We start from the raw sequence: 72,089 nt of genomic DNA on the forward strand, positions 1-72,089 counted from the left end.
CTTTTGCTTCTGTTGATGCATTATTCTGGTTGGGTTAAACTGTGAAGATTTCCCCATTTGAAGTGTCTTAATTATTTCAGTAGTGGCTGTTATGGTTTTCACAGTGGAGTTCTTTCACTTGCTATTTGCCCAAATTAGCTTTGATTTAGTTCTTTATGACTAGGAAAGTCCTTCTTTTCCATTTAAAAATGGTATCACTGAAAAGTCATTATTTAGCATAAATTGTTCTATCCTATTTTTGTTACAGAGTTAATTATTACACAGCTCACTAAATTTTTATTTGTGGCTTGGCAGTTGTATTCATGAAAATGCAGGACATGTATTTTCTTGACAATGCACAATAGCACAATTGGTTTCAAATATTGAATTATTATGGTCTATTTAAAGTTACCATATTTTAGGAGCAACACACCAATTGGTCTTTTTGAAAAACAAATAAATTATTAGCTGGTGATGGTAAAATTAGGGAATGATTAGGCTACAGTCTTTTTTATTAAATTTATTAAATAAAATATATTTTTTTTATTGTCACCAACTTGCCAACATTGCTAAGTTGCACATTTGCCTTTGGCCACTACGATATCCAATGCTAGCTTAGCAATTTGTGATATGCTCCCAAAAAATACATATTGGTCTCTTTTAAATAAACAAAGGGGATAAATCAGATGAAAAGACATAAAGTGGTGCAACATCTGAGGAAAATGATTATTTTGAGCTTGCAGCAGTTGAAAACAGATATGAAGATGCTTGGGAAGAGACTAAGAGGCAGACAGCGAGTGTTAGGAAGGAAAAAACGTAAAAGTGCATTAGAAATTTTATGACGTTCATCCTGCTGTTTCGCATTTTGGGTTTTGCGTTAAAAGTGGCTCTCCTGTTTTTCTTGTCCTTCCAATGGGGTTCTCATGCTAAATAATAAAGCTCACTGGTTCAGTGGACTCTTTATGTATATCATGCTAAAGCAGTTACGATAGGAAGGCATGCTGCCCTACTGTTGTCATAAGAGTTGTGGTCAGCAGAAGGCCATCTTTTTCTACTTAAGCCTTTAAGGATACATCTTTTTTTTTCAATCAAAACTGCTCTGGCTTCCTGTTGCTGTCCAAAGACATGGAGGTTAGGCTGACTGGTGACACAAAATGGTGGTGTGAATGTGAGCATCAGTGGGTGTCTGTCTCTGTGTCAGTCCTGTTCTTGACTGACGACCTCTCCAGGGTGTTACCTCTCGTTCACCCCTTGTCAGCTTGAATTGGCTCAAGTTGCTCACCACCACTGCCATTTTCCTCAACATGCTTGTGGCCTCCGCTGTCATGTTTTGTCCTTTTTCTTTTTAGACTTTTTTATGCCATGTCCTGGCACAGAAATGTAACAGGTTACACAGGTTTGTGAGTGCACACAAAAAACAAACAAAGCAAACAGGAAACCAACTGCACAACACAATTTGCAGTGTATGCACTTTTCTTTAATTTCTTGTGAACGCATCAGTGTCAAGATCTACAGTTTCTGTAAAGCATGTCAGCTTCATATGAACTGAACACTTTGATCTTCTTTTTTCCATCAGTTATAGGGGTGCAAACGTGAACCAAAACAAACTAGAAAGTGGTTGTAACGTTTAAGGTGTAATCATGCTGGTATGAGGTTTCATCGATCATATGTCTTATAAACATGACGACACAACTTGGACATTTCGCTGAGTAAGTTAAATAAGGGCTTTTGCTGCAGATTGTACAGAGTCAAAGCAAAATTTCCTTGCCAGCATCAGGAAACATCAGAAAGGGTCTACAGCATGACGACATAAGCAGTGCACTGAGTGAGCACTGAGTGAGCAGACTGTATGCCTTTTAAATAGTGTATCAGCTCTGCTGCTTGCCAGATAGCAGGGTAAACAGTACTTGGCTATACTTGTTGCTTAGGAGGTAAAATATCAGATTTTCAATGACCAACATGAACTATGTTGACAATAAACAGACCATGTTGGACTAAATTTAATAACTAGAAGTCATTCAGGTTTTGTAAAAAAGGAAAACTGGGCAGTTTGTGGCAGTATAGTCTGTTAGTTGTGCAGAAGATTTGTATATCAAAGTAAAAAAAAAATCAAGCATGAACCGTCTATTTCATTTTCTGATGTGATTTTGATTAGAAGCATCTTTAAGTAAGTAGCATTAACCCCCTCATCTGTATCCATCTTCGACCAATCTCTTTACAGTCAGCTTTATTTTGTGTTTGGTGGTATAAAAGGTTAATTATAGCACACAACAATATTCAAAAACCTAAATACCAAGGTTCATTTATAAAACATTGCATAGGATCTATACTAAAAGTGTATGTACACCTAAAAGCTGAAAATGTTAAAGGCCAAAAAATATCCAGATTTATAAAACCATGCGCACGCACACCTGTAAGCAATTTCCCTATTATAAATCACATAGTTCTTGGGAATGTGTGCACCTGAATTGGCCTCGTATCCTGCCCTGAACACACACAAACCAGTTACATGTGGTAAATGCAAAGCAGGACATTAATGTTGTTGCATATGAACAAGCTGAAAAACTTGTTGAATTGCTCGTTGGTGATGTGGAGGTGAGAAAAAGAAATTTTGTGTGCCAGCCACAGCAGCGGAGTCATCAAAAAAAGAAAACTTTTCGAGTGCAACGTGTTGATGTGTGGTGCATTTGGTGTCTGTGTGACTGACAGAACTGTGGCAGATGTAAACTAGAAGCAATCAGAGAGCAACGACCTCCACCAATACATTGTATGTATGTATGTATGTATGTATGTATGTATATAAGTATGTATTTATTTATTTACTTACTTATTTAATGGCAAAATTATCCCTATCTCGTGGTCCTCATCCTGGGCACCTGGTAGTATAGGCTACAACCATGATAATTTTGTTAGTTGCCATACTAACTGGCCCTTTTCTTGCTCCAGGGTTTAACATTTGAGTTGTTTATATATTTTTTCGATTGAAAGATGTTTATGGAATAGTTATGGCTCACTAAAAGATCCAGTAAAGATAACACTGTTGGTTTGAATGTGTATGATAGTGTGAATCTATAACTGATGTTTGGTGTGAAGTGAAATTAAATGTCTGAAAGGAGTATGATGCAGTCTGTAATTCACATTCTGCATCGTCGATTTTTCCCTTCTCCAAAATGTCCATACACATGGTTCCGAGTTTACTCACGGGTGCGCACACTTTCCCATCACGTTTGTTTTTATAGATTTTTGCTTGGGGAGTGGCGTACACCATTTTCAGGCCTCGTTTTGTGTGTACTCCACATTTATAAATGAGACACCAGACATGTTTTATACGTGGTTAATATGGTGGTTTGTTAACTTTGCAATTGAGAATAAGCATAGTGTTGTTAAACCTTCCATGAAATAATCAACTGGTTAAACTGAACGTGTGATCTTAATATCAGCTACAGTTTTACTTAAATTTGTGACTAAACATCGATTACCTTCTCACACACTGCTTCTCTGTCATTTTCTTCCATTCAGTAAAATTGCCCGAGTGTCTTGCTACCAAATTGACTTCTGCAGAGTTGCTTGGCAGCTGATGGAAAAATGTCTGTCAGTGGGTTAAAAGTGGCCCATTTCCAATCTTGATTGACAACTCCACTGACAAGAGAGATGACAGGCAGCTTGGTGTTCTCATTCAAAGGTTTGAGGGGCAGAAAGCAGCAACTTGTCACTGTGTTACATATCAACATAAACAAGGGGGGGCATCTTTGAAAGACTTGATGCTTCATTGCTGTAAACCGTATGTTCTGGGCCTGAGGGGGTGTTAACATATATAGCTACTGTTGTGGGTGAAGAAGTGAAGCAACTAGAGCTGTTTTGACAATACGTTTGAAAGCAGTGAGGGGCGATCTTTACTGGTCAGAAAAAAAAAGCAGTAATACATGAGGATTGACACACTTATTGAAATGTAAATTTAATACTAACAGCTAATGCTACCCTTTAAGAGTCCATTTGGCAATGCTGAAGAGAGGAAAGTGGGTTGCATAATACCATAACACAATACCGAGGGTTAACTGAGGTAAACATACATGACCTGAATTCAAACTCGGTTTAAAAGACCCCTAATTCAAACTGATTTATGTAGACATAGGCAAGGCAAGTTTATTTGTATAGCACATTTCATGCACAGGACAATTCAAGGTGCTTTACATAAAACAAAAGCATTACAGCAGGGTGCAGGAAACATTAAAAAGTACCTTTAAAAAAAAACTTTAAAAAGAAATAAAGGAAATTAAATAAAAACAGAAAAAGCTCAAATAAAATAGATTAAAAGCAAGAAATAAAAGTTCCAGTGTGAGGAATTAATAATTGTTTTGATAAAAGGTGGCAAAGTAAAGTGAACCCTGATTTTCAAACTACTTAGAGTTTCAGCAGACCTGCAGTTTTCTGGGAGTTTGTCCCACATGTGAGGAGCATAAAAGCAAAAAAAAACACTTTATTTCAGTTCAACCTCACCCAAAAATATGAAATATATACATTGCTTCACTTATCTGAAATTTAGTAGTTTAAGTCATAAAACCTAACTGTCTTGCAATATGTTATGAAATGATTTGTGCTCCACGCAGTCATATACATGAATACTGTGTAACAACTAACCCATCTACATTAAGACAACAATTACGACAGTTGCAAACATATTATATATGTGTTATATATGAGTAGAACTACACAGCAACCTTCTCACAGCTGCTGGTGTGACAGAAACTAACAAAGGGATGTGCCAAAACAGAAGGTTTCAGAAGAGAGTTTATAAAGGAATGTGAGTAAGGCCAGTTAGCTGAATCTGAAGGATTTAATAGACGACTTTTCACAGCAGAAAGTCAGAACACCTGTAATCTAAGTTGAACTTTTGTTTTCACCTCAGCGAAGACAGCTGTGTGCTCACTGATGCTGCCCTCACCTGTGTCCACACATTGCTATTAAGTCTGATTTTTATCTCTTGGGTGCTCCCACTCCTGACTGTGTCACACAGCTGCTCCTGTCATTTCTTATGATTTTATGATGTGCATGGTGGGAGTGGCGACACTGTTAGTGTGTTCATTTTGGGACTTGTCCCTGAGCCTCAGCACAGACTAATGCACTTTTGATTTGTGTGCCAAACATTATTACAAATTAGGTTAGGAACAAGATGACTCAACCTTTTTCTATTAGTTTGATTTTGACGAGTTTGGCGACCATTAATAAAATAAATGGACACATTTACTCAGATAGCCCACAGAGACCATGTTTCAATACTTTATAGTACTATTTAACATACTGTATGAGAATAATTCATAGGAGGTCATAAAAAAAATGAGACATGAATGTGAATTAGATTACTTACTAGTTAAGCTGTAATCAGTGTGGTTAGAACATTGAGCTACTTCTTATGATATGCGACCCCTCACCATGTACTTTCAAACTCTAACTAAACATTTGTTGGTGAGATGTTGTGGAAAAGTACAATAACTTCTGAACATGTCTCTCAACCTGACGAATGGTCATGGCAAATTGTAATGAAAACACAGTAGTTCATTGTGAAACCTCAACATTGAGTGTTGTAGACCAAACGTAGCTACTTCCCTCTCTGTTGGGTTGTTGTGTTGTAATTCTGCTAATGGCTTGTTCGTTTATTGTGTACCATAACTTTAATTATTTTTATCTTAGTCTAATCCCAAATACTAAACATGTCTGTGTTGTTTCTTTAAATCATTCTCTAAATTTTGACTTACTTTATCATTTAGGCATGCTTCTTTTCTCCATTTTTGTTGCTTTTTGCAGCTCTAGAACAGCATTTGTGTGTGTGTGCGTGTGTGTGTATGTGTGTGTGTGTGTAGAAAAACAGTGTTCATGTTTTTCTATTCTATCAGCCATCTTTTAGAAAGACTTCCATTGTTTCTGAGTCCATTCATATCTGGCCAGAAGCACTTCAAGTCATATTTTCCCTCTTCCTCTATCTTCCTGTCAGGTTCAGCACTGACATATAAAGACTAAAGAAAATAAGATTACAATAAAAATAAAAAAAAATATCAAGGTATATGCATATAACATGTCTCCTTGGTTGAGCAAATCTGTCAAGCAAAATATGGCACACAGACCATCTTTCTGTATGTTAGGATGCTGGACAGGACAGGATGAAAAAAAAAGAAACTCATATTTACAACCTACAGATTCACTTAAGCTGTTATGCTGTTTGCTTTGTATCTGTTTCACTTTTTAACCATATGATATTTAAATTCAGTTTTTTTCAGTGTGAAGGCATTCATTTATCTTTTTTTTTTTTTGGCTTTTGCTACATGTGAATAACTCATCATTGCTTATTAGTTTGGCTGTTTTTTTCTCTCTCACACCCTGCATGTGCTTCATCTTCCCACTAGACTTCTTTGCTGACTGACAGTGACTTCACCTGGCCTTAATTTGCTTTGATGGTGGGGGATAGCTGCAGTCAGTCCTGGAAATGCATGAGGATAAGTGTCAGCCATATCTCCATAGGCCCACAACAAGAAGACAAATGACTCATCCGTCTTATCAACACTTTCAACTAAACTTGACTGGCTCATGGCAATTTCTCTTTTCTTTTTTTTTTTTTTTTATACAGTTTCATATCAGAAGTTATTTTTCATCTCTGCCCTTGTGGGGAAAAACTGGCAGGAGTAATACAGGTGGCTCTTGACTGTTTACCCAGAAATGACTGACATGTTAACTGGCATTTAAGAGGGTCATTGCTCTGGTTGATGCAGTTCTAGCCTGCAGGCAAAGTAAATTTATCATGGATGCCCTGCATCTAAATGTCTACATTTTATTACAGACAGTCCATTTTACGTTTTCAACATGTTTGCACTTTATATAAAACAATCAGCTTTGAGTTTCAATTTATGATAACTTTAAGGTTAATACTGTTTTCCCGTTTGCACCTGTTTCAGTAAAAGTCTCTCACAATTATGCCAACGTTGAGGGCAGCATTAATGTTAATAATCAGAAACCCAGAATTATTCTGAAGGTAAAATAGAAAAATAAATAAATAAAGTAATTTTAATATGCAATGCAAACGCTCAATCTTGGAAGTGTGAGTCACACTTTGAATCATGAGCTGGAAATTCAATAAGACGCAGATAAAGATTTAAGGATTTTTTTCATGAAATGGCATTTAATGTACCCATGGTTGTAAATGAAGTGAAAAAGGCCTTTGACTGAAGAGGTCATATGGCCATATTGAAAGCACACAGTCCACTAAAATGATTGTTGAATTAATTCTGTTTTGCAAAATATTAAAGTTATGTTTTCATAGCTTGGATTCAAAAGGACATTATTTGTCACATTTGGCCCACTGCAGCTAGTGTGTCACCTTCAATGGTTAATGAATCAGCTGCATTTGGTTATGTGTAGTCCGACATGCCTTCTCAAAAGGTCACTGTTGACCGTGATTGGGACCTGACATTTTGAATGACGACATTTACTTTCAGAATGGACATTTCTGCTGCTCTCTGCTCTGGCCTTCTTGTCTACTCACATCCTTTTTGATTCCTGTGTCCTAATCTACACCGTCTAATTACTTTCACTTTTGTCTGAAGAACTCACCCGTCCACTAACTTAACTTGACCCCAAGAACCTTAGATGGAGGGCAATGGTAATGGTGTCAACATGTGTAGGAACACGTGGCGAGCAGCACACAATGGCCTTTTCATGTGGTAGCAGTGCTGGCGTGTTCCTGCACTGTCAACCCAGATAACGTCATTGTCATGTCATTGTCATGCAGAATAGCTCATCTGTTTGCTTCCTATTCAATCTGACACTGAGAACAAGGAAATTATTTCGTGTTCTGGTCTCGTAAGATCAGACTAAAATGCTGACTTTTTTTCTTTTTTTTTTTTCTTTGTTTGCATAAGTTTGACACATAATGTCAGAATTAAATGTATAAATAGAACTTGTGAATCAGATTATGAATCAGATTACCTCCAAGTCCATAGACTTACAGATCTAAAGTTTCTCAAATTCATTGTTTAACAGAAGAACAACAGGTACTTCCACAGCTTTGGAAGTGTCATTTGGCTCTCTGTGCTGCACTCTGTGCTGCACTAATCTGATTTATTTCTGCTTGCTCCTTGCATTCTGTGTGTCTGCCACCAGCACCTGTCGAGAACATGTATCACGCTGAGGAAGGAAGAAGTTGAACCGCTGACACGACACCATCTGCACATGCAGGGAGCAATCCATGGTGTTCTTTTCCTGTCCTGGACTGCGGTCAGTGTCTCCACCACTTAGCTTGTTGACTGAAGTCTACCACAGTGTCTAAAGATGGCCAATAGCACTAAATTTGGTTTTTCTATAAATTTCTTACGTCCCTGGTTCAGCAGGAAGTGGAAAATGGCAGGCATGTAATTTCATGACAATACAGAGTACAATTTATCTTTATGGTGAAATAACTAAATAAATGAGATAAATTTACAACTGTAAAACTGTAACTTGTCTTGATGACACCCTGACATTCATTATGTATATTCCTGGAGTTGTCATCATCCTGCAGGCTTAGAAACCACACTTCACTACTTAGCTCCAGTTTGGAGCAACATGTAACAGTAGTGTTGTGCTTTACAGCACTGTTTCACATGCCAGCAACTGGATATCAACATCATGGCCAATTTGGATGGGCACCATGACAGACTCAGCAAGGAAACGCAAGAAGACATTATCGGAGAAAGTAAGAGTTAACTCACTTTCAAGGGTGTACTGTGAGTTGATGCCTTGTTTCTGGCATGTGAAGCAGTGCATAAAGCGAAACTCAGCTGCAAAGTGATTCACTGTCCTGGAAGAAAAAGTTGTGAAGTGTGGTCTTTCAGTCTTGGGAAGCTGCTCCAAAAATGCACATGACATTCATTGTGACATCAAAATAAGCCAGAAATAAATATTTTTAAGGACAGAAAGCTACTTTAAGACATTTTAAAAAAAGGTATTAAGAATATGTAAAACAAATGTAAAGCCTGCTTTTATCCAATAAATTCATTTCTGTGCTGTAAATTAAGTACAATCTGCACATCTTTGGAAACAGAATACCAAATTTTTATATTTAAATATTTCTAATAAAATTTCAAGAAAGTGTTAGTCAAAAGAGTTCAATTTAAAATGTAAGTAGTTTAAGTTATAAAAAACACATTCAGTGCTTTATCTTTGGCTGCTTGTTCTACACCCATTATTTGTAGAATATTCACATGACATGATACATGAATAGCAGAAGTTATAATCTTAAAAATATTGAATCAGTACCCGTATTAGTTACTGATGCAATTACCAAGCTAATATTCAGGTATTATTCAAGGTTGTCCAATAAGATTTAACTCCTGCTTTAAAATGCACTTAATTGATAAAATATCATGCATCTACTGTATATTTCACTGATGTATTTAAAAACTTGGCTTTGATAAAATAAAATAATTGGCTTTTATTTTACTGGAGAAAGAATGCAGTTGTATTTATTTATTTGTTTTTTTGCAAATTAAAAGCTAATAAGTGTAGTGCTATTCTAGTATATTAGATTTGGTATATAAAAGCTTTAAAAAAAGAGAACATATGAGAAGGTTCACGTGCGCTTGGCATACACTACACAGATTCAAGCTGCTTCCCCAGGAAGTTCTGCACGACTGCCCAGCACAACACCGTCAGAGTGCATGAAAACGGTGTGAGACGCCGACCTTAATACGATTCACTCTGGCAAGCTGCCCTAATAAGAAGCTGTCCATCCTGAAGGGAATTATAGACAGAAAACAACAAAACAGCCTCAGTGCTCCAATTTAACTCTTGTCATATTTGTTCTGTTGTATATTTAGAACAAAATATAAAGTGAAGTAGACTTGATCTGGTTTTCATAGAGCAAATAAGGTCAACACACCAGGACATGTTATCATACCTCAGTAAATTGGCCGTGTTGTCTCTAGAAATCAAAAAGGCTTTGATAGTAGTAGCATGTATAGCTGTGTAGCCTGTATAGGTTGATTAAAACATGCCACAATTCTTGGAAACAAAAAAGACAAAGCTGTTTAAAAGCCAGTTAGATTTCTGAGTCTCCAAAACCACAGTGGTTTTGCATATCATTCGCCTTTTGGCCTGGCATGAAATAATAATTATAGAAGAAAGGAGTGCCCAGTGACAAGTTATTAAATATTCCTTAGTCCCAAAACACAGGTGGAAGACAGTTGGGTGAGCTGTCACTTTTCACTTATTTCTACATGGTCAGTATTCTAACAAGTGCAAATAACCGAGACGTTAGAGACCAACCCGTTCTGACTCCCAAATCGTCGCATCCTGACACTTCAGGTTAGGAGCTCATCTGTGAAAGAAACACAGAGGCTACTCCCAAAGCAGCACTTCTGGACATGCATGGTTTTCAGAGCTTTTAATATAAAAGCCATAAGACACCTTGCCACTAAAAAAAATGTTGAGTTCCACCATTAAATTATACATTTTAATGTTTTATTATGTTTTAATAAACTCAACCAATACATTTTAATAGTATCTCTTGCCAAACCTTATTTAAATGAATGCATGGTTTTTAGTTACTATCAAAGTTGACTAATCAGGCATATTAAAATCAATTAGTCCTGTCATTGTGCCCTCCACCCAGAAGCATTTTTTTTTAAGGAAAAAAACTTTGTGGGGTGCAGTGGCCTTTATTGCACACTAGGTAGCCAGGAAAGGAGTTCAGACAGAAATGGGTTGACAGACAGCAAAGGGCCCCAGGTCAGGATTCACACCTGCACAGGCTGTTAAGAAACTCTAGCTGCTATCACATTGCCCTACCAGGGGAGTTTAACACCACTCCACATAGGCATTTTGCGACAACAAAGCTAGTTATAGCTGTCTTTCCATCAAGTATCCATGCCAAGCCTTTCTTTGTTTTGTTTCTGTTGCCAAAGTCTGCTCCAGTCTGTGTCTGCAGGCACAAATTCTGACAGAAATGGTGCTGCAAACATTAGTTCTGCATCATGAAAAATAACTCTCTTCCTGCACCAAACAAAAGTTAGTCAACTCGTAAATATAGTAATCGACTACCTGCACTGGTCCCGCTAATCAACTAATTGATTAGATGTGCACATACCTAATAGTGAAGTTCTATAATTGAGCGAAGGAAGTCAAACCACAGACAGAAAAGTAATAACAGCTGTGTCAATGTTAGTGGTTAGAACATGAATCCCCTGATTATAAGCTGGGTTTCACAAACATTGAAAAAAATAGCAGAAAATGATTTGTGTAATGGGACTCAAACCCAGTTTTCTTGCATCAAAAACATAGTAGACTAATTGTGTTTTTTCATTACACCATGTCTTGTAATGGTATGACTTGGATTTTTTGATACCACCTCAATTGCCGTTCCAAGTGTGCTGAGACTGTATAATATGGTGGGGTTGACTGGTCAGTTATCACTTGTGGGCACAAAAACTCTGCAGTTGGACACATACTGTGATACTCCTATCTCGCTCTGCATAAGAAATGTCCGCTGAATCAATGCGATATGATAAACAGCAAAATTGTGTGTCTCATATATTACCACAGCATCACACAGGCTGATAGAGCTGATCTCGCCCACAGTGGGCGGGTGCTGTCTGTAATGGAAAATATTACAGACAGCCATAAAGAGTCGTACTATATCGTATAATGGCAAAGCCCCCATAACACCCCTTCTTAAAAGTATTTATGGGTTAAATTAATAGTGTTGAGTACCTACAAGCAATTGTAGCTAGATGCCAAATGTGGATGCTGATGATGGATGTATGTCTTCTTTGTCATGACATACTGAATGTCTAACATGCTTTATCTCTTTATTTTAAAAAAGTGAATAGAATTAGGAAATTTTAGTTATTGAACCCCCCTTTTTCAGCTTTTATTGTAAAATTGCAGCATTTTGTGATGTGGAACACCTTGGCTGTTGAGATTTGCTTCCCTCCACTATTGCCTATTATTTACCCCAACCTTTGCCAAGAAATATCTTTCTAGTCTGTTTTCCAGTCTACATGTCTCAGTTTAGCCATTATGTTAGAGGTAATGTAGGACCCTGGTTGTCCGCAGGTAAACGTTTCGTTCTGATCTCTGTCATTTTGCTTCGAAAACATGCGCTGCCATTGCTTGCTGGCTGTAGCCTTTTATAGGGAGGGAGGGCCGAGGGCTCCGAGAGAAGGGAGAAGGTGGCGATTCTCATGACCGTACATGAGACCACATATACGTGCGGCCAGACCAGCTGATAAACACGAGACTGGAGAACAACACAGAGAGACAATGTGTGATGTCATGCTATACTCTAGATACAATTACACCTCTTGATCTTCACATAGCGATTATTTGATTCCTTTAATCTAGAAGTGATGAATCTCGGCTCATTGCTCCTTTAAGATAAAATGAAAGATATTTTCATTTTACAAATTCTTCAGCTTTGAAGCCTTGGATATCATTGAAATGCATTATTTTTATAATGATATTAATGATAATAGGAAGGAGAAGAAGATAAAGAAGAATATAATAATAATAATAATAATAATAATAATAATAATAATAATATTCATTCATTATCTTGACTGCTTATTCCATTACGGGTCGCGGGTGAGCTGGAGCCTATCCCATTTAAACAGGTGAGAGGCAGGGTACACCATGGACAGGTCACCAGTCTGTCGCAGGGCCATATAATTAATAATAATAATAATAATATATATATTTTTTTTTATTATCATTATTATTATTATTACAAATAATAATAATAATAATAATAATCATTTGTTATCTTGACCGCTTATTCCATTATGGCAGGGATACTCAACTCGATAGGGCTGATAGGGCCATAATGATTATGGGTTGCGGGTGAGCTATTATTATTATTATTAGTTGTATTATTATTATTATTACAAATAATAAATCAATTATCAGATTTATTTACCTTTTTTCCTTTTCTTCATCCTGATATACACTATATATAGTTCTTATTGTTTATTGGTATTATTAATATTACTATGACAACCAAGATTATGATTAAATTTTTTTTACATCTACTATTTTTTTTAATATGATCATTATTATTCATTTTATTATTAGTCGGGAGAACAATGGAACAGCGTACATTTAAACTGTTTGGGGGGTTTCTGTTTTTACTTTAGTGTTAAAATCTTACAGTTTTCACAAGAATCTGTCCAGTAAGAACATATGCATGCACGGGGAGAACATGCAAAAATCCACAAAGAAAGACGGCTCTGTGTGGCGTTATCCAGATCTCTGCATAAGCACGGTTGACAAATGAGGGCTATGGTCTGAATCATTGTTCAAATGTTTGGATGTGTTCTATGTGCTTGTGTGGGTTAATTTTATATTCTAAATTGGCCATGGGTTTAAGTGTGTGGGTGTCTGTGTAAAGCCCTATGATGAGCTGACTTGTCCAATGTATATTCCACCTTTGGCCCAATACCAGCTGAAATGGATTTCAGCACTTTGCAACACTGAACAGGATTAAGTCTAGAATGGATAGACAGAAGTGTATGAGCACAATCCCACACTCATCTGGTGGCGGAGGCTGATAGGACAGGGAGGATGGGCAAGCTGCAGAAAAAAATGTGTAGATGTGAAGGTCTCCAGACTGAAAAAACAGAGACACATTTGATAACTTATGCAGAATAAACACTGATGCAGCTCTTTTAGGGTGCAATGTCAAAACAAATTAGTTCAAAAGTGCATGGATTTAGTAAGCCCTTGTCTCTGTCAGCTGCATACTAAGAAACCAGAACCCTGATCTACATGTGTGTGTAGTTTCTCATCAAGATAGCAGGTCAAAGTACAGTCACATTGACTTGGAAAGCTCATGCAGTCTCCCTGGACTACATATATGTTGCACATTTTGGTTCATAGAATTGATCCTTTTGTCAAGTAGGTTTATGGCTTGTTGGTGATGCTGTGATGGGCCAAGAATTTTCTAATCCTCTCAGTGAAAGGATTTAAAGTTGCTTTCCACTGTGTGATTTAACTCTATATTGATCCAATCTCTTTTCTTGTTAGTTGCCAGTGTTCCTACAGATTTTTGCCCTGGTCTGCTTGGAATGGTCCCTTCAGGAGCATTAAGGTGAGTCTAATGCAGTAGTTCTCAAACTGGGGGGCACGGCAACGTGACATGGGACTGGATAAATTTAGCAGACACACGTTTTCACAACTTGGGCTCTTGGAAACAGTCTGGTCCACACTCCAGACCACTTGGTGGCAGTAATGCACCAGTTCGTTTGTGCCAAGCACTAAATAACTTAAAGAAGAAAAACTGCAAAACAGAGATCAGGGTTTACCAAACCAAGCCTCATTGAAGGGAGAAAAAAAAAAGAGAGAGAGATGGAGAAACATGTAGCTGGGATAAAAGAGGGCAGATATCTTGCTTCAGTTTTTAAGATTAAACTTTCAAGATGAAAGATGAAAACATGCTTGGTTACCACAAGCAGGGAATGCAGCTAAATAAAAATCCATATTCCAATTTTTTCAAGCCTCACCATGCCTCACACACCTGTTATGATAATTAGCAAACAACCAATTACCCATGGTATTCTCCCAGCCAAATCTGACCCAACCTGTTGATATATAACCTGCGACCTGAACTGTTATTTGCATATAACACAGTACTGGTCTTTGGAGGTGGTTTATTATAAGCTGAACTGAACACACTTCAAATAACTTACATCATATTGCACTGAGTCAAATTATCTCCCTGAAATGTTGCGGCTTACGGTGACATTTTCTTTCACCAGATTGCTTTGCAAAGACAAAATATCCCCTGTCCCTGGTTTAAACCATGTTCTCTGTTCTTGAATCACAAATCCAGCTCCAAGAAAGGAAACTTTGGCATGATACTTTTATTTAAATATCCAAAATATGACATCCGTGATTAGCCTGCATCCATTATATTTCAGCTATGTATATTTATTTTATTCCACGTGAAGTATCTTTCCAGCAGGCCACCTGCAGGTACCCGGCACGTTGCAGGATTCTGGCTCTGTGTCAGTCTAGCTTGAGCTCATTTTTGCCAAAATACCTGCACTTTTTTGTTATATTTACCAAACTTCGTTGTTTTTGGTCCAGTGATAGGCATCCTGAGCCCATATAACTTGTAATTTATTTATTAATCTTGGTTATTTATGTGACCGTTCTTTTTCATTTTCTCTGATGACATTTTTTTCTCCACAATGGTTCATCAGCCACCATTTGTTTTCTAAATAAATCAAGTTGTACAGGCTCAGGTTGCATATCACTATTCTGAAATCCTCCAATGGGGCACATGGTAGAAACAGATTGAAAACCACTGGCCAAATGTATTTTGTGGAGTGTGTGCTGTTTAAGATTGTATCTGTCAAAGGCTTTAAGCATGCTACTCTGTTTGGCTCTCAAGAACACAAAAAGTGCAAAGTCATGATGGCCAGAGTCTGGGAGAGGCAGAGAGGGAGAGACAGGCAAGGCAAACTCTAAGGAGTTGCTGCCACGATTCACTTTAATTCAGTTTGAGTATTTTGAAGAGACAGATGCCTGCATCTATCACATAAAGAGAGACCAATGTCCAGACTGACTGTATATACTGAGGCAGGTTTCAGTGTCAAATGGGCTTCAGACAAAGACGGTCAGACATGACCTGTGTGGTTATGTGCCAGTGCTTAAAAATAAGCTGATAGGACTGCTTTCAGCAAGACTATGCAATATGTCATTACTGTTTGCATTGTAAATTATAATGTCAAAAGGACTTGAAAATGAAATTTATCTTGGATGAGTTTTATATCTGACAGAATGCACACATAGAATTTGAGAGTAAATCAACATCAGACATAAGCTTTCTTTTTTTTCATCACAAATGACATTCACACACTCTTCCTTGGTTTTTGAAATTGGTATGTGTCAAAAAAATAAAATGACTTACGGAACAGGTAAGGTTTAGACATCTGAATTAAATAATATTGAGTGGGTGTACTTTTTCCTCAAAATGGACAGATTTTTGAAAGAGCATACCTTAATATTGACTTGTCATTGGACAAGAAAAAGCAAATGAAAAGATGAACAATTCTGCATTAAAATAACTGCTAACGTTTCACTAAGGATCATTAAATTTCAAGAGAAAGTTCGAGTCCAGTTTTCAAGCCTGGACTAGTATGGAGACTGTTTTGAACTCAATGAGATATTGTGAAAACTTCCACATGAATAGTTCAGTTTTTTTAGAACATTGACACAAAGTGCTTTTATTATAAAGTAACAGGAAGTGACTTTTTTATGACAGAAGAAGAAAAAACTGGGTGAGTTTGACAAAATGTCGGCCATAATTAGCCGATTACATATGTATTGTTCCCGTTAACATTTAAGTTTCAAGTAAAAGTTTAACCATCCATGTTGCCTGATTTGTGAAGAATTGAACTGAACTGATTTGATTTTTCTCTCATTATTTAAAAACAATTACATTATTTCCCTAACATTAACTATATAATTGGCCACCTTAACCTAGTAGTGTTGTAATAAACAGGAATTAGATTAATTTGTGATGTGTATTATGAGCAACTAATTCTTTGCATGTGTGATGTATATTAATAAACATGTGCTCCATAAGACAGCAAAAATTTATATTTCTTTTACATTGATAATTTAATCCAAAGCATCTTACAAATAAGGGACAAAACAAGCATATTTCACATCTTAGATTGGCTTAGATCTTATTAGATTAGTTGTGTTGCATTTCTTTACAAAAGTGTATGATACTTAAGACAAAAACACCACATTACCCCCAGCACCACCACCACCAAAAAAAAAAAAAAAGAAAAATCACAGTTGGAAATCCCAGAGAAAATACATGAAGACAAATCCACTGTATGGCACAAAAGGGAATGATGGATGGGCTGTGAGACAGAAGCCTGTAAAGAAGCTGATAGGCCTAGCTAAATGGAAAGAGAAAGCGCATAAGACCAAAGTGAATAAAGATTGCAACACAGAATATGTGGGTCATCCGGCCTGCAGTGAGCTGTCCCGCAGGCATACACCCTGATAGAAGACTTTGAAGAACTTTAAAGATGGATGTCGCAATGAAGACGGCAGACTTGGCTCACACAGAATATTTCAGGGATCTATTTTAGATAGTTCAGAAAGAATTAAGATGGAAGCAGGGAGGTCCTAGCCAGACTTATCATCTCTTGAAAGAGTGCATATCCCAGATTATTGGCCTGGTCTGCCCAGCACCCCATTTGAAGTTATCCAAAAGTCAAAAGCCGATTTTGCATCCACTCACTCATTAAAGAGTCTCTGAGGAAAACAGAATATATTAAAGGGAGGCAAAAAAAAGATAATAATGTCCTTCTATTGAAAGATGTTGTAATGAGACCTGATAAGTTATCTGCAATACATTGATTTCTTTAATTTCATGTAAATGTTGACAGAATAAGCTATTGTAAATTGTTACAATAGACACTACAGAGTCATTACACATAATGGATGGAGATAAAACACATACACAAACCAATAACTGATTTTTACATTGGTGTTTTTGCCTATATAAAGCTATAAGCATCATTTAAAATTGCAAAAGATATGACTTTGCTTGCCCTTGATAACTTCGCACATTTTAATTAAACACATCTAAACAATTAAATCATTTAAAATGTTTTAAAAGCACAAATGTAAAAATATTAAACTCACCCTTTTACTGCTACCAATCAACTGAAACCACTTTCCTTTAACTCCGTGTTCCACTTTAAAGGTGCAGCATTTAACAAAATCAAAGGTCAGTGACAGACAAATGGAACATATCATTAAAAACATTGTTTCTATTTGTATGTAATCAGTTCACTAAAATGATGTAGACTATGTTATGGTTTTATTTTCTAAGAATTACCCATTTATATCTATATGCCATGGGTTCACATACATGGCCGCTGCCATATTTACGGCAGCACTTTTACTCCAGAAACACATCTGTGTCTGTGTACCAACTTAGTTTGACCCCCCCAGTTTTACTTTTATTTGGGTGACAGCTCCACACTTCCATAAAAAAAAGCGATTTGCATTAGAGGCTTTCTGAGGAAATATGGAGTATCATCCAGATGAGCCTGATTCATCTGATGAGGAGGTTACTGTTAGTGAATTTGCTGCCTCTGAAACATTCAAATCCAAAGATGGTAAAAGTTGCAGGTCAGTACATCATGCAGGTTACCATGTTCCACCCTCAGCTGGAACATGGTAACCAAAAAATGAGAAAGAAATTGGATGATAGATAATTGTTTTTTATGTATTTAACAGCTGATTTAAGACACGGCTCAAAACCAACCCATTCACTTAATAAATGATAAGAAAAAAGAGGAAGGTCAAATTGCAGAAAAGGTTTCACTCTTTTAAAGAAAATAAACACTAAAGCTTTTCAGAGTTTAATGTTATTTTGGATCTGTTTCTTTTTATCTTATTTTATCTTATTTAAGCAAAAATATTATCAGTAGATAATTAGATTCCTGTTTTGTCTACCACTCTCTTTCTCAACTCATAGATGAAATCTAAAAGTATGAGAACCCAGAATGACGTAGAAAGTTACATTCTGTATGAACAGGAAGGAAACCATTGAACAAGCATCAAATCATGATGCCCCGAAGGACTTCTTATAAAACCTTTTCTCAAGAGGCTGATCTTACCTGCAGTCAGTAGTTATGATCTGTATAAATTACACAAGCATCTCAGGATAATACAGCCATTAATAGTTGGAAGTTCAATAATCAGGTTGCAGAACTTCTAGGGTTTTTTTTAAATCATGACCAGAGACACAGAGCATAGCATTTAGCCACACTTTTCATATTTGAGCATCTATGTAAATGGGATCTGCAGATATAGAACATACTGAGCTTTACTTATTCTGTTTAATAGTTAATACTTAAATAGCAGCGAATCTGCCTCCTGTTATCTTTGACAATGAAATCTAATTTAAACTTTCTTAGGACTGTTTTAACATTAAGTATTTCCTGAAGTTCAGATGGTTAGGCATGGAATATAAAAACTGCGGTCACATTTATCACAGCCTGCCTGACACTACATGTGGGACCATCACCCACAGATAAAAAGAGATCTACCCTGTAGCATTCCATATGGTCTCTGCTCTACAGTACCTTTGAACCTTTTTTCAAACAGGGATCTGCTTCTTACAGCTCTTCCTGTCTTGCCATCTTATTAGATGTGCTCCATCCCTTGAGGCCAGTTTAAATGTCATGAGTGGACTGCAAGATAAGGTCCATGTTGGGGTCACTGTTATTTACCTCGAGAGAAAGCAGCAAATACTTTTGCATGAGGCGTGCAAGTTGAAGATGGGTGTACTTAGAATGCAGCCAAAGATGGTCAACGATCACCGGATAAACAGTTGAGGTCATAACATTTGCTGCGTTTAGTTAAGAATCTAAGTGAGGGCGTGATAATATCACTGACTTCAGAGGCTGAGATTAACATTAACGTGAAATATCATTGCACTTTTTCAGATTTTTCCTTACGTAAAGAACTAACTATATTGGAATTAAAAGTGTCAACTTTTTTATGTGATATCTGTATGAGATAGTAAAATTGAATGACAGATAAATTTCTCAATTTTAAAATGTCTTCTACTCAGACATTTTTCTGGACTAGCTGCCAAATTTTGACAGTTTAGCACTAGAAATAATTTGAACCCTGGCAGCAGTCATTTAGGTTCAAACACATTTTGGATATTTTATAGTAATAAGTTAGAGGAATATTTATGGGTTTTTACATGGGCATATTGTATAAAAATCTTATTTGTAGAAGACATTGGCCAGTATGCTCTGTGTTGGAGAATTTTAGAACTAATTCCTAGTTAATATAATGTGCTGTAGTAAATTGACAGATGGATATTTTGACACTGTAGCTGCCAAGCTATACTCCTCTGTCCACAGATATTGTTCACATTTGTCCTTGTCCAACTGAGAAATAGCTGTAAAAATTACCAATAAGGAACATTTTATCATCAGGTAAAATGCTGATGAGGGAACATTTTGACCTAAACAGATATTCGGTTGTAAATTATGTGACTACAGCTTGTTATACTGGTTGGTTAAATGTTGATGCAAGATTTTAGTTAACTCCATTTGTGGATGTGCTTCTTTTTACATGGCTAATGGCATGGCTTACTTCACTGGTCTCTTATATGTCTAAGTTGAGTTGACTTTTTCATTTTCTAATATTAGTTGAATCACATCAGGTGAAGTTGCTGTTGATTGCTTCATGTTTTTACTGCTGCAGCAAATATTGATGTTAACATGTTATATTTAAACTTCCATCTTAATGCTGAATGACACAATCACGTTATTTAAATCAACAAAATGTCATAATATGAATATAGGACTCCTGTTATGACTTATTGAGTCTTTTGATGAGCGTAAGAGAGAGAAAAGAAATGTACTTCTTGTGGCTTCTTTGTGAATGTCTGTCTGTAAAGAAAAACTAGCTTTGGGGACTTAGCATTGGTACATGAGTCCGTGTGTGCACTTGCATGTGAGCATGGCTGTGGAGTATATGTGTTGGGATAGATTTTTTTTTTTTTGTCCCATGACACAAAAAAATCTATATAGTTATCACTTTACTGTTATACTAAAATCTCACAAACTGATTTAGACAAACTTAATAATAATAGCGAAAGTTTGTCAGAAAGAAAACAACCAAGTTTTAAAGGTGTTTTGTTTATGGAAATTGCTGGCATCAAACATGTTTATTTGCTGTGACATATTCTAGTGTCAGTTAAATTTAAAAGGCAGAAAATAAAAACTGGGAAACTGTAACTGAGGACAAACAACACTCATGCTGAGAAACACCCACATGTGTGCAGTGCTCATACATGCCCTCCCACTGATTACCAGAAGCCCATATAGTGCAAAAATGGCAGATTTCTGGCTGTGCTAACCTGCAAAGAGATTCAGAGGAGGGTGCTAATGATCTCAGCTTTGCCTTTGACAGTGACAATCTCAAAGTCAAATATTCTATTAACACAGTGCAATGTGTTAAAATTGAGACGTTAAACCATAACATGAACATGTTTATACAGTAAAGCTGCACAGGAGGAAAAATGTGCACCTGCTTGATACAAGTAATGAAACATACATGACTTAGTCTTGATTTTTCATCATTGCACTCAAAATTATAAAAATTTTAAAAGTAGTGATACTTTCTTCTTTTGCAACAATACTTTCAACAGTGTTGAACTTAAAGATGAAGTCACTCCTTATATTTTAGTTTTAAAAGAAAAAATTCAAAGAAATTTCAAAGAAGCTGTGAAAGTAGAATTTTTGTCTACAGTACAAAAGTTGCTTCACTATCCCAGCTGAAAAATTAAGATGATAATGTTTCTGGAAAGCAGTTATTTTGTGCTGTGTAGCGACACACACTGTGAATGAAATGATAAACATTGAGTATTACCTTATGACATAGTTTTTGTAGTTTTTTTTTTTTTTTTTTTTTTTAATTCTAAATCTAAACATGTATATTATTTCTAACTCTGAAGCAAAATCATTTGTGTCTTGGAGCAAAGTAGAAAAGTGACCGTTGACAAACAACAGAAACAGAGAAGTAAAGAGATAGTGCAGGCTGGCATTTGAACCAGCAATCTTTTGCTTTAATGTGAAGTGTGTTAACTCCTACTCCTCTCTAACTTTTGTCATAGTCAAAAGGGGCAGCTGTCAACATCACTGATGTGTTGACATGATTGTAAACATCATCAAGAGAATATATATATATACACACTACCGTTCAAAAGTTTGGGGTCACTTTGCCATGGGATTCAATAGGGAAGTGACCCCAAACTTTTGAACGGTAGTGTATATATATATATATATATATATTCTCTTTTTTCTTTTCTATTTTTGACTTGGATGTTTACGCGTGTTCTGTATATAGTAATTTTGCATCCTTTACTTTAACTTTACGTCAGATACACAGATGCAGCAGGACAAGACATGGACGAAGAGGCATTGGACTGCAAGCCTCTGCATGTGGACAGTGAGTGATTTCTTTCTCATTCTATAATGCTGCTGTAACACTGCAATTTCCCAGTCTGGGATCAATAAAGTATGTCTGGTTCTGATTCTAATTTTAATTCTATCAGTAGGCAGTTTACATACCAAAGAGAATTTTTATTCAAAAGCAAAGGGGTCTTATACATCACTGAAACATGATGAACATGCTGGAACTAGAGGCCCCCTACAGCATCTCTTCACATCCCCAGCATCTGGGCAAACAAATAAACACAAGAACACATCATAAAATATGACTTCCAACTGCAGGCCAGGACATACAATCTTAAGAAAGCATATCTTGCCAATGCAGAGGAGCACAGTAAGACGTCCATTATACAATAAGGAAAATTGAAAGAACTCGTAGATTAAAAGAAAAAGAAAAAAACGAAGACGGGCTTGTGTTTTTTATTAATCTTACACAGAGCTGGTCTCTTTAATTATCTTTAGTTTCTTTTTATTCCAATTTGCCATATTTGTAGAAAAGTTGCTTATTTGGAGAAATAAAGATGAAAAATGAGAAACAATTGTGACATTTTTAATTGGCTGTTGCATTGATGCAACACTGCCCGTCTCCCTTCTGTTGCTTCTTGTGCATTCATTTGGTAAGCTAAACAACCAAAGTAAATCCTCTCTCTGATGGACCTTTGTTCAGTTCAACATCTTGAATTGATACAAAGAATATTAACAATCTGACGATGCTGATGACATTCACCAGCTCTGTGAATGTAACAGATGGCTGATTGTAAGCTTGGTTAAAAAAAACTCTAAGCCTTAAAGCCTGGAGGCAAAATGATCTTGTTATTTAAACAAAGCACGAATTATGTGGTAATATACCTCAATGACTCCACCTTCATACATCCTGAATAAGGACATCAAGAGGCAGCCCATTAGAACGTCAAAGTAATCGTTAAATATTTTAATCACCATAATTGCAAATAAAATGAAAAGATAAGGATTAGAACTACTGTACAATAAAGAAACCTGACATCTGTCTACTGTACAAAAGCAATTTATCAATCCTGCACTTACAGTCTAATTGAATGAAAATAACCCAGGCCCTGGCAGATTGTTTATTGAGCAACTAATCTGTGCCTCTCCATCTTCCCTATGAGGCTATAGTAAGGAGTGGGACTTGATCAATGTCCCATTACTGTAGTGAGTCTTTAAGCCACACACAATATGGAATACACTCCACCCAGAACATGTTCAACATGTGCTGAGAAGGGTCCTCATTAATCAACCTCATTAACATGTGAAGGGTGGGGATTGTGGTTCAGTGACAATGAAACAAGTCAGGTTATGCTTCTCACAGTATGCGGTACTTAAAGCAATTCTCTTTGAAGTTTTATTCAGGGTGTAAGGCTCTGTCTTATCTGTGAATGAAATATTAACCTCCAGACCGTTGGCTAAGTGTTTCATAAATATTGCATGGTGTAGAAGGAGTAATTGGTTTCCCCATCTATAATGGTTGTCACCCACAGAAAAGGGAATGGCTTTTGCACAAGATGGTAGCAAGGCTCATAATGGAATTTCACAGATCTCTTCAGCATTCTGCATTACTTCCTCAGAAAAAAGGCACTTACTGGCTGCTAATTTGTAATTATAGAGCTATTTTCAGAAATGCAACATATCAGTTTCAGGGAAATATCATTACCTGAAATCTGACAGCTGAATCTTTTCCCCAAACATCATCTCTCTTTTTTTTGTCACATTACGAGAGGTGTCACCATTTTTCAATCTTGATAACAATTTAGGAAATAAACAGATTTTGTTGGGCTTTTAAATACCCAAAGTGCTTTTAGCTTCTTTTATGTTTTTTTTTTTATCTTTATTTTGGAGTTCTTAATTTTCTTACCTTTTTAATTCAATAGTTTGAAAATTTGTTTGCTCCAGAACATTTTTTGTTCCAAATGGGTGAAAAATAATTAGACTGATCAATTAACAGACTGAGAGAAAATGAAGAAACTATTTTACAAAGTAACTGCATATTATAGATGCTTAATTTTAGATCAACAACACAAAAGCTGCATAGTTCAAAATGATTTTGGGTTAAAAATATATGAGTTTGTTTTCACTCACAAATCATCGCTTCCATCTTCTCGGAAATGCCTGAGATACAAACAAAGTTTCTTTGGTGTTATATTGTGCCCAGGCTGGAACAAAACTGATGGAAAGACTCTTAAACACAGAATTTATGTTACCATCATATGCTTTTTTTTTACTTCTGTTTTTGTTTAACTTTTTTCTTTTTGGTTTTGCTCACTGTGGTTTAAGCATCACACTTGTGAAGTTTAGGAACAACAATTAATAATTTAGATTTAAACCTAACCATTAAAGGTTAGGTTTAAAGAAAACCACGATGGTGGGTTTAAGGACTAGTTTAATACGGTAAATGGTGTAATGCAATTCAGTTTCATTGAAGATTGTAAAATTTGTACATTGGACTACAGGAAAATTATGCAAAACCTTTATAATAAACACAAAAAAATAGTGAAATACCTATTTTGCTGTTGTGATGCATTTCCACACGTTCACATTTATGACATCATGATATTTACATTTGTCACGGTTGACTTGGACAAAACAAAATGCCTTCTAGTGGGAAGGGAGGTTGAAGTGGTGAGTGGCATTAATTGCTTGACCTTGAAGCAGAAAATCACAGATTTAAATCACGTTTTCAATCTTTCCGTTAGTTTGTTTGTTTTTATTTCTCCACATTTCAACTTTGCTCCCACCCACTAATAGTTGCATTTAAGTGGTAAAAGTACTTGGATAGGGATAGTAAAATATCACAGTAGTGGCAAAAACATTCTGATTAGTTGTTGCCATTTTAACACATCATACTCTGTGGATATGTATGAAGATATGCAGAAAGCATGTATGAAATAAAATCTAATATGCACTCTTTGTACACTGTCTAATTCAGCTGAAAGGTTGTGAAATGTGACTGAAAAGACAAGTGCTGACATGACCCATGAATTCAGCTCTCTCCTTCCTCCCCTGCCCATTCTCAACTTTCCAACAATGACAGCGAGAAAAAGAAGATACATTAGAAAGGTTTACTAAAATGGGTGCTGAAGAAAAATTGTAGATTTACCCCTGCCCTTCTCTTACAAATCTTTATGGACCAGCCTACATCAGTAGAGGAGCCAACGCCCACAGCTTGCTCGTGTGAATTACAACAGCACAGGCGGATCAACCACCCACCAGGGACAATATTAACTGCTGACTTGATGAAAAAGACACACACACACACACACACACACACACACACACACACACACACACACTGATTAGCAGCCCATATCTGGTAGGATTAAGTGAGCAGAGTCGTGCCATCACCTGTGTTGGCGTGATTTACTCAGCTCTGTGCATGTGTGGGGATGCTGGAAGTCTGTGTCCATGTCAATGATGAGTACATGCCTGTGTGGGAACATTAGTGACTGTTTTTTCAAAAAAGTCACTGATAGAAATAATTTTTAGCTGGAAATTCTAAAATGATGACTCACTTTTAAAGTTATTATGAGCAATCTTTCAAAGTTCTTTGTAAAAACAAAAACATGACAGGAGTCTGACAAAAAGGATTCATTCATTTTCAGGCTAAATGAGTGAACAAAGAAAAAAAAAGGTTTATTTGAGTGCCACTAAGACTGACAACTGTTTTTATTTGATGTTTTATTATCTATTTTAACTCATGTTTATTACCGTCTTAAAGACTGTTATATTTATATTTGACCAGCCTGGACCAGCTATTGGTCAGCTGTGGTTGTGTGACATCTTATACAAATAAACTTTGACTTGACAACTCAATTAATAAAAACTGATGTCTTTTCAGACCTTAAAAATGGCACACATTATTCCCTCTGAAGTATTTGGCTGATTAACAAATATATAAACAGTATCAAGGCTTATATATATTTATCTGGTTTTTACGTGTTTTTTTAAGCTCCAAACTCTACCAAGAACTCTCCAGGCAATCCAATTACTGCAAACTGATTTTCTGGGCGTGGCAGCTCCTCTAGTTTTTCCCTGCCTTCCAGGCTGTCAATTTCAAATTTTAGCCACATATCCCCTAATCTCCCCTTCCCATTCCCTCATTTAAGACCCTTCTCTGCAGAGCTTTCACCTTTGATAATGGCCAAATTCATCAGCGGGGACCATCGAGGTCTTAAGGGCAAGGCAGATTGGACAGAGCCATCCTTTCCTGCCGTTTTTCTCTTCATCTCTGGTGGACACCAGCAGCTATCTGTCTCCTCACACTCATTGCCTGCAATTCCAGCACAGCTTTTTTTTTAACTTCTTGCTCACTGGCCACATGCAGAGGCTTGCAGGCCATGTCTCTTCCTCCATGTCTTGTCCTGCTGCTGCGGTGGGGAAAGGGAGAAGAGAGCAGGTTTATTAAAAAGAAGAGATGTTTTCTGTCTGGCACTTAAGAATGAAAAATAATGAACCAATATTTCTCTTTTTTGGTCAAAACCCATAGAAATGGGCAGACAATTTTGATTTTTTTTGCCAGGAAACTGCTCCTAAAAGACAATAGAAATGGCACTTTTTTTTTTTTTTAACTATAAACTTTGAATCCTGATGGATATAAATTTTGAGGCAAGACAGCAAAGGTAAGACATACGAATGTGAATCATAAATTGGGCCTTTTTTTCTCTCTGGTTCAGTGAATCTTGGTCTTAGCGAGATCAAACTTGTGGAATCTGTGAGATGTGAGCTTTCAGCAGAGGTGTCATTTCATGCCATCAGGTGGACACAAAGAGCCATAATTTGTGTTTAGAGATTTTTTTCCGACTTTGTGTACTTGGTCTTTTAATTGTCTGTTGTCTTAACTATGTTTGGTGGTCATATCGCAGCTGCTAGCTGAGATTCTGGACTTTCTGTGGATACCCCATTTATATTAAATTAATTTTAACCCCTTAACTCCTGGTAATAGTACAAGAGCAAGAAGTTAGGCTAAACAGTGAAACTACCTATAAATTCATCCTGCTGACTTTTTACCTTTTAGTTAGTACATCCTGAAAATTTCATCATTCTTTCTCATAAACTTTTGATTTTATATATATTAAAAAATATTTTAACTGTTGCTGTTTGTTTATTGAATGGGTCTGCAACTTTTCCAATCCAAAGAGGCATTTTTCCCTCAGCTCAGCTGAATAAAACTTCTTTAGAGCTTCAAATGTTACGAGACCTTTTGAAAAAGGACATCTTATAATTTTTAATAAATATCTACTATAGGAAATTTGTAATAATTTTTGAAGAACCACTTTTTTCCATTTCTATTTTTAGGTTTTAAAATAAAGAAAAACATTAAACTTTTGTAAAAAGAGCATAGACAGATGTTCTTCTATGGGATGTAGATATTGGTGGAAAATTACATTAAAAAAAAAGGAAAAAAAAACGTCCATAGTTTCCAACCTAATGACAAGAAGAAAAGATTAAAAAAAAAAAGAAGAAAAAAAAAAAGATACTGGTACTTTCAGTGTCATTATGTTGTGAAAATTCAATGCAATAGAAAAAAAACTAAAGCAATTTTAAAAACCTGCATTTGTTATTATATCTTTATTTAAAAACATTAGTTCTTTAGCATTTTAGCCATATATTAAGAGCAATTGTGGAATCCCCCAAAGCCGCAGGTTGCAGACCCCTGATTTGTGTTTGTAAACCAAAATTTAGTGCAGCTTCTTTATATAGCAGTAGGCCTTCTTTAAAAGGAATAGGACATTTTTGTGTATTTAAAAGGGATGGGACTTTAATGCATTTCCAATTAATTAATAAAATAAATGTATTTAATCACAGTTTAAATTCCAGTCAACACAGAATGTTTGTCGATAAACAAGTTAGTGGTTCACCAATTATACTGTTATACATGTCAGAGCTTGGCTAACAACTTAACGACTTTGGCGCTATATTTAACAAGTTTTCAGACCCCTCTAGCAACTCTCAAATAAGCGCCCAGCAACAAATCTAGCAAACTTTTCTGGTGGTTTGGAGACTTTTGGTGACTGATGTAAAAGCACGTTTAGTTTACTTTTTTTTTAATGAGTAGTGGGTACTGCCGCAGGCCCCTTCCCCATCCAAAAGAACACACAAGAGGCTTGGTCCTTACGCCACAGTCCCAGCTGCAGCAGGAGATGTTTACTTCTGCTCCATGACCTGACTGAAAGTGAAATGTGCACAGTCGGCATTGGCGATCCCACCCTGGCTTACAGTCGGATATTAATGCCTATTAATAAAGAGTGTGGATAAAAACATGTAAAAAGTTAAAAGTACTGTACCATGTTGTAGACTCTTAATTAGAGAATAGCTGGAGCTGTCAGTTAAAGTACTTAAAATGACACTATAATTTTAGGTCTCTTTAATTTTGGCCAGGGATATTTTCTATTTCTTTTTCTACAGTTTTGAATTGAAATGCAAATAAATTCATTTTCCAGACATTACTAGAGCTCAAGTTTACAATATTAATGTTTGCGTCTAATATTTGATTAAGTCGACTAAAATCCATTTAAATAAAAATAAAGAAAATGTTGCTTTTTGGTCCATATATTGTTTTGCAATTGCAGGTGAAGCTGTCTAAGCAGAGAAAACCAGATTTCCCTCTCTCTGGCCACTTCTTCTAGCTCATCTGGGGGGATTCAGCAATGTTTCCACGCCAGCCGAAAGATGTAGTCCCTCCACGTGTCCTGGGGCTTCCCTGGGGTCTTCTTCCAGTGGAACATGCCTAGAACACCTCATCAGGGAGACGTCTAGGAGGCATTCTAACCAGATGCCTGAGCAACCTCATCTGGCCCCTCTCAAAGCGGCGACTCTACTCTGAGCTATCCCAGGATGACGATCTTCTCCAAGGTAGAGCCTGGCCACTGTGTGGAGGAAACTCATTTCTGCCGCAAAGTCATTCTTTCGGTTACTACCCTCATCTGTTAACCATGGGTGAGGGTAGGAACATCAGAATCAGAATCAAAATAATTTATTTCACAAAGTCTGTATGCACAAACAAGGAACTGACTATAGTGAATTTTGCTCTCATTGTATTTTCTGCACAAAAAGTAAAAAATAATTAAAAATGGAAGCAAACAAAAATTAAAAAATAAAAAATAGAGGCAATATAGATATAAATTTAAACATATACTTGCACTGTATTTAAAGGTTGAGGTAGTGCAGATATATGCAATTAAGCACAACTATGTGCAAAAATGCATCAGCGTGGATCGTTGTTCACCAGGGTAATGGCCTGGGGGAAGCTTCTGGTGGAGGGTTAAGAGTCCAACATTAACTGCATCATCTATCAACCTGTTTGCCAGGTAGCCAAACTGCAGGGGGTCCAGCAGGGGGCCTGTGATGCCCTTCAGGTGGCTCAACAACAGTCTCTCAAAGGATTTCAGGGCCACAGACATCAGGGCGATGGGCCTGTAGTAATTTAATCCTATGATGGAGGGCTTCTAGGGGGCCGGTATAATGGTGGAGATTTCGAAGCATGAGGGCACTTCACACATCTCCAGGGATCGGTTAAAGATCTGTGTGAAGGTGGGCACCGGCTGTTCAACACAGACTCTCAGGCAGGTGGGGACACATCATCGGGTCCTGGAGCCTTCCTGATCTTCGGTCTTTGAAAGAGCCGCCACACCTCCTCCTCACAGATCCTTAGTGCTGGCAGGGGGTCTGATGAGAAGAGTGTAATGGTTGCAGAAAGACCTATTGTGTGGGTTGAAAGTGTGAAGGACTGGTTCTCAAACCCCATGTAGACGTAGATCAAACGATAAACTGAAAGCTTCGCTTTTTGGCTCAGCTCCTTTTTTCACTACGACAGACTAATGCATCATCTGCATCACTGCTGATGCCACATCGATCCACCTGTCAATCTCCTGCTCCTTCTTTCCCTGATTCGTGAAAAACACCCCAAGATACTTGAACTCCTCAACTTGGGGCAGGATCTCATTTCCAACCTCAAGAGGACGAGTCACTCCTTTCCTGCTGAAGACTATGGTCTCATATTTGGAGGTACTGATTCTTATCCAAGCCACTTCACACAGGGCTGTGGATCGGTCCAGCGATTTTTCCAGTGTTTTAGCTGATCTGAGGCTTTCTGGGATTTTGTTTCAGACATGGGGAGCATAGTAGCTGAATGCAGCTTCTACATGTCTGATTTTGACTCTGGAAGCTGATAAGATCCAGATGGCCTGAGGGGTCTGGTAGGTTCATACTGCTGTCAAGAGGTCACTGATGTGTTTTGGTCCTAAATCATTCAGAGCTTTATAAACCAGCAACAGAATTTTAAAGTCTATCCTCTGATGGACAGGCAGCCAGTGTAAAGACCACAGAGCTAGACTGATGTGGTCCTGTAGATCTAGCTTCTCCAGCCGAGGATCGGACTGCCAGGGTCCCCGCCTTCAACCATCATCCAACTCACATTGCACCTGACCCTCATGGCCCTCTCATGGGTGGTGGGCCCATAGGAGGGGGGGCCATGTCACCTTTTCTGACTGAGCCCAACCGGGCCCCAGGGGTATTGACCCGGCCACTAGAAGCCCCAGAGTGGGGCCCTGGTGACTCATGTCTGGGCAATGAAAACTTTGATTCATTAATGTTTTTCTTCATAGGGTTTGCATAGCCACATTTATATATATATATATATATATATATATATATATATATATATATATATATATATTCAAAATCAGAATGCACTGCATAGTGGCAGTAAACTGTAATAAGCCCAACCATACTGTTTATATTTTTTAGATACAATTGCCATTTTTTCCCAAGACAATAGCTGTCAAGTTAGTTTTTTAAGAATAATTTTGAGAATATGATGAGTTTCCATGGCAACGGAACAGTTGTTTACCAGTGAGATCAACTGACTAAGCCATCAAAGCCAAGATAATCAGCAAAATATTACAGCAAATCCCAGAGAAGAAAGTGAAGAAGATAAAGGGCAGAAGCGAGGCAGATAAAAAAAACAGTGGAAATTTAAAAATGCTTCTTCCAACTGGTCTGATGGGTAACGTGAAATCGCTGCCTTACAAAATGGATGAGCTTGAAGTGCTAACAAGGTCTCAGATGGAATACAGAGAATGCAGTATTATGTGCTTCTCAGATACATGGCCTCTCAGACTCTAATGTGTCTGTGCACTGCTTTAAGACGGTTGACTGTAAAAAGAAAACAGCAGAAAGCTAAAGGAAGGTAGAATTGTAATGTTTTTTATACACCCCACGTATACACCCCACCATTGCAGAGTCATCAGACAACTTCTGCAGGTGGCATGAACTGGTGTTGAACTGGAAGTTTGTGGTGTATAAGATGAACAGGAAGGGCGACAGCCCACTTTTGACAACTATTTGTCACTGGAAACATTCACTAAGGAGACTAAAAGCTTGAATAAAGACAACTGGACTTCTTTCCTTGATTCTTGAAAACATTTTTCACCTCATTTCAATTTTATCCAATCACCATACTTTAAAGCAACTTGCAGCACTCATCCACATTACCAGATATAAAAATGTAATAAATCTTACCTCTTTGCTTCTGGTTTTGAACATGCAAAAATGTGCCAGAGAAATGTTACCTGGATAATATTGGAGGGTAGATGGCAATAATACGCTATAGACATGTCAACCCAAAGAAAATACAAGATAATTAAGAGAAACTTTCCTGAAGCTTCACAATGATCTAAAATCACCATGAAGCTCTATATATGTCACTTTTCCTGTGTCATGCATGATGGTGGTAAACCTTTGTATTGAAAGTAACATTATGATGAAAAACAAGCCACAAAAGGCCATGCTCTTATTTCAATTACATGGTAAATGGTCTGTGTGTATATAGCGCTTTTCTTTACCTGGAATGATACCCAAAGCCCTTTTCATTATATATCACATTCATCCATTCACACACTGATGGCGGAAGCTGCCATGCAAGGTGCCAACCATGACCCATCAGGAACAATTTGAGGTTCGGAGTCTTGCTCAGGGATGCCTAGACATGACCTCGACAGGCCGAGGATCGAACCAGCAGCCCTCAGGCTACAAGACGACAGCTCTACCCACCGAGCTTCGCTGCCCAATTAATAAGTCATTTTAGAATTTTAGAACTTTATTATTTAAGTAAAGGTAATAGATAACATTTAAAATACACTGGTACTTTTTCAAGAAATAATAATAAAAAATTACTAAACCACCAAATCTTTTGCCACAACTTTTACATAAAAGCTGGTGCAAAATTCACAAAAAAGTCTTGGAGGGACTGGTCAATCAGTAAATATTCAACCTGATAAAAAGCATAACTTCAACACATTATCTTATGTTAGACCTGTGTCTTGTAAACCTCAACTATGTTAAAAGATTTCTACTTTCTGTTATGTTATCATTTATGATCTGTCCTTTGTCATTTTAAGACATTTCTCGTTTATTGTAAAACGTACTTTTCTGTAGATTCATCCATTAGTCCCACTTTCATCATTGCTAAACACAGATGCCTAGGCTAAGGGCTGTATCAGCTGTAAAAATTGTAATTGCTTGGTTCTCAAATTTTAAATACCCTACATTAAGATTACTTTTGATTGTCAGTGAGCTTTAGCTTTGTGTAATTAGAGAATGACTGCAAATGGGGACAATGCAGCTCATGTATAATTCAATAAAAAGTTGACACTTTTTTTTGCAGTTTGTTCAAGTGAATTTCTTATGTGGTGATATTAAAGAAATTACTGTCAAACTGAAACATCATACTACATATTTTAATTTTTAGTCTTATGAAGGCAAAACATAATACAGCATTCCATTCTATCCTGGGATCTCAGGGGGTGGGGATAATAACATCAGCAACTACATTTAATCAGTCAACAAATCAATAATTAATGACACTTCAACTTAAGAACTTTGATTTATTTTCATCAGTTGACATTTGTTCTAGGTTGACATTACTTCTTGCTTTACAGCAGGAGATAAATACAAAGCTCCCCTATGCTTATCATCCTTTGAATGCATGATATTCCAATTTTCAGTACTCAGCTGAGGATAATAAGTTCAGTGAGAGCACCCATGTGAAGGTAATACCTCTGTGATGGTTTAACTATTAGTGCTGTGTCAGAGACTGCAGCCTACTGCACTCTGCCAATTCATAAGGGCTTTAATTTAATGTATGAATATTTGCTATAATTAACACTCAGGCTGGTTGGTGGATAAAAATATCACACAGCCAAAAACATTTTGATCCGCCTTTTGCAAGAGGGAATTACATAGTAGTGAAGCTCTATAATTTGGTGGAGAGAAGGTCTCAGTCAAACAGGATGAGTCATCGCTGGATGGGAAAGGGGGAAGGGGACTGTAATGATTAAACCCGTACAGACACAAAGTCATGTCAGGAGCACTGATGGATGCCACAGATGCTTCACTCTGTCAAGTTACACCCTACAGTGCAGTCACATAGCAGAGAACCTACTGTCTGCAGATCAAATTCATGCAAACTTCCATACAAGTTATCAAGAATATAATAACACACACAAGCAACAATTTATTTTTATTTTACAGTGTGACAGGGTACAAAACCCTGGTGAAAGAACTAGCACTACCGTCATGAAATACCACCTTCATGAGGTGGTGCTTTATCAGTAACAATGTTTAGGTGGTTAATGTTAAGATAACATCCATATGCCCAATAGCATTCAAAGTTTTTTCAGGAGAACTTTATGTACAACATCATGCAAGTACTCCTCATCGTATTGTTGAACACTTGAGGAGGATGACCCAACTGGTGTGGATTTTTTAGTTGCCTTTTAGTTAACCAGTTCCACAAGCAGACATAAGCACACATTCGCCACTTCTGTCTGGGTGTATTTCATATGCCAACTGGCCCAGGCAAGTTTAGATTCCAGGTATTGTTTACATCAAGATTCATGAACAACATAAGATATTGCTGTACCTCTTATCTCATTTCATCCTCACCTTATTTACAAGAAAAAAAAGACAAAATGCTGCCCCTATAGGCACTTTTAGCAGTACACCAGGTTCACCATGGCCACCATGACCTCTCTGCTTCTTTGTAATTATGTGTGCAATAAGCTGTTTTCCACTGTTCTGACAACCCTTTAGCAGAAATCAATATGAACTTTTAGCAGTTTGACATACTACAGCTCTCCTATCTGATCAAAACAACACATGCCAGTCTTCATTCCCCCCTGTGCATCAATAAGCCTTGGCACCTTTAACCCTGTCACTGGTTCATCTGCTTTCATTCCTTAGACAGCTGTGGTCATTACCACAGCAGACTGGGAACATCCCACAAGAACTGAGGTTGTGGAGATATGACCCAGCAGTCTAGCCATCGTAATTTAGCCCTAGTCGAGGTTGCATCAATCCCTAGGCTTACTCATTTTTTCTGCTACCAGCACAACAACGTGAAGGGCAAAAATATAGCAATTTTATCCTACCCTTGCCATCTGCCATTGTAAAAAACATAATCAGTGTTTTTTCACTTCCCCTATAAGTGGTCATAATGTATTGACTGGTAATGGCAATGGACACAACAATATATTCTATAGAGGTTACAATGATAGAAGTGTAGCCTAACTAGAAGAATATATACCCATGTGTAGTTGGCTGATACTGGAAAGCTTCTTACATCTAAAAACATGTAACTTCAAAAACTGATTCCTTATATAGGCCAAAGATAAGACTGAGTAATAAATTGTTCTATTTTTATTTCATATCTCAGTCATCAGTATGTCAGTGCTCAGAAAGCAATTTCATAACAAAGATATCCTGTTATTGCAGTATAACAAGTAATTTTTACTTCATCTTGGTTAATAATGCAGAGAAGTATAAAGAGATTTAACTGTGCTATTTCAATGTTGTCCTCTTGGACTCCTGTATCTCTAATACTGTCCATCCACTCCTCTTCTTTTTCATTCAGTAGTTGGGGACTTCTTGTTCTAAAATGCAACCCAATAGGGGCACAGCACAAGAGACCCCCCTTATTCAAGACAAATTAGAAGTAATTACACACCATCATAAAAACAACAGCGTTAAGAGCCACCCCAGTTAACATACAATAGAAACAGAAGTGAGAAAACAAACCAGTACCTAGTGGTCCATTAAGCCCATTAAAATGTGAAATCCATTTTGACATCAGTATAATCCAGTTTGTGTTTGAGAATAAAGGATTAATCGGATCATTTGTATCAGCATCAGGATGAAAAAGGAAGAAAAAAAAAAACAATAAGTAACATTTATTATCTCAATTTTACATAGTCTATTTCAGCTTAAAAAGTAAATGTAAATGTTATGGAGACTAGAACGACCAGTGTTTCGAAACAGAATAATTTCAGCAATCAACAAGTCACATGTCATAGCAGCTTTGTCCAGTCTTGACATCAGATTATTGTGAATCTATGTTTGCCAATATCAAGAAGACTTTATGGTCCTCAAGCTTTCCTCAAGAGATACATGCCTTCTATCCATCTTCACAGATGGGGAACTTCTCTGCCAATTTATTATTCATTGCATCGTGGGCCAAGAGAAAATTAATTCTTAACATGAGGATATTTGCAAAGGCATGAAAGCATTCACATTTTCCTTAATCTCAATAGCAAGGGCAAAAAGAAAGACAGCCTTACATCAAAGGGCCGTGTTTGTTTGATTGGCCACTTTCAGCCGCTTTGATTGGGTCCACATCAACCCCTCATTTAATCTGTTTTTTTTTTTTTTTTTAATTTCTGTGATCCTGACATTTCTTTGCTTGACCTAAAGATCCTGGTCCTTGTGCTGCAAATATAATTAAACTGAATACGGATCTATTTTGCCGCAACCCTTTATTTGCCAAAGTTATGTAAAAAATCCTGACTTAATGATTGATTGGTCAGTGTTAGTCGAATGTCCCTGGTTCTCCTAGAAATGAGTTTAATATGATTATGTTAAATGAAAGTAGCTCTCAAAGGAATTACAGAACATATTTATGCAGCCACTTAAAAGAAATCGACCACATGGGCAGGAAATCAGATGCACTTGAAGCACTAGGGAACAACAAGGTATCTTGAAGTGGAACAAAAGGAATTCTATGCTCTGGTAATGAGCTCAATGCTTATTACCAGATATAAAATTGCCTTGGGGTAGAAGCAGAAGAAAGGCCATGTTGTTACCAAACTAAAATGGGATGATTATCTGCATAGTGGCAATTTTCTAGTATCATATATTTTGCCAAAGCAGGTTCTATATTTTGACAGTTGACTGTGTTTCCTAGGGTGGTTTTATCCATGGGTGGAGAATCTGTGCACTGAATTCCATGCAACATGATTTTGTCCTAACAAGGAATTTTGACTGGTAAGTCAATATAACATTTACAGAGAGTAGGGCCACTACGACCTGCACTCTTGAAATCCATCTGTTTAATCTGTGAGGCAGGTTACCACAATGCTTTTGGAGTGGCTATGCCAAATCTCTGAGCTCAACCTGAAAAGTTGAATGTATAATTTGGATTTTAATCAACAACTTTTTATCTGTAAAGACATGATGGGCAGGATCTTCTTCGTGTTATACATATTTATAGTGACATTTAGTTGTTTCTGAAGCCATAAGTACTCATTTGTAGACAAGAGGTTGAAACTGGAAAATAATATCTGAAAAAAGACAGAGCAAAACTACATTTCTTTGAGGTTATTCATCTTCAAAATAGTCATTGTATAAGACTATCAGCACAAAGATTAGAGGAAATGAATCTAGCTAGTGACTATCTAATGACTGCTGTGGGCTCTTGAGCAAGGCCCTTAACCCCTAACTGCTCCCCAGGTGCTGTAATATGACAGTTCACTGCTCCTAGTGCAAGTAGTATGGGTTAAATGCAAATAAAGAATTTCCCAATTGGTATTAATAAATTATTATTATTATTATTATTATTATTAGTGATGGCACTGTCATAATTTGCTGAAAAAATGTACTGACCCAATTTTTGACACCCTCCCATGTAGGTAAGGGCTGATCCCTTGCTCATGAGCCAGTGATGCATCATGGGATCTTAAAAAATAAACCTTTCTCATGATTTTGGGTGATGAATTAAAACAATAATCTTAACAATTATGACAATGAAAATCACTTGTGGTTCGTCTTTTGATGTCGAATACCAGATACCAAAACTTGCATCTATCGGAGCTCTCAGAACTCTCGCAATCAAAGATTCTTGAGTGCTGCCACAATTTACTTTGTTTCAATACTTTTTTGTTGTTGTTTTGAGTCAGAGGTGTCATCACTCATCAGTCAGTCTAAGTCAGTTACATGGATGACAGGAAAATAATGTCAGGCATATGAATTTATTGAAAAGGGGAGTTTAAACCAGTAGCATCAGATTTATGTAGAATCTTTTTGAGCATTTTGATGAGTTACATTTTACATTTTAGAAATGGGGCAGGGGATGTCTCAGCTAGCTAGCAATGACAAACACTAACATAAGGATAGGATATTTGGACTGTATTTGTCCTGATTTTGCCTCTTCCCTACCTCGGACGGCAAACGCCCGATCATCGTGAGATTTCCCTGTCCAATTATCATGTGGTCTGTGGTGTGTTACGAGCCGATTTGTCTCGATAATTCGCTCCGAAACGGGTCGTAGCCAACAATTTGGAACAGTGAACATGTTTAATATTTCAATGCAGATTCCTGAGGAACGCCGACATCACGTATATTCTGACTGTGTGGGTGGTGACGTGGTGCGGAATGTAACCAATCAGAGAGCGAGCTTACTGGGGAGCAAGGAAGTAAACAAAGTCTGTGTTCCCGCCGTCTCCAGTCTGTTATTTTTTTCAGTTCTGGCTTTTTCTGTTAACAATAGTCCCAAGACCACCATCATTCCCTCGTCCTATATATCCCCTTCCATGCTGTGTGTTGTGTTTTTCGATTGTTACTATGTTTCTTCTTCATTTTTTCCCAGTTGTTGCTATGGTTCTTCTATGTTTTAACGTTTGTCTGGCTCGGATGACTAGATTGTATTTGAGTTACTGGACAGCATCGTCATGTGTGTGTTGTTCCGTGATTACATTTTATAGAGCACACCACACACAGTATAATCATAACTGATCTTTTTATCTTGACGTGTGAGGTCTCGACCAGATAAAAAATCTCACAAGATAAAAAAATCGTTATGTGTGTACCAGGCTTTAGTGATCTCTAATAATTAGTTAACAAGGCTAGGCTCCTTGTGCTTAAGGCCTGTTACACACATACGGTTTTTCTTAATCTGATGAGATTTTTTATCTGTCCGAGACCTCACACATGAAGATAAAACATCAGGCAAAAAACAGTGTTGATCATACTGTGTGTGGTGTGCTCTGATAATCTCATCACAGAACAGCACACACGTAACAATGCTGTCCCACAACCGATCTAGAATCTAGTCCTCCAAGCCAGAAATCTCCAAATGTGATCTAACAAAAATGAAGAAGAAGAAACATAGCAACAACCAGAAAACACAACTCCCAGCACAGACGAGGATATACAAGATAAGGGAATGATGGTGGTCTTGAGACTATTGTTAACAATGAAAGCCAGAATTAAAAAAAAAAATAACAGACTGGAGACAACGTGAACACGGACTTTAAATCCTTCTTAGTTCTCCAGTCAGCTCGCTCTCTGATTGGTTACATCCTGTAACCAATCCTAATCACCAATAACCAAAAACTAATCCTGATCACAATCCACACAGTCACAACTCAGTAGTGGTCGGCTTTCCTCACACACGAAGAGTTTTGGACGTAAACATTGAGCATGTTTAATACGTCCGATTGTCGACTACGGCCTGTTTCGGAGCCAATTGTTGGGACGAATTTGCTCTTAACACACCTCAGACCAAATGATAATTTTATAGGAAAATGTTATAAGTCTTAAGATAATCGGGCGTTTGCCATCCTTGGTCGCGAATGGGCAAAATTGGGTCAAAAACAGCCTTATAATCTTTACAACCAGCCTTAAGGTTATAACAAAACAACGCCGAACAACCAAGAAAACCAATTATAATTATTTATTAAACCCAAAAAATTAAGACAAAATAATATAATCATGAAGTGTGATTTTCTGTAATATCAGTAATGTCAGGGCGTGCTTGGTGGTGTGTATAAATATAATGAATGCAGTGTTGTATGATGTAAAACTAAACCAAAAACAACAACGCGGTGCAGCGGCGCAGGTCCGGCCTGGGAGCGGAGCCAAGAAAAAGACCATGCCGGCCGTAGGCGGGTCTTTTATATGCGTGGTGCGTCAGGCCCTTGACGCACACCCAGGTGCACTCCATCTCCACCTGCACACACACATGATTAACAAAACAGGCCACCAAACAGAAGGGGCCGTGACAGAGTGTACAAGGCCTAAGGCATACCACATGTTTTTTGGTATTAATAAACTTCTCACTAGGTAGCCCAATCTCAATTAATATAACAAAAATGTAAAAAACTAAATGATTCTTCATGTCTTTTGTGGGGTTACTCAGTTTTCCTTTTTCTGTCACTTCTCCTAAAAAAAAGACAGTACAAAATCATTTCTTTTGTTTCAAAATGTTTTTACTGTATCAAATAGTCAGCAAACGGTTGTTACGATGCATAAATTTAACATTTGATAATCATTCTCTTTGATGAGTATATGTCCTCCAGTGGTCATGAAACTAACTGGATGGAATTATTAAAGGTTTAAAGCGCTGCACCAAATCATGCCATTCAACTCCCTCCACTGTTTAATTTAATCATATCTTCAGTTGCCTCTTACATATTCAGACTTCTTGACACAAGTATGAAGCGTCTCCACAACTAGTATTAAATAAAATATAATTCATGGAGCTTCAACGCTAGCTTAAGGTCAAAACATTGGGCACATATAACATAAATATTAATGTTCAGAAAATGAAAGTAAGATCATTTTGAGCCAGCGTAGGGTGAAAATTATCCCAAATCATGAATCATTGTAGAAGTCCATTCTTAATATAACACTGATTTATGTATTGTGCAGTAGATTCCCTACAAAATAGCCTCTGAAGTGCACTGAACATTTTTAAATAAGCTTCAATGATCATTTTCTCATCCAATCACTAAAGCAAATTCATCACTAACAACATAATAATGTTCCATCTACCATTACAAAGGTGACAGAATAACTCCTCTCAAATATTTTGAATCCTACGTTATAAAATTATGTTCAGCAGTTCCCGTTTTGTTTTATTTTCCTTTTTCATTCCAACTGCAATCTGAGATACCCAGTGGCATAAAATACCATTAACTTTGGTCCCTTGATGCCAGCTGTCTGTTTGCCTGATTCCATAAATTTAACTCTTCTATTTAAGCCAAGTCACCCCTCTGTTCCTCTTATTTATTCTCTCACACGAATTTTCCCCTCTTCCACACACATAGACGAGGCTCCCCTCATCCCATCTTTTGGAGAGAATGGGTAATTATATAAACAGCTTTCAGCAAGGCAGAGATTAGGCCCTGGAGAAAGTCATGAGTGTTGTCTAATGTTGGCACATTTCTATCGCACACTGAAAAACGGGCTCACAAGTACAACATAAAAAGAGCAATGGAGCTCGTGAGACTGGAGAAGAGCGTAGAGGGAAGACCTATCATACAAGAGCCATTGGAATCTGTATCAATAGAAATATAACAGTAAGGTTGATATTCCATGTTAGATTAAAGTGCACAAGTGTGTTTTGAGATTATATACCAAACAGATGCAGGTGTTTGCTCTAAATGATACAGATGTTTGATAAGTACTTGTGCTCCTAAAATTGTGTTGTGCTTGGATACATTCATGGATACATTCAAGCATGCAGTTTGGCACTCAAAACCAGAATGATTTGTAAGTGGAATTAGTGAGATGGGTATGATTGAATTGTTTTATGTTTAATACTTTGCTATAATTACTACATAGCTAGGAAAAACTGTAATGAAGTCATACTTTACACATTCTTATGTAGCTAAATACAGATTCTGTACCTCCTTTAGCCCAGAGTAAGGATCTGTTTCTCACTGAACTATATTTTACATGTTCAAAAATCTCAGCATATACGGGTAATTGAAATTCTCTGATGGCAATCATGAAACAAAAAAACCCCCTCAGAACAAAAACTAAAGAAAAAAAAAGGAAGAATGGCAGAAAGCCAGTTGGAAAAGAAAAACCGATGATCAGAAATGGAGAGAGGTGGCTTGAAGAAGGACATGGATATCTGCAGGAACAGTTTTTCAGTTAGCAAGTTCTTCTGGCAAGGACTGTGCCAAGAGATAAAATGGAAAAACTACAAATTTGTAACTCATTAAAAAAGTCTATTTGAAAACACTTCATGCCACTAAAGATGTGATCTACAGCTGAAAATAGAATTGCTATACTAAAGCTAATTTAGCACTGAAAGCATAGACAGATTACTGAAGAGGCCTATCAGGCACAGACCCAGGGGAGGCCCTTGGTCTCACCCACAATTATACAATAATAAAAATCCTTGAAAGAGACACAGACCGACCAAACTGAGGAGCACAATTAAAACAGACAGAAGCAAAATGATACAAAACAACCACAATGAAGCATGAAAGGACCATGTTAGACGCTAAATGACCCAAGACACTAAACAACTGAAATTAGATGCAATGTGGGAACAAACAGAATGGCAATAAATTGATGATGAAGGACAAAAAATAGGACAAAACTAAAACAACCATAAGCAAACTCGGACCACATTCTGATGAACAACAGGAGACACACACACACACACACACACACACACACACACACACACACACACACACACACACACAAAAATAAAATAAACAGCAAAAAACTATAAGCAGACCCAAAATGACCAGCTCCAAGCATGGTCTTATTAGACTTAAATGCTTGTAGCAGAGTACAACCCCACATGATGGGATGTAAGCTGCCGCAAATGGACATCAATCCACACTTAATCCTGTGGCGCCTTTCATCTCTGACAGCAAAACACTAAATGGCCAGAAACAATGGTCAGTTCAGCTCTACTCAGACATGTTCAATTGGAGTCTCTCTCTGCTTTGTAATCTCACCTGTGCTCTTCATGTTGTGCACGTCTGCAACTGCAGGAGTTCAGACCCACAAATAAGCCACATCAAGGCATACTTAGGCTGCATAGTCATTGTGGATATAACCAACTTTGGAAAAATAGCTGCAAGGGTAGATGGAGAGTTTCTCAGAGTGGTGAAGGTAGAATTGCATCAGTCTTAATCTCTCCAAGAGCAGTGATTTGGTCAATAAATTTCTTTTGTGGACAGTTTACCTTCCCTACAAGAAGTGTTCTGTGGCCAGGATGTAGAGACGGAACACAAATATCACTGTGCACATTGGTCATTTCTTAATGAATATGGGATTTTCCAAAAAGCAATTTAAATTTAAATTTCATTTGTATGTTCATGTAACTGATATATCTTTGTCTTCTTTTTATATGTTACGCAATTTTATGGGAGACAAATCTTGACTACATGGAGGCCTGCCAAGCACACATACTCTTGAGGGATGAGACTTGAGAACCGATTCCACCACAAAACTGGTTCCAAAGAATTGGAATCATTCACTTCTGAGCTCATCACTTCCTCTGTAGATGTTGGCAGGTGCTAGCGAATGCACAACAATCGATAATAAATAAACAATGTCATACATGCAGTGCTCTCAACTCTGCACTGAATGTGAGACTCAGAAATCATTCATCACCAAAAATATATATTTTTTTCACACAGTAAAACAAAACAAAGTCCAGATCTTTAAAGTTGCAGCATAAAAAGCTGAGGCCAACAATGATTTGTCAAATGGTGACCACTTAATTTGGTTTTTGTGGTCGTTAAAAGAACTTAATGTGTCTATACAAGATAGTTTTGGTTGTATCAGCTGCATACAGGCTGCAGTAACTCTGCTTATATATTAACTGACTTTCCCTTGGCTAAACGTCAGATGTCCAAGGGTCAGTAAATGCAGCATGTAATGTACTTCTATATGTTGTCCTAAATCATCTCTACTGTGTTCTTGATCATAATTCAGAATTCATCAGCATCTCACCAACCGTCTCCATGGTGAAAATTTCTGTCGTAAAACCACCAGATGTAACGACTGAAGTTAAACAGCCAACATTGATGAAGAAACTTTGATAAAACTGATCATCTGGATAAAAAAATGTTTTTCCTATTATCATTGTAGTGTAAGTGGTTGTGCAGCAGTGATAAAAGTCCTACAGCAGTGTCACCCAAAGTAAACACCTTTTGACAAAATAAATTATTGGCTAAGTTTTTCTTCACTTTTTTACATTAGATAATCACTTTAGTTGTACTAATCTGTAAGAGCCAATTAGTCTAATACTATAAAAGGCAAGAAATTATGTTATATTCTTCCAGACTAAGTTTGCATTCATACTCCACCACTCAAACCAATTGGACCTTGTTCCACTCCCCTCCAGAGATGGCGCTGCATCGAGAATTACTGAAGAAGAAGACAAGATACACAGCAAAGAAGAAAATTCATTAATCTGTTGGTTAATGCAGAACAATTGTTTCTTCCACATAACAGCAAAACATGGAGCTGCATCAGACCTGATCAGTCCTGGGTTGATCATATTTTTATCAGAACTCTGAGTGGCTTCTTTCATGTTTAACTGCGAGCCATTTCTCCGTCCAGAGCTGCCTATTATCCCACATGCACATATGTTTTGGTTGTGTTTACCCACCGTGCTGTGTGCTGAACTCACAATGAACTTTGTTTCATAGTTCACTTCCTGTATTTGGTCCACTTGAAGCGGACCGAGATTCACAGTTGGAGTTCACTTATTTGATCCGAATCAGAGCTTGTTTGTGCATTCGCAATTACCCAGACAAAGCGGAATTTCTAGGATTCAAATCACAAAGGCCTGGTGTGAATGCACCTTTAATTAATTCAAATATGAGAAATGCAAATGAAAATTCTCTGGAAAATCTATGAAAACTTTATTTGCAACTAAGTCATTGGCCTCAATAGAGTCCTTGGATAGGAGCAGTGACTTTCTGCAGCTTTGTTAGAAGTCTGAAAATGTCTATCTTTAGCTTTAAGGTTGCCTTTAAAACTAATTGCAAACCATCATTTGAGAAGCAGTTGTAATTTATAATGTTACCATTTTCTATCACTGAACACAAGTTTCCCTTATTTTCCTTTTTTTCCTTTTAGAGAAGAATGACTTTGCCTTTAGATATTCTTTGTCTCAGTTTTGCAGTTATTTTTCCATATTGAATAAATCCTTTCATGGTGCAGAGAAGCCCTTGCTGTTGGCCACTGTCTATCCTAAATAACAAGCTATTACACTGGAGTTATTGAGCTGAAGGATATCTACCAAATATTTTTCACAAAGTTGTCCAACTGTAGAAGTAGATGATTTTCATTTAATTTAGTGATGATCCCATAAAAAATTGCTTTAATACCAAAGTCAAATTCAGATGTTTAGATCAAGTCTGTGAAACACACAGAGTGCAACAAAAACTGCTGCTCCCTCATCAAAATGCTAAATATAACCATAATAACCCAATAAGATATTTATGACAGTTTGAAGTCAGAGTTGCATCTTGACAAGCTGTACCAGAAGCTGTAGATAGAATCTTTTATTATATACAATGCCAGTCTCCTCTCTGCTGCTCATGAAAGGCCATGTCATCAGCTAATCCACCATTACAGACATCATCTGAGGCCTGATAACTTGTCACAGGCAATTCCCTACTTGTGTGTAGAAAGGACCCTAAAGGACAATCTGATATCCGCCCAATCAAAAAGTCCACAAAACACTAAGGTTGTCTACGGGTGTGCATGAGACATTTAGTGGAAAACAAAGCACAGAAACAAGAAAATCTAATTCTATTCTCTTTCCTCAGCAGTTCTTCAATTAAATTGCCAACTATCATCTGAGCTGCAAAAACAGACAACAGGAGTGAAATGGGTGAGGGAGAGAATTAAGGATAGATTTACAGCTATGGATCACAGCCATCCAGTGTTATTTTACCCCAGAGCCAACCTTGGTGATATCAAAGAAAATTGTGATGAAACGCCTTCAAATGACACACAATGAATCAAACTGGAGATAAGTGTTTGATAGAATTACTCAAACAACCGTATCCACTAAGTGATGTACTGCAACAAGCAATAACCTTTATGCAACTTCTTTTTGCACTGGTTATGTACACTTTCAGTCAAACACTGGTGATCTTGATTTAATGAAGCAACTTCACTTTACAGGGAATGTCATTATCCACTTTTAATAAGATAGTGGATGACATTCCCATATTTATTTTGCAAAAAGGTTGGGAGATTCTAGATGAGCTGCAGAACAAAGCAAGTGAGACTGAAAGCACATAGCGGTTCACCCTGTGCAGTCACTTGATCAGTATCAAGTTAACCCAGGACACAGGTGTACAAATCTGCCGAACTGTGACACAGTACTGATAAAACATCTCAACAGAAAAGAAATTTGTGCACTTTTTCATAGTTCATTTTTAAGATTTCTCTATATTTACCCTCCAAATGATTCTATAAGTTCTCAAACCTTAAAACATGTCCTGTTATATAGTCCAGCACCAAACAAGCACCTCTTTCTTAGATATGTGATGTCAAACAAAGTGAAAGTGTTAGTGTTTGTATGGCACACTGGCTCTCTTCTCTAGTGGTTCTCCTCCCGCTACAAATTGATTTCTTCTGATGGAAAATATCTATTCTTGTCATTTCCTTTTCTCTTTGATTCCTATCATAGCTGCATAATTCTAAGGTTGCAGCACGCCATGTGCATTCACAGTTTTTATTTAAGTGCTAAAACACCTCTGTGGATTATTATTATTATTTTTTTAATGAATAAACTCATTCAAGGTTTTGCTGTTTACAAAACTCTGATACTTAAACAGCTCCAAATGCATTATTTCAAAAGGAACCTCTTGGTTCCTACACTTTGTCACTGGGGTTGTTAACCTAAAGCTTTTCAATAAAACTGCCATCTTCATAATTAAATATCTTTGTGTAATAATTAGTGCAAAATACTTTGATTTTAAACCCATGAATACAGTTTTATATACTGCACAGAGAAAAACTTGATGTTGTCATTTCAAACTGCAGGGGGTGTTATTAAGTAAATTTGAGTTAACTTCTGTGTCAATGAGAAAATGTCCTGCTGAAATATCCATGAGCAAGTCAAGTACAACCCCTGACCTCCCTGGTGGAGGAAGGAATTAAAAAAAAAAAAAATTCTGATTCTCTGTTTAGTACCAAAGAAACAGCCTAGGGGAAAGCTCTGAGCCACCAGCATACAAAATATCTCTTGAACTAAGGAAGTAGCCTGAATATCTGCTTGAGTAGGAGTAATCTGTCTGGGAGTTGTGAATAAAATGGGACAGTTGCAACTCAAATGTCCCATTTAAATCATTACATGCTCTGTACTTCTAAGATAGAAATTATTCAAGATGAATGATGTGAATTCAAATACTATAAAATCAAACAACATGCCCTTAGATAAGACCACAATATTCTATCTTATTCAAACCAGGGCTACACAAATGTTAGCCAGCAGGCACAGCTCGATCTGCACGTCACTCTAATTTACACAAGACCAAAATGAAGAATTAATTAAAACTTTAATTAAGTCTACACACACTGCATTATGAGCATGCTGCGTAGAATGCTACATTGCAAGGCTTGGGCCCAGAAGTAGAGCATCAGCATTTGTGCAACTCCACAAAAACAAAACAAATGACATGTCACAAGGAATGAAGCTGGCTTTCGTTTAAAAGGGCTGCTCGTATAATCCAGCTGACTTTGCATGCAGAACTATAAAAAGGAGAATGAGGGATGAGAGGGGGAAATGGGAGAAAGAAAGAGTAAAAAAAGAGGGGGGCATGGACGCAAACATGAAAACAAGAATGGCATAAGCAGAACACTAGAATATTAATGTGTGCAGTCATTGTCGTCTTGGAAATCCTCTGAGTCAAGACTTTAGGTTCAGGACAACACCCCAAGGAGGATGAAAAGGACCATAGAGATTCTTTTTTTCTTCTTTCAGGGAATTGAAGGTTTTTGGGATTATTATTTTTTATTTTTTTATTTTATTTTATTTTAGAACTGTTAGTTTTGTTGCGTTCTAGTACTGATTTGAATACTACACTATCCACTATTTTACTAGTTACAGGAGCAAGAGAAGTAACTATAGCATTTGCCTTATAAATGTGTTTTGTAAGTATTTTGTTCAAAGGTCATGTTATAGTTGTGGGGTACATACATGTTTAAAACATGAAAGAAGAGTGGTTCCACACCAGGGACTTCCTTTTAGTATGGAAGACAAACTTCCCATCATCACTTCATAAAAACATAAATTAGGGAATTCAAATACTTACATTTTACTGCATGTGTGGAGTCAGTAACATGCTCAAGATCCTGTTGTTTGAGGCAGTAACTGACATCAGTTGGCTCTCATTGGGCCCTTTTATCCCAGTAATGCTACTACAATGTACGATATAGGACTTGCTGGCTTCATTCTAGAATTGAAGGTGATAAAACATCTTTAACAGCATCTTGAGAACCTACACAACATCCACTAGGGACAGTATGGTGCATGTATATTCATCCTAAACATGTCATGGTACAGATATTTTTGGCTTGATTTATGTAGCTATGTAGTTCATACACAATGTCTTCATTTTCAGATAGCTTTACAGCAATAACTACTGGTTTAAAAATATTTGTGCAATATAAAAGTCAAAGTGATACAACAGTGACGCTTTCCATTTGCATTTTGTCTGGTGAAAACAGGTTTAAGAAGCATACCGAGATTCCTGGTGCATTAAAGAAAGTTGTCTTAATGTACAAAAAATGTTTTCTGACACTGAGAGCATATTTTGAAGTCTTAGCTGTTACAGAAATAAAAGTGGCCAGTAACACAATTATCTACAAATCTATGTTTTTTATTCACTATTCGGTACCAATTTTGCACTGAATTGTGACATCAGTACTTAAATCACAGCTAAACTGTTAACTTTGTGGACCGTCCAACCCTTGTACGACTGACACGAGAATGTTCAATCAGCATTTCTCATCAGCAACACTTTCAGGTTTCTTCTTGAAGTTAATTACTCTTCTCAGTGGTTCAGACTCCACTGATTTTTCTGCTCAGCTTGTTTATATGTCAGGAATCCTGATGGTTCTGCATGAAAAGACGCAAAGCTCCAAGCCCCTCCAGCAGACCAGCATGCGACCAGCAGGAGCCACTGAATATCAGCCAACACTTGCCCTTGTGGAGCCCTAAAAGCCTTGATCCAAATCCAAACTGACACCTCATAAACAGGTTGTCAAAAGGCTTTACCTTGATTTTGTCCGTCATTTGGTTCATCTCTCATTCTGGTCGAGACATCGCTCAATAAATTAATTACGTCAATTCAATGAAGTTGGTTAGTTGATTGCTGGTCCTGCTTTACGCTTATTTCTATGCTGTTCAAGCATCTGCTTTTACAAATCCAGACATGTGTCAGATTTCAAATATCAAGAAGAAAAAAAATATCAAAATATCATTCAGCTGAGCTGATGTGATGAATAAGGAGAGACATCTTGCACTTGTTGGTATTTTACACACAAACCACACATATGTTTTCAAAGAGCATCCGCCTGGTGAAATAAAGGTTAAATAAATAAAAAATGAAAAAGGAGAGGTGAAGTCAAGAAGGACAGATGTGTATACAGCTGTCAGCATCCACGGCTGAATTTCTTCTTTGTTACAAAATGTTGATTCAGAGGTTAAATGGGTAATAACTATTTTCCTTCAGCTCCACATTTAATGAAGGTTTTTCAGTTGCTTATTAAAATACAAACGATGTAATTAAAATAGTACAAGGCTGTGCCAGCTGTTGAATACAGCTATTGTATTTGCATAGGTTAGTAGTTAGTGATAATAGTACACTGATTACCAAGCCTTGTTGCACACTATTGTGTATTCCACTTTAGGAGTGGTACCCTAGTGGTTGTGGGCCCTGGTGTGCTAACAGAGGTGAACCACTGTGGGCCCTTGAACAAGGCAGTTAACCCCTCCCAACTGCTCCCTGGGTGCCAAAACATGCAGCCCCCTGCTCTCTAGTACAAGTAGAAATGGGTTATATGCAAAGCTGAATTTTACAATCTGGATAAATAGAGTAAAAATTATTAATTATTCTCATTAAATAAAGACTAATAATAAATAAATAATATAGAAATTAAAGGTCCCATATTATGCAAAATTCACTTTTTAATGGTTTTGGAACAGTCATACTGGTCCCCCCGCATGTGTAGGAGACCCGTAAGTGTGAAACTCTTTCAGGCGCTCTCTCTCCCCCCTGCTCCACCTCTAGGGAAGTAAACGCTGAAGTGAGCGAGTTTGAAAGCGTGTACGTTAAGACGTCATAAGGGACAATAACCACTCCCCACAGAGCGATGGACCCGCCTACCGGCTCTCAAAGCACGCCCTCTAAAAATCACCTAGCGCCCAGTGTTTATCCTTTTCAGCAACCATCGTTAGCGGACATGGCTAAGCGACAGAAGCACTGTTCTGTTTGTGGCTGCATAAATGAACACGAAAACGTTTTTTTACTTCCATCCACTGAGCCCACGAGGACTGAGTGGATTAATTTTATTTTTGGAGGAAATGTACCCGGAAAACTTCCAAAGGTTTTGCATGTCTGTGGCCAGCATTTCTAAGAGGACTGTTTCCACAACATGGGGGCATGGAAAGCAGGCTTCGCCAACCGTTTGAAGCTGAAGCCAGGTTCAATACCAACTGTCCGTGACACAGCTGGAGAGGTAAGAGCTGGCAGTTATTTTATCGTTTTGGCCTTATTAGTCTGATAGCTTGAAAATATATTAGCACTGTTGTAAATGTAGCCAAGTCACTGTTTCTACTGTTTGTATCCGGTGCCATTGTGCATCAGATTGGTGAGCGTAGCTAGCTGTGTTCTCCGTGCGTTTCGGTTTGGGTCGGGAATGGGGGCTTCAGGAATGGGTTCCGGTGTTCCGGCGTTTGTTTATCCTTCAGTACGCTGTAATCAGCGTCTAGTAACCGCTAAGGCCTAACCTGTCAATCACCTCATGACGGGCGATGCGATGGGCGGAGCCAACAGCTGAGCTGCTCCACCAGGGTTCCGCCCACCATAAACGGCACATTTCTGAAGCTGCTAAAAAGAGGGAGGTGAAGAGAAGCCGCTGCACTCAAACTGAGGGTCGATTTGTCCATACCATGGCGGAAATATTTAATTTAGATATTAATGAATGGTCTCAGATTGGGAATAAAGTGTATAATATGGGACCTTTAATACGTTAATAGGAGTGAATGAAAACAAATACATTAAATAAAAAAAGAATAACTAGATATAAAATGATAAATAAAACAAAGCTAGAAGTGCTACATCAATATGCTACCACACATTAATATTTCAAAGACCTATAAGCAAAAATGCACATATACATATTTAGATCAGTTAGTTTTAACAATTCTTTCCTTAATATTTATTCAATCAGGTTTAGAATAAGTCCAAATAAATATACTCATTCAATTCTAATTTTCTTCCAATTTAATATAATTCCGTCCAATTTCATTTTAACATAAATTATCATCACAAATCTGACCCATGTTCATTCTCCAGCATCACAGGCAATGCAAACACAGTCAGGAAGAACTAGCTTCATCAGGGGGAGTGTGTTGCTTTCTGACTGCTGTCAATTTATCGTAGAAAACTTACAAGTTGATGGATAAATCTTTTTTAAGCATTGTAGTTCGGTGGTCAGGCTCCAATTCCATCACTTCTTGCACATATATGTCATTTAATCAATAAGTATTGGAGTAAGTGCTTAACAATATTTCCTCTTTTAACCAAGGTGGATGCTGGGGTGGCAGAGGGGCTCAAAACAAAAGCAGGCGGGATGCAGGGATCATGGCAGCAGTAGCAGCAGCAGTGGCACCGAGCATGAAGCAAACAGCAGGGAAGGAAATGTGCAGCTTAAATAAACTGCTCAGATTGGAAGGGTGTGTTTGATATGTAGCATAAACGTTTGAGTCAGATCTCATGGGATGCAGCACGGTAGCTCGAGTTGTCTGCCTGAACTAGCTTGCAGGCCTCGCTTCATTTTCTTTAATAGTTGGATTTACACACTATTTTGTATCAGCAGCTCATGAACTGAGGACTGAGAATTACATGTTTTTTTTCCAGCTGCTCTTCTCAATGTGCATATTCTGCAATCACAACATGAATTATTTTTAAATCAATTCTACAAGTCTAGACAGTGCAAGTATTAATCAGTCAAACAGCACTTGTTGGTACCATTCAATTATACTCATGTAAGTAAGCACTGCTCTTTTACCTAGTCATGATTTTCAACAGTCTATAAAAGAAACAGATTTTGGATCAGTCATAAATAATACATGAAAGGAGAACTGTGTGGAGAACAACAAGGCTAAACAGATGTTATCAGGCAGTATTATGTGTAGTAGCTGGTTACATTTATTTGATTTCATGGTTGAAAGAGAAGAATTTAAAAGAGAAAACATTTTTTTACAATAACACTCATGTCCTACCGTTTCCGCTCTTCAGTTCAGCTCCTTGTGGAGGCATTGTGATGAATTACTTTTAATTTTCAAAGAACAAAAATAGAATTCACTCGCAACAAGACACAAGTGTTTCTAAAGTATTCTCCTAACACCTCATTATGGATTCTCCATAAGTCAATGCTCTTGGTTTACCAATGTGTGCTCCCTCTTAAGGAAGCATACTGATCAATTCTAAGTCTTGCAAAGCAGTGACAACTCACAGATCCACACAAAAATAAATAAATAAAAAAAAAAAAGACTGCTGCTTAAATGTGTTTACCTCTAGATACCCAGAAGTGTTACAAGCTTTAGGAGCCCCTGCCAAAGTGGACAGCATTATTAAAAATAAATTTCATTTTGGTTTTCCATCATTTCCAGATGTTGTAGTATTTGATTCATTTTTTTAAGCTTTCAGGTCCACCTGAAGAGAGAGCGAGTCATCTTTAATTTTCTTAGCCATAAATGTGGGGTGCCTGAAATGGATTATCACAATATTTGTTACAATAACACATTTTAATTATATATATATTAAGTATTTTTTATGTCATTTAATTTTTTTCATGGTTACTTCTGTGAATATTCATGTTTAGATTGAACTTTCCAAACACACACACACACACACACGCACACACACATACACTCACACACACACACATATATATATATATATATATATATATATATATATATATATATATATATATATATATATACATACGTACATACATACATATAGGATTTGTATACATTTTATTACACAGACAGGTTTAGTCATGATAATACAACACACAAAATTACATGCATCATGCTATTGATCATGACAATGGTCTTATTATTTAGTTTTAAAATGACTGATTAATGTTTACATGCATGAGATTTCCTCATGGGCATGATTAGGGAAAAGATATCAATAAAAAAAAAATATTGATAGTGTTTCCTTACAATTTATTTTTTCAACCAATGTTTTTGTCCGGTGGATTTTTAATGTTATCTGTCCGAGTGTAAAATGACACAAAGGAAGAGGCCATTAGCTCATATTTCTGAAGAAAACTCTGGATTTTATTCATTTCACTGTTGTTTTAGTTAAATAAACGCAGGGAAACAATTAGCAAGCTGCTCTGCTAAAAAAAAAAAAAAAAAAAAAAGAAATCACACATGTTCTGAACAGACACAAGATCAGCCGAAGCAGATGCTGAACAAGTCCAGGTGGCCCCCGAGGAAGGAGGTGAGCTCAGAGTTGAATTAATTAATTATTGTTGAGAAAAAACATCATATAATAGAAAAACGTAGTTCTGAATTAATAATGATAAATCTTTTTTTTTATTTTTTTTATTTTAGAAGGATTTGAATGGTCCACTGTAACGTTAGGTTAGGTCAGTGGTTTGGGACTCATCCTCCTGCTTTGCAGTAGGAACTGAGCACATTTCACAAGCCAATCAAAGAAGTATTTAAATTGTCTAGATATCAGAAAATTAACTAGCAACAGCCATATAGCATCATCTATATTTTCTCCCGCTAATCTAATGCTTTCACCTGTAAGTCTACAGATTTGGAGATAAATTTGACTTGAATATGTTGCTACATGAAGGAGACAATGACGTGGAGTATTGGTAGTCAAATCAATTTGTCTTGACATTTTTGGTGAAATCACTGAAAGCACCTTTAAGTAAAATAAAATAATGGGAGGCTAAATTTTTATTTCCATGCTTAGGTTTTAAAATAAAGAAAAACATACAACCTTTATAAAAAGAGGATAGACAGACTTTCTTCTAAGGGATGTAGATACATGTGGAAAATGATATAAAGTAAAAAAAAAATAAAAAAAGAGTCCCTTGCTTCCAACCTAATGACAGGGAAGATAGATTTAAAAAAGCCATGTATGTAGAGGCATTGTGGAAGGCCCAGAAAGCCACTAGCAGCTTCTGAGTCGCAAGTAGTGTTTGTAAACCAAAATTTACTGCATTTTCTTTATAGAGCCGTAGGCCTTCTTTTAAAGAAGAAGGCCTTTTTTGTTGCACGTAACATGCGATTAATCGCGATTAATTTTAACTTGGTTTGCTTGTGACCGTATTACATTCATAATACAATAAACCATGTGATTTTTTTTCTGAGCCTTCAGTTTCTTTTCATGAGGCCCCAGTGCTCCTGGAACTGGGTCTCACATACGTACCTGAGGCATGTATCTGTGAGCTCATGCATGTTTACTAAACCCTCAATATTGCATACAATAAAGTTTACCGTCACTTCACCATGTTGCAAATCAAAACTGGCAGGAACAGAAAGCAGGATTTAACCCTTTAACACCTAATGTATCATTTTAGGTAAATAACATCCTAATGCTGAGACCTATCAGCATGTCCATAAACTGCCTCCTGCTGATGAACTGGGTCTCACATACATACAGGTATGTACCAACACCAGAACGCAGGATTTAACTGCAGGCTCATCTTTGTGTCCAGGATGAGACCCCAAGTGGCTTGGAAATGTAAGAAGCAAATAATTCTGAGACATATGACACTCTGGTCTCTCTTTGTTACCCACCAATAACATTACCTAACCAGTACTGCTGGGATCCAGAGAGGCTGACAGAGGAACTAATAGCAGTCCTCTACACTAGATTATTTTATGGAATTGTGATTTGAGATGTGTCGACTTTCCTCATGACTGCACACACATTTGTCTTTCCAGATTGTTCTGTGTTGCCAACATTATAAAGAAAGGTCCCATTTACATAAAAACTAAATAAATAAAAATAGTACTGCAGTGCAAACCTGCTGTGATGTCACTGAACGTCCACAGTGTGTGACGTTGCATATGCATAACTAGAGCATTTTGAGCAGGTTTACTTCATAGAGTCAGTTACCATGGTAACAGACTCAGCGGTAAAACCCAGCTTTCTTAAATTTGAGGTTGACACACCTAGTTTCTACATAAGCTGCTTTCTGGAACAGACCCCAGGAATCAGAGCCCCACTGATGGTGATTTTTTTATTGTGATCTATAAACATGTCAGATTCTGTGTAAAGATTTTACTGAAGTAGCTAAAATCAGCTGATCTGATTTAAAGCCCAGAGTTTTTGATTAGATTTTATTGAACCTGCTTTCTAGAACAGGCCTCAGATTATGTTATTTATTTTTTTTATTTTATTTTTTTTTTGTCTTTTGTTTATTTGTTTTTTTTTTGTTTGTTTGTTTTATTGTTTAAGCAGTTTTAATAAGCAGTCAGATAATGATCATTTTAATATTATAATGATGAATGATCTTTGTTAAATCTCTAACCTTCATTTTTCAAAACAGTTTTCAAAACATTTCATGCCATGTTTTGCATTTTTAGATCCACAGAAAGAAGTAAAAAAGGATTGAACATAAACCATAGTTTTGTTTTGTACACAGTGTCAAAGAAAGAAGACAAATGTTTGGCTTACTAAAATCATTAATGCCATCATTGTCTGCAATATAATGACACTTAGAAACTGATACACTCATTATAAAGTTTTCTTTTAACTGATTTATAATATAATTTCAGCAACTTTCTTCTTTAGCTGTAGTTTCTGTGGTTGGCTTGGTTAGACAGCAAGCCAGAGACTTAATCTGAAGAGAGCCTTTGCTTCCACTAGCGTTCACCTTGCAGCTGTCTTGACAGAGGCGGCGGCAACAGCTTGCTGTCTGAAAGCATCCCAAAAGTGGAAACCATGTAGGCTGTGATTACACCATACATATGGTTGCTGTCAGCACTGAGAGGTCAACAGCCTGATTTAAATTTCTATATAGTTTTGATGCTTTTCCTTTCCACTATACATCTGGCTCCTGGTGAAATGAGCCTCTCTTCACACAAGGATGCTGCCGAGTCCAAATTAATGAAACAGCTGGGCAACTGATAGGTCTTTACTGAAGATAAATTTTGATGCAGTCTATCTAAGTAGTTGTTGGTGGGATACCATAAGAATTTAAGAGTGTTATTTTGAATATCACTTCTGGGAATACCTGTAGAAGAAGCCAATATCTGTCTTGGGAAAGTACACTGAAATAACAAGCTATGGCTTTACAGCCACCTGAGCAGAATTAGAAGTAGGAAGGTGGAAACCATTCACATTACTAAGGAGGTGGAGAGGAGCTCTCCATCACCTGAGAGAAGGATTAGAGAGGAGAGGCAGAGTGATGTGGTGACTGCAAAGAAATCAAGACAGAGTGCTTTAGATTCTCCAACAATCTAACATGCTGTTATCAATCAACACGTTTCCATGACACCGTTGAACTGAATTATTGCTTTTGCCAAAATCAGGCTTTTATGAGGTTAAAAATGTTAGGTCACCCAAAATAGCTGAAAATCAGAACTCTAGCAATGGGACTGGCATACCTACATAATACAACGTGAGGTAGATTGTATACTTTTAGCTACATTGAAATTAAGCTAGTCATGTCAAAAAGCTCAAGTTTCCCTATTTTCACATCTTTTTTTGGCTGAATGCATCAGAAATTCTCACTGAAAAGTCTAAGACTTTGTTACAACTCACAGTTGTGTAAAGCATTTCTGGACAGTTATTTTTCTCTATTAAAATTCAGATTTTTTAACCTCACTGTTATCTGACCAAAAATCACTATTCAGATATTTAAAGAGTTTCTACAACTCAGCACAGCAGCGATGTAGTCTGGGGAATCTATTATTAGGCCTGCACTTACATGCATCACTAAGTTCCGCTAGTCTAAGTGGTTTGTCCAGTTCATTTACAACATTTAAGTTGTCATTCTGGCAACTTAAAGCCAACATCTGTGCTATACCTACATGTATGATGATGTCACTCAAAGAAAAAGTTATAAACAACTAAATGTCTTGAGCATTTTTTATTTCGCTACAGCATGAACCCTGAAACACACAGACATCACACATACAGAAAATACAGAGTACATTATACAGATAATAGTAAGAAAGTACATTACACAGTAGAAATAGTGGAGAAAATACATTTATTAAATATATATATATATATATATATATATATATATATTTATAACAGCAAGCATCATTTTATCCCATTTAGCCCCACATCCACCATCCTCCCATCGAAAAGTATGAAAAGTATCACAGACTGGGACATTCAACTAATTTTATTAATTTACTTTTTCTTAGTAAAGGGAAACAAGACAAAAAAATTAATTGCATGTCTGTTTTTTAACAGATGTTTTTTTTTTATTTTTTTATTTTTTTTTTACCCTGTTCCGTCCAGCATCTTAACATACAGAATGACGGTCTGTGTGCCATATTTTGCTGGACAGATTTGCTCTACCAAGGGAGATGTGCTAAATAAATGGCTGCTCTTGATGTTTGGAATATTTTTATTATTTTTATTGTAAAATATTTTCTTTAGTCTTGATATGTCAGTGCCGAACCTGACAGGGAGATAAAGGAAGAGAGATAAAGAGAAAAGGACAGAACTGAAATGTGGAAATTAAAGCAAAAAAAAAAAAAGCTTATTGTCCCATGGTGGACTGGTGACCTGTCCAGGATGTACCCTGCCACTCACCTGTTAAATGCTGGGTTAGGCTCCAGCTTCCCTGCAACCCTTAAGTAATGCAGGAAAACAGGGTGTAAGTTAGTGAAATCAAAGATGAAGGAAAGGGTCTTTCTTTCCTGTTCTTTCAGGAGCATCTGGGGGATTACTAGTTTATTTGTGTGTCTTGTGCCGGTTATGATAATCTTCATTTGGAGCAACTCCTCTGCAGGCCTCTTTTCAAGAGGAAAATAAATAAATAAATAAACATCACAATCACCCATCTCAGGACCTCCATCATATATCCAACATGACCCTCTGTCCTTGGTTTTGTTCTGCTGCTGCACCAGCTGACCACCTGTCTGTCTGTCATTTGTACATTTGTAACAAGTTTTTAAAAGAAGTTAACATCTGCTTGCATTCATCCTCTCCAATGTTCTCTTTTTATCCAGGTAGATTTCAAACTTTTTGTCAAATCTGTCAGTCTTTATTTATTTATTTATTTATTTTTTGTTTGTTTGTTTTTCTTTCTTGTTTTTTCTGAGCCCCAGGTGCAGTCAATTTGAACTGGCCCTTTTTCTCTGATCTGTGAGCTTGCAGAATGTCATCAACTTGAACTTTAGTAACACTTTTATCTGAATAAATATAAAGAAACACATCATGGCCTTAAAGATGTAAAGACAAGAGATAGCTAACAAACATTTACAAATAAAGTCAATATAGCTCATTGTCGCCTAACTTTGCTTAAAGTTTCTCACTAGCACAACTATCTCTGTGAAGTCCGGCTCACTCAGTGTCAGAAGTGTTTCTTCTTGATGAGATTCTAATATATATTTTGTTTGTGTGTAAAGAAAAGGATATTTTTCTTTGTACAAATGAAATCTGATGAACTGCTTTTTTAAAGCATGTCAATTAGTTCTACGCATTGTTGCTGAGTTTTATCACATTTTTGTGGCGCTACTATTTAGTGTGGACAAAGCCTTTATTTTCCTACTAATGAATTTTAAAGCTACATCGTTTATGTGAGCTCTGATATATTGTTTTCTGGCAATATTTCAGATATTTTACCTTGTTCTTAGCATTCCTTGTTACTGTTATTGATTGGTATGGGCTTCACATCTGAGTTCAAGTCATTTTTTTCTTCTTTTGCCAGTTAGGAATACATATTTCTAAATCTTTAAAAGGAAATAGAAAATGCACACCAATATAATTACACTATTCCAGAAGATGGAGAAATGTAATTTTTTAATATAGTTATTCAAAGTAAGTAAGCTTTAGGATTAAAGAGTCTTTCATTTATGTCACATTAAATTCAGTATGACACCTTTAATGAAGTCAGCATGTGATAATTAGCAGCAGCACCTTCTTTTAATTAATGCTACAGGTTAAATCGTAAGGTCTGGTGAGTCTGTCTATAGGCAGGCTTTTCTACAGGCTTTTGATTACATGTTTCAAGTGTCTGGTGACAGTTTAGTACATCCTTTGGGATGCTTTTGTTTAGATAATTGTCATAGTATAAATGTCAGATGCAGAATTAGTCAGCTGTGACTTGCAAAGAATAAATTATCTCAGTAAATCAGTGTCCTTAGATCAGTGTTGCCGTTGCTGCTGACTCAAGATCTTTAACTCAATATGTAATCACAATGGTTTGATCAAATGTGAAATAAAAAGTGAAAGTGAACACATATGTTCACTTTTTTGTTGTGCAGTATTCACATTGTATACTACAAGTTCTTCACATCAAATTTACAAGCTCTTCATAGAGAATGTGAACACATGAAGCTAAGTATTTGAGGTGGGCTTAGTCACTTAGCTCAAGGGAATATTTTTAATCAAGTTTATGGTGACACAAGACTGACATAAATACAACAAAAACATTACTCAGCTGCTTAAATTTAAGGTGAAAATAGGGAAAAACTGGCTGGACCAAAAAGAAAATGCATATAGAACAGAATCAGGATGACTAGATTTTCATAAAGCTGCTGTGGCATATGGTGTGATCATGGCCTTTTTAACTCATGAAAAATGGAACAGGATCTTTTCATTAAAAGCAGAGATGTAAAAAATGCAAGAAAAACCAGAGCTTAGTCTTGACTCTGCATCATTATGCATTGTGCTTTCTGTTCTGTAATCTTTTTCATCAAAAAGCCATCAGCATAGCTGCACTGGGTCGCCATGTTCAAACGCTGCATGACTCTGCAGTTTTGTATCCAACAGGCGATGAGCTGAACTTTTGGATGGAGGAGATTTTGGGCTCAAATTTCTGTCGGAAGAAAGGCTCATTGGTGTCAAGCCGTTCGCTGTCGAGAGGGGCTGTGAGAGCTCATCCTTCTGTGGAGAATTTTTGGATCCACATCCAACTCTGTCTTTTATCTTGCCGCTTGCAGATGCCTCAGTCACCGTGAGGATGGCTATCTGGGACTTTGGTTCCAGTACAAACAGTCTTCTCACTTTCAGGCTTTCAGTGTGTGTCTGTGTAATTTTTTTTTTTTTTTTTTTTTGTAATGAACTGTGACACACATGTAAGCATTTTCGAGTCATGAAAGGTATACCTCAATCTTTAAAGGTATTTTATTACAAATTAGTTAAAGTTAAAATGGTAATGATTGGATTATTGTGTTCTTTATTTCCTGTGATGTGAAGCTTACACAGGCTTTTTAAAATCCTGATATAAATAGACACACTAAACAAGAGGTTTTTACTCTTCTGTTCAGAGAGTGAATTAGATTTGATGTGACTGACAGACTATGATATAGAGACAGCATGGTACCAGTCAATCTCCTGCTAAAAGCTATGAAAGATCCTGCCTGTGTGGATGACCTACGGGGCACCCATCTGATAAACAAGTTAATGCCCTTGTCCTCAAATAGCACTGGTCTGTCCCCTCCCCAACATGCCATCTCTGTTCTGTTCAGCCTAACATCTTTATATGTGCAGCGTGGTGTCAGTTCCGACCGACTCCTGCAGCAGTGAAATCGGTGAATTCAACCATTGCACTCCATCCCCGATAGCACGTGAATACATTAATCAGTAAAGACGTCACATTTCAGCGCTATCATATGAACTGATCTCTCTTTGCTCTACCAGACCACAGGAGAAATCTAATAAGTTTGAGAGCAGTGTGGTCTGTTTAATTGGTTTTTATTATTTCTTGTGGTTTATAAGTGTAATTCACACCACTTAATCCCGTTGCTCAGACCTTGAGTCCTAAAGGGCTGGAATGGTGAGTTGTGGTGAAAGCATCTTTCTGCTCCACCATTCCAGAATGCTCTGGGGCTAACCCTGGCTTTTTCACATGACAGACAATATCTGAGAGATATTCATCGTTTCAGTAGGACTTTACTGATTGAAACCCCAACTGGAGTCAAGTGCCAACATGAAATGTGCCTGGTGGCTATTTTTTTTTTTTTTTCCCCAGGCAGAGTTGAATTATGATGTGAAAGTCTTTAAGCGTAGTAGCCAACAATCATCAACCCCTACTTTTCTTTTCATTCACATTTAGTGTAGAGATTCTAATTATTCATTCTGTCAAATAATGTTAGACTTTGTTCTGAAGATAGAACAATTCATGGCTTAAATGAGGGCATTGAAAGCAGCACTACTGAACTTTGGCAGATTTTGGCACTTTGGTACCGCCTATCAAAGGTTAATTTGGCATTAATCTTGCATCCTGTCTCTTCTCTGGGCTCTCATCAGCAAGAAAAATCCAGAACAATGTTGACTCTTGCTCTTTCATTTTTTGTCTGTCTTTTCCTCACTTCCTCCAATAATGTCCCCTTGGGTTTATTTGCTTAATGCATGGTGTGTTTTCAAAATGGCCAGTGTGTTGATATCCAGGAGCTGGTGTGTTACTCTGAGCCCTAAAGCAAAATGAGCTGTTATAAAGTATAAAGTTATGAAATGCACTTTCTCAGCTATGGGATGCTGCAGGGCAATGACAGACCCAGAAATGTGCATAACAGCTTTCAGACTGCCAACAAAATGAGTCAGGAACCCAGAGTTTTAAAGTCAGAAATGTATGTAGTATTTCTTTAAGGACAAAATTTAAGGTATGGTATTTAAATTCAATTTAAGTAAATAAGCATTAGGTATTAATTTCTAATCTATCCAGAAAACTGTTGTCAGTATTGTATTTTGTCAATAAAGTCCCACAAAGTGTGCAATAATGATTTTTCCTGACTGTTTTCGCTTTTATATACAACACGTGTTTCTCAGTGTAGTGACAGCCATGACTAAGGATAGAATAATTATGCACTATTAAATTTAGATTTTTTTCTAAATACTCTGTGGGGTTTCAAAATGATAAGGTATGCATAAATGATGCGCCTGTTGTCACAGCACCAAGACAAAACAGGCACCTACGGATAATTTAGTTCCTCATCACCTTTTTTTTTATTTTTTAAAGCCAGGAATGTTCTGGGGTTGTGTTTATTTATTTTTTCTTTCAATGCTTCAGGTTGTCAAACACTGCTGTCAAACTTTCTTGTGTTGCTTCAATATCCATACAGTATTTGGTGTTGTTCAAAACCAGTAGCGGTTATATTGGACAGCAGCAAACCTATTTCTGGAGTGACACTTGGGGACACTAAAAGGATGTATGAAAATTGTTACAATTTTAAGAAGGAAAGCAGCTTTTCCAAATATTTTCATTCACTTTTGATGTTTGGTTGCTTTTTGATTAGGTTTTACTTGGTTAAGTTTCAGATTATGGTTGCTTTAAAAAAAAAAGAAAGTACACTTTATCCAGTGCATTGGATACTTATGTTTCCCTGGTATTTCAACAACCGATGCTGAAACATATTTCTTTATTCCTATTGTGAGGTGTCCTGACAAAATGCTAGACTATGAAACTTTTGTAGTGAAATCTTGAAAATATAAAAGCATATTTTCTAAATACAAAATAATAATAATAATAAAAAAAAATAATAAAAATAACAGCAGCCTTTCCTCTAATAAAGCGTTCACAAGTTGGAACTTCATAGTAATGATTCATGATTGTAGTAAAGAGCACAACGCTGCGTATGCATCTTTATTCCAAAAAAAGAAAAATCAATGCTTGCATGTAAGCTTTTTAAATGTCAGTATACACCTTCTAAAACAAGGCCATAAACTTTTTTTTCCATCTGCACAAAACAGCATGTTTACTGTTACTGCACTGGCACTATGTTTCAGTTATTGCCCCAGGGGGCAATCCTGCAGACTCCCACAATGGCTATATGGGTCTATCTTAAAGGCTGTGTTGGATGACAGGGCATCACTTTCTAAGAATAGTTTTATTGTGACAAGTCTCTGGGAGTCTGTTCTTTGTAGTGGGATTAAGAGCTGTTAGTCACCTTGTAGACACGTAAAACATCACCTTTAATTCATGGGTTGATTCATCAGTCACTCTCTGTGGTTTTATCTGACATGTTTCAGATGATAAGGCATGTTTTTGAAAATTAATTTTGGACTTTGCAATTTTGTCGCTTGGAGCCAATCAATAATCATAACTACTGCAATCATTTGACATGGGACTGAGTGCCAATTTTGCCCTTTTCAAAGACAGAAGATAAGAAAAATCCAGATGTTAGCATGTGTAAGTAAGTTTTTCTTTCCACTAGCAAGGAGGTTCAAGACACCTTGCTCCACAGTGTGAATGTGCTATCCACTGGCTTTCCAATGTCACATCTGATAGTCACCATGCAAGCACATTCCTATCAGCATCATCAAGGTCTAACCATCATGCTAATGCTGTAAGGGTGCTGATTAAAATAGACTCAGTCTCATACTTGTCTGATGAGCAAGTGGTTCATGTTGAACTGATTAATAACCTGCCACACAGAGCTGTCAGAGATAATGATTGATTCATTATCCCAGACCAGCATTAATCCCACCAATTTCCCTTAAACCATCATAACCGCCAGCAGCCACCCTGATGTCAGCAAAGAGATGGACCATGACTATGTGATCACGAAACAAATCCTGGCTTGTCAGGCGACACAAGTTTCCAATTTCACAGATATTACCACATCTGAAATCAAGCTGATGTTATTTTGCCACTCATCTGGAGATAATGCTTCAGGCGTGATTCAGTGTTACTCATATTGTTCACTGTCAGAATGAATAAATTCACTATAGTGTTGTACATTAAATTCACAAGCTGCAATGCATCTGGCTGTAGTTTTATTCTTGAGACTTAGAAATTACACTTAAAGTATATTCATCGTGAAGACAAGTACACAGAAATTCCATTAAAAATACATATTGAGGAGATTAAGGAAAAAAACAAAAGGTCAGGTTATCTTTAAAAAGGTTCAGGAGGAGTCAAAAACACATCATCCAAAGTAGGAAAGATATTACCAGGAAAACCTTTTACTTCTTCTTTTTTTTTCTAATAAGTATCTGATTGCAGTTGATAGTTGGACATCATTAAATACAGACTGAAAAACAGTTTGAAGTTTAATACATGTAGTTGCTGCCAGTAACAGACCTGAGGGCAGACACTTTGACACAAGTTGTAAGTATGAGGAATTTCAGATATAGCATCTGGCCTAACTTGTAGGAAGCAACAAGGCAGCTAAAACAGATAAGAAACAAAATAATGCCTCATTAATCACTAACGGAAATTAAATTGTTCCAGTATAACAAATGGTTGATTTAGATCAAATAAATCGGAAGAAAAAGAGCAAATAGGCACAATAAATTAGCAGTTATAGGTAATCATCATAAAAAGCTGTTGCTGTGGGCAGGAATGACCTTCTGCATTATTCTTTATGGAGCAGACCTGAAGAAGCCTCTAACTGAAGGCACCCATTTAAATTCCTGTGTTGTATACTTTTATGTTTAGCAGCTTTTGCAATGTTTTTAATTCTGCAGTCAGCTCCAGAGTTGTCCTCAGCACAAAGTCAACCTTCTTTATCAGTTTGTTCAGTCTTTTAAAAGTTACTGGCTCTGATGCTGCTGCCTAGTCAGATCCTTTTAAAGAAAACAAAAAGGTCAACTTCAGACATGAAAGATATTAAACATCGTACTGCAAATGCTGAAGGACCTATGCTTTCTCAAATAGTAGACTGAGCGATAGATCTATGATTATCATTTAAATGGAAATAATGCTAATCGACTCACACACAATACTGTCTGGCTCTCTCATTATGCTCTCTACAAAAACAAATGTGCATCTCCCTCAGACCACTTACAGGTTCACAATCAAGATAATTATCATCTGTACGTAAACAATACAAGCCCTGTTCAAAGCAAAGCCTTGAATGTAAAAAAACAAAAAACAAAAAAACAAACAGACCCTTCCTGAAACAATTAAGAACATTCAGAGCCTGTTTTTTTGTCTCCTACTACAAGCAGCTATTTGGGGAAAACACTCCAAAAATGTCAAGAATCATTTAGAAAATGTTTTTTTTTTTTTATTTTCTTTGAGGGGCCAAGTCACGTTTGGGGGGTTTGTTTTCATCAAGCTAGCAGTTTGTTTTTCTTGCAAGATCTGGCAACACTGAGTGACTCCAGTGCACACATCCGAACAACAATAAGAAGACAAATGAACCATTGAGGCAAAAGTAACAATAGAAGCTACTGAAGCTCAATTATGGAAAACCAGCAATGAATACAATGACTGGGATATTCTGCTTGTTGAAGTTGTGTGGGTTCCCATGATGAACATACAGTCCTCAGCATTAAACCAGCTTGTTTGGACATTTGGAAAATCTACCTGATATTGTTTAGAGTAAATAGGGTAATTAAACACCTGCTGTCATGATAGATAAAGTTTGACACCATGGCCACTTATCACCTCAAATGTGCAGTATTATTTGATATAAGAACGCTGTGTCGTCCATCATCCCTTCTATTCACAGCATAGTGAGCAATGTTTGGTACAGTGTGTACCATCAATAATTAATATCACTATTTCACTTACTTCTCAAACTTCTACCGGCCTTCATTTGTCCTTCCGTCAGGACCTGAATGCTGCTCACTCTGGTTGCAGCTAATGTGTCTCAGCTGAACTGAACTTTTGTTGGGGGAGTCTGTAACTAAAAGGAACACAAGACTGTGGCGATCTCACTGGCAAGCATTATTTCTGACTCTATTGGCTGAGTTGACTTTTGGCCGGGGGATTATCTCACTACGTTCCAAATGCACAGAAAAAAAATCTGTGAGGAGAAATTTTGAAAGTACAGAGCAAAGGTCTGAATGCAAATGGGAAGGGTTCAAAACTCCAAAAAGGGACATTTGTAGGAAACAAACACTGAGCAGAACGGTCATTTTGAGAAAAGGCAAAAATATTTGTATACAAGCAGAGACTTTCTAAATGTGAGCAGAACTAGAAAGAGCAGTACAAGATTTGAACTTGCAATAATAATTAATGCTCTCAAATCTATCCAATATGCTCTTGATAAATGGCTGGATAACACCTCCATACAGCTCAAACACTCAGACTGAGTCTGATAGAGGCTGTTGTCATTGTCTGATAACCCTCATCCTTCTTTGTAATGCTTCATAAAAAACGTAGGCAGTGTTTTCTAGAGGTGAGATTGGGATTTGTGGCTCTTTGAAAGGAGCCGGATCTTGAGAAGCTGTTCCTTCTAAAAAGCCAGTCAAAAGACTGGCTCGTTCTATTTTTTTAATTCACTGAGGAGCAATTTATTTTTATCAAGAAAATAATCAGAGAGCAATTACAAGGTAAGATTTGGATCAAAATAATTCAGACTTACACACCTCACTAATATATATTCTGTTGGTGTGAATTATTCTCAAATATTGATTATAATTTCATTTGGCTTATTTTTTCATTGTAACCATTCCATTCCCCTTACCAAAATCTTTGTGGCACAAAAAAATAAATAAATAAATAAATAAAAAAGCAGGCTAAAGTGAACAACAACAACAACAAAAACAAAACAAAACAAGCCAAAAAAAAAAAACAAAAAAAAACTATATTCCAAAATTTTAATTTTAATGTATTAGTAATGCAAAACACTCACAATATATGATAATAAATAAAATTAATAATAATAGTAATATAATAATAATATTAATAATAATAAATATATGAAACCTATGTGAAATCTATAATACATGATATAAAAAATACAGGAATAATATAAAAATAGAAAGTAAAAATAGAATAAACCTGACTGACATGAGTGTGAATTTTAGTTAAAATTCTGGATATAACTCACAAGTAAAATACTTTGAACAATACTTTCTGCCCTTAGATACATTTGCATAAATGAGAAACACGTTGGACATCAGACTCCAATGACGGCACACACACCTCACGTGAAGGCAAGAACTGTTTATGAAAACGAATGGCTCACAGCTGTGACTTGGTTCTCACAGTTAATTTAAAAGAGCCACTCAAAAAAGAATGGATTCATTCATGAAATTCACATCTTAAAAAAAAAAAAAAAACATATTTTCCTAAAGCCTTTTTGTTGTCACTGACTTGTGGAAAATCATACAGGCAGGAATCTGCAGCAGTCAGAATAAGTTTGACTCTTGTCTTTCTTTTCTTGTTCATTTGCCTCAGACAGTGTGGAAAACTTTTAGATCAGTAGAGAAAGCAGAAAATGTCATGGTACTAGCATTTTATAACTGATTACATTTTTTTTTGTCGAATTCTGCAAGGTGGTGTGGTGGTGCAAGGTTCGAACAGTGGCCTTTCTGTGCGGAGTTTGCATGTTTCCCCCGTTTATGCGTGGGTTCTCTAAGGGTACTCTGGCTTCCTCCCACCATCCAAAGACATGATTGTTACATTAATCGATTACTCTAAAATTCTCCCTGGGAGTGAGTGTGAGCATGATCAGATGTTTGTCTCTCTGTTTTGGCCCTGCGATGGACTGGCGACCTGTCCAGGGTGTACCCTTCTCTCGCCAGCTAATTTCTGGGATAAGCCCCGGCTTCCCCATGACCCTGAATTGGACTGTTAGCAAGCAGTATAGATAATAAATGAAATTTTGTCTATGCATTCCACATCACGGAAATCCCCATGTGAGCTACCTCAATCAGCTGGCGGAACACAGAGAAAATGCTATTCTCTTTTAACAGTATGGTCATGCTATTATGATGGTCACTGAGTTCCTTAGAATGTTATCTAAAATAGACAAATAAGTCCTCTTTGACCATAATAAACCTGTATTCTAAAATTAATGGATGAATTTATAAATGTTCATTTATCTCTTCATTTACAGGCCAGAATTAAAAGTGTCCACTTTGATCAAACACAAAAATGACAGCAGCTGTGACAGTGTGGAGCACTAAGGCATGGTCACACAATGTATTTTATTTTTCCTTTGCTAGGGAATTAATTTTATGAATTGGCTTGTATGAACACAGGGATTATAAATTGGACTAATGCAGATTTGTTTTTATTGGATTACAACGAATTTGGCTTAAATTAATACTCCATAGTGAAAGCCTATTGTCATACACAGTCTATGGTAAAGTACGTTAGAAAAAAAAAGAAAGAAAAGAAAAACTGATGTAAACTATCGCGCTCATTTTTTCCTTACCGTGCAATTAATTGACTTATTGCTTATCGCGACAGGCCTATGTAGCACGTAATGTAGAACTTTTGCCTGCAATTAAAATTCATTGTGTGTGCGGGCATACTCTCTTTTTCTTTGTGTGTTTGTGTGTGTGTGCGTGTGTTTTGCCCTGCACATCAAGAAAGCATAATGTTCATAGAAACACTTTAGTTTGAAGAATGCCTCTGAAAAATCTTTGTTTGAAGAGATATAAAGCACTACCACTTACCCCTACCACTCTATCCTAAAAGAATTTGGGACACCCCTACCCCTACACGCGAACGTGCAAAACGGAGGGGTAGGGCTACGTGGTAGGGCCAAGGGGTGAAATGGGATTCAGCCTTACTCTGCCTTTAAACAGAAAGTGGCAACTCAAGATTTACTTCTGTCAACAGGGCCATAAGCGCTATTACCTAACCCTCTAGAAGTAAATGTTCACCCACCAGTATCATTACTATGAACAAAAATCATTCCACATCTCTTCTGAATTACATTTACATTCTGAGAACAACTTTCATGTTTGGTTGAACTGTGCTTCACTGCAGTATGTCAAGTATTTGTAAATTAAGCAGATATTTGTTTAGATGCCAAACGCATGGTCAGTTTGCACTAATAAAAGAAAAATCAGCAGCTCTGACACCTCACTGTCAATTTCACTTATTAGTTGCGCATATTTCATGACGTGACATGAGACTAAGCACACAGCACAAGTCAATCTCAGTGCTCCTTATCAGGCCCCTGACCTTCTGACAGTTTAAGTTTAAACAGTTTGGTTTAAACCAAAAGTCTGGCTGTGTTGGATTTTGTTTTAGAAGCATTTGGGTACTAAACCTTTTATTTTGGGCAGAGTAGATGCTAACAGAAGTGTCAGAATAATAGACATATAAGACAAAGGAACTACTGGTCGCAGCTCTAAAGAAAAAGCAATTCTCATTCTATTGTCCTCATCATAATTTGGAAAGTGATACGTTGGTAAGTTACAGTTCAAGAAAATCTCAAGGCTCCATGTGCTGTATTTATGTATGAAAAGAATTGTGTAGCAAGTTGAACATTGCTGTAACAAAAAAACAATGTTAATCCCAATGTTAACAAAAAAATAGGATTGGTTTAAAAACAACATATAATATAGACAAAATCTTCCGAGATTTAAAATCGATCATGAGAGATCTCACCAAAGAAACAAGCAGCTGAAAAATAAGCACATAACTCACATACAGCAGTATAAGATTTCTGTATTGTTAAGATAAACAACAACAATCATTTTATTTTACCTCCAAAGAATCAGACTTTCTTTGATTCTTTTAAAGTAGTCTTGAGTAACACCTTTCTGAACCTTCTAAAGGTCTTTTAAAGATTTTCTTAGGAGATTTTCTCTCATTTTCACTTCGGTCTTTCTACCTGACCAATTATAAATTGTATCATTAGGAGATTTGTTACTGGCAGCTTGTTGCAAAGTTACAAAATTTGTCTGTGTTTTAATTCTTCAGGAAATATCAAAGATAACAGTTTGTCAGTCATAAAATTGTATTTTTCCATTAACAAGGTGATTCATAAAGAACTATTAAGTGAAAACCTGGCATACCCCAACATGGTGTACATGGTGAAAAATGTGAGGAAACTAGACTAGTGAAGCAAAAAAGTGGCAGGATTAGAAACAAACAAAAGAAACAAACTTTAGAGTATTTGAAAGGGATGTCATTAAGACATAGAAAAATATACAGCAAATACTCAACACAGGACCTCAGTGGCAACAGGTCTTATGGGACATTAAATGTTCCTCTAAGACCAGAAACCAAAACATTATTAAAGCAATAGGGGGTCATCTTGACAGAAAATTGAACAAATGACAACCAACACTCAAAAAATAGCTTTTAAATGCCCTACAAGAAGCCTGGAGAATTGCTTCTTAAGACTACTGAAAGAAATTATAACAAAGCTTGTCTGGGGTGAAACTTTGTTGAAGAATAAAGGTGGTCAAGTTCATTAGAAATGTATAAACTCCTTTTTGCCTTACATACTGCATTTCCATTATTTCTTTTATTGTTTCTATGAATTTGTGCACCTATTTTGCATGTCTTTTCTGTTGTTCTGCAGATATGTAAAGAAACGAGGGGTAACTCAAAAGCGTTGCGCAATAATTTACATATATAGTAGTATTAAACTGAGGAATTTGTGTGAGAAGACAATAGCTTTCAGTCAATTTTATGGTGCTATCAAGAAGGATGGTTACATGGTGGAAGCAGACTAAGCATAGTTTGGTATTGAAGCATATTCAAAAACACATGCATACAATGTAAAAAAATGGGGAAGGTCTTAGGCTTTGTGAACATCAGAACTCTGTGGCAAACTATACTTATATTAGCAATAACTCACAAACTTTAAAAATCTGTGCTTCTGACTTGTTTTGATGGCACAGTGACAGTTGTTCTGTTTATTTCTGGTGTTGCCCAGCAGTGCCTCGAGGCTGAAAAATCAAACATCAGCCATCCTGGTGCATCACCGTGCAGCAGCATTTTTACTTAATGGCACCATGTCTAACACCTCCAACTGGTTATCAAAACACTGACAATGGCTGATTCAGCCAAGAAACCAAAGAGGACGTTGTTGGAGAAAAAGAAAAGAAAATCACAGAGCAATATGTATATATATTTTATTTATTAGTAAATGGTTGTGTCAAAGTCCAAGATATGCCAGGGAAATAATTTTCAAAACAACGCGCATTAGCAAACAGCCTATTATTGTAAAGTTTTGTGTTTTAAAACTGTATAATCTATGTTTTAAAAAGCTCTAGAGTGACTTACTAAACAAACAAATAAAATGAAAAGTTGCAGAGGGCTGTTTGCTACTGAAAGATTTTCCTGTCTGACCATCAAGTTTTTACATTCAGCTTGCTGGACTTTAGTAAAAGTCTGTTGGCTCCATCATGAAAGGTTTTTTTATAACCATAATCTTCTAACTGCATCATAATTATTATGCTGGAAGGCATGTTAACATTAAACTACTCCTCACTTACAACAGTATATAAATCCCAGTTAATTTAAAGCAACACATCGTGTAACAATCTCACTCTGACAAAACATGTCCAAAGGCTACATTTCTTTAATTTAGCACAAGCAGACTCTTAGAGTTTGATACCATCTTCGCTATTTCAGTTAAATATTCAGCTCTTACTGTTTTATAGAATAGCATGACTTGATAGTTGAGTTCATGCCCCCCCTCCTCCCCATTTATAGCTGCTATTATGTGTGAGCAGCAACTGTTAAATATGGACTAATATAAATGAAGACTTGTAATGGCTTATTGGATTGTGCATGTTGAGACAAATTGACAGAACAATTGAGAGAGTAGCTTTCTCTTTACTGTTAATGCATCTGAGGTAGTGTGACAGCACAGGATCACAGACAGTAATTTTCCTTATGGGGTTAGTAATATTAAACATGCGGAGAACCATGTGCATTTAAAGATATCTGTAGTGCCTAAAGTTCAGTGGCATTCCCCTGAGGTAAAGGTTAAAATTAGCCTGTATCTGTTGTTTGTTTGGACATGTCTTAACAAGCAAAATTCTCCATCTCTGGAGCACATCCAGCAGGAGACTGCTTAGCCCAGCACTCTTATTAGTTTGCCAGGAATGAGAACACGCATGAGAGACGACATGAGGCCTAAATGAGGCTTAGAGCCATACTTTAGCCTGACATGCAAACATGGCTTAGTGTTTTTTCACTCAAGCAGCTTATTCATGCATTTTTGATGGGTCAGCCAGACCACAGCTGCTTTATACTCCAATATGTTCAGGTACATGTAAAAAATTGTGTCTGTGCTTCTTCGAAATTCCATCCAGCTACTTCTAACCCCCAATTCCTATGGTTGTTTACAGGAAAGGGCTTTAGGCTTGTGCTGGGTTGTGAAACATGTGAGAAGTTTGTATTTATTTATTTTTTCCCACTCTTTGCCCAGTTTTCCTTTTTAAAAAAACTCCTGGATTATGGTCCCTGATGTTAGAAGAATGTATTTTGACTGAAAAACAAATTGTCTAGAGACATTTTCTTTTTGTAGAGAAAATGTAGATTTATTAAGAACAATTCTTCCTGAGCACAATCTTTTCTTGTAATCCCTTGAAGTATCTCATGATTCTAGGGTTATTTTGCTGTATATTATTATTTTATTTTTATTTATTTATTTATTTATTTTTTGCCATTTATACATTCCACAACAATAGAAATATTGATTAAATGTAAAGGTTTCTTACATTTGTCTTTTGTATTCACACTGGCATTTTGGCATTTTTGTTGTTTCAATGTATTATTTTATGTCAGACAGACAGACAGACAGATAGACAGATAGATAGATAGATAGATAGATAGATAGATAGATAGATAGATACTTCAGTAATCCCAGGAGGGAATTTGTTCTAATACAGTAGCAGGCCATCACATTTAAATAAATAAAGAACAGACAATAACAAAAAAATGTAAACATATAGAGAAATTGATAAT

At 36.8% G+C, this 72,089-nt stretch overlaps 1 long non-coding RNA gene across 1 annotated transcript; it reads right to left on the reverse strand.

Annotated features, from left to right (window-relative positions):
* Positions 1-9,676: 9,676 nt before the first annotated feature.
* On the reverse strand, positions 9,677-29,955 carry LOC121648145. Its single transcript, XR_006011919.1, has 3 exons — positions 29,877-29,955; positions 9,764-9,771; positions 9,677-9,686 (listed from the first exon to the last, which is right to left on the reverse strand). It is a non-coding gene; the product is annotated as an uncharacterized LOC121648145 (long non-coding RNA).
* Positions 29,956-72,089: the final 42,134 nt, after the last annotated feature.

This window comes from Melanotaenia boesemani, chromosome 10 (assembly GCF_017639745.1).
Source record: "Melanotaenia boesemani isolate fMelBoe1 chromosome 10, fMelBoe1.pri, whole genome shotgun sequence".
NCBI lineage: Eukaryota > Metazoa > Chordata > Actinopteri > Atheriniformes > Melanotaeniidae > Melanotaenia > Melanotaenia boesemani.